This window comes from Chiloscyllium punctatum, chromosome 32 (assembly GCF_047496795.1).
Source record: "Chiloscyllium punctatum isolate Juve2018m chromosome 32, sChiPun1.3, whole genome shotgun sequence".
Lineage (NCBI taxonomy): Eukaryota > Metazoa > Chordata > Chondrichthyes > Orectolobiformes > Hemiscylliidae > Chiloscyllium > Chiloscyllium punctatum.
The window spans coordinates 71504530-71576618 of NC_092770.1; positions in this window are offsets into that span (position 1 = coordinate 71504530).

Below are 72089 nucleotides of genomic sequence, written 5' to 3' on the forward strand. Positions count from 1 at the left end.
GAACTTTAGGATGGATTTAAAGAGGTCCTTTCAGTACATTACAGGAAGAAGAATAACTAGAGAGAGAATAGGGCCCCTGAAGGACCAAAGAGGACATTAATGTGTTGAACTTTAGGAGATGGGCAAGGTTCTCAATGAATATTTCTCCTCTGTGTTTGCCATGAAGAAAGACATGAAGATTTGGGAACTTGGGAAAGTTAGTGGTGACATCGTGGGAACAGTTCATGTCATAGTCGAGGAAGTGTTGGATGTATTAGAATATATGAAGGTTAGTAAATCTCCTGGTCCTGGCCAGATATATCCAAGAACACTGCAAGAGGCCAGAGAAGAAATGTGGGGCCCTGGCTGATATTTTGCATCATTTTTAGCCACAGGAGAGGTCCCGGAAGACTGGAGGGTAGCGAATGTTATGCTATTATTCAAGAAGGGCTGCAAAGAAAATCTTGGGAACTATAGACTAGTAAGCTTAACATCTGTGGTGGGTAAGTTACTTGAGAAGATTCTGAGGGATAAGACATAGATGCATTTGGAAAGACAGGGTTTGATTAGGTGTAATCAGCATGGCTTTGTGCATGGGAAATCATTTGTTAGAGTTCTTTGATGAAGTGACCAGGAAGGCTGATGAGGGCAGGGCAGTAGACATAGTCTATATGGATTTCAGTAAGGTCTTTGATATGGTTCCATCGAGTAGGCTGCTCTGGAAGGTTAGATCGTATGGAATCCAGAGTGAGCTGGCAAATTGAATACAAAGTTGGCTTGATGATAGGAACCAGAAGGTAATAGTGGAAGGATGCTTGTTTGACTGGAGGCCTGTGACTAGTGGAGTGCCTCAGGGGTCAGTGCTGGGCCCATTACTGTTTGTTATTTTTATCAATGATTTGGATGAGAATGTACAAGGTATGATTAGTAAGTTTGCAGATAACAGTAAAATAGGCTGCATTGTGGACAGTGAGGAAGGTTCTCAGAAATTGCAGCAGGACCTTGAGCAGCTGGGGAAGTGGGCCGAGAAATGGCAAATGGAGTTTAATATAGATAAGGGTGAGGTTAATATAGAGTTTAATATAGATAACTTGCATTTTGGAAAGTCAAATAAAGGTAGGAGTTTCATGGTGAATGGTAGGGCCTGAAGAAGTGCAGTGGAACAGAGGGACCTTGGAGTTCAGATGCATGGTTCTCTGAAAGTGAAGTCTCGGGTAGACAGGGTGGTGGAGAAGGCTTTTGGCACACTGGCCTTCATCAGTCAGGGCAGTGAGCAAAGAAGTTGGGAAGTTATGCTGCAATTATACAGAACGTTAGTGAAGCTGCACTTGGAGTATTGTGTTCAGTTTAGTCACCTTGTTATAGGAAGGATGTTACTAAACTGGAAAGAGTGCGGAAGAAATTTACAAGGATGTTGCCTGGACTCAATGGTCTGAGTTATAGGGACAAGCTAGAGCATGGGAAACAGAAGGGGGATCTTATTAGAGGTGTACAAGATAATTAGAGGCATGGATGGCGTGAATGCACTCAGTCTTTTTCCTAGGGTTGGGGAATTGAGGACCAGAGGGCATCAGTTTAAGGTTTGAGGGGGAAGACTAAAGGGGAACTTGAAGGGCAACATTTTTACACAGAACGTGGTACACATATGGAATGAGTGGCTAGCCGAAGTGGTTGAAGTGGATCCATTAACAACGTTCGGAGGCCATTTGAATGGATACATGGATAGGTGAGGATTGGAGGGATGTGGGCCAAGTGCAGAGAAATAGGGTAAATGTGGACGGACATTTTGGTCAGAACGGACCAGTTTGGGCCAAAGGGCCTATGTTCGTGCGGTCACTCTACCACATCGCTATTTCGTTGAAAAATAGTGTACTCTGTTTGCCTCACAGGTAACTGGCACATGCTGTAATTATTCAGATTAGCAAGTGGTCCCCATCACAGACAGGAGCAGAGTGACATACATGACCTGCAGCCGATCTGTGCGTCTGTGCAAAAGAGCACATAAGAGAAAAGTGCTCATAGCATTTGGCTCTGGATGAAGTGCTAATGCCATGGCACAGCATGTTAAGGCAAAACAAGGTGTAGATGATGTGAGGAGACAGGTACTGTGATGATGCTGTCACTTTAAGAGATTATTGTGTCTTGACTTTTTTGAAGAGAGGTTTTAAGGCAGAGGTGCTTCTAAGAAAGTAAACAGCTCGTGAGAGTTTGTGGGGTTTTTATGTTGGAACAATGGAAGCAGCCTGGGTGTAGTCAGCTCTCACAGAGCAGGCTTTCTTGTTAATTTGTAGTTTTTAAGTTTAGCTTTAAGCAGAAGCTATTGGGGTCTCAACAGAGTTGGAAGCTTCTGTGAATGTCTCCTGGCTGCTGCTCTCTCTGAATTTTCTCTTGAAGATTTTTCCTCCAGATGGGAGAATCACACATGAGAATCTGTGAGTGAATTCTGTTTTTTCAAATTGCCAAGGGACGTGTTACTATATTGGAACAGTTAATTAGTAATAGTTACGTATCTATTATTCTTTAAGTTTTCAGTAGTGTTAAGTTATTCTAAATTCGTCTTAATTACAGCGTTTAAATAAACTTTGTTTTGCTTAACATTGAGTAGTTTGACCACTGGTATCACATTAAGGACTGGCACTTAATACTTGCCTTTAAATAAGAAAACATTAAGGTCTAGACTATCTTCTTAAAATATTTTGCTGGGGTCTGGTCCAATCCAAAACAGCACGAAGTCTGTAATTGCTAAGTGAACAAGCAAGCAGCCCTGAGATACAGCCTGGTCCAATCCTTGAGCTGGATTACTACTTGTAAGTGGCACTTGTCCTTGCTGCAGATGTAGTTGCTCGACATAATTGTCAATGCACACTACCATGCAAGTCTGAGTTCCTAAGCAGCCTGCCAGTGTACAGAGAGGTGCAATGATCATAAGACCATAAGACATAGGAGTGGAAGTAAGTCCATCGGCGCATGTCATGAGCTGTTGGCAAATAATACAGGCCAATGTTTGTGGATGAGGACTGCGTGAAGGTGGTGCCTATGGATCATGTCCTGAGATGCTGTTTGGTCATAGGCAACATGGAGGTCTTTCAGAGTAAGTAGAGAATTGCCAGGTACCCACTCTGATTTTCAAGTCAAATCAGAAGAAAGATTAATGCATAGCAACTGAGGTAGGTCATTCAGACTACTGAGTCTGTTTCACCATTTAATGAGATTATAGCTGAGGATAATCCTCAACTTCATTTCCTGTCTTTTCCCAGTGATGCCTGAGTCCCTTACTGATTAAAAGTCAGTTAGCCTAAAGGTCTCATCCTCTCTTCCACAAGAGGAACAACCTTTTCATGTCTACCTTGCCAAGTCCCCTGAGAATCTTATATGTTTCAATAAGGTCGCCTTCCCTTCTTCTATATTTGATTGAGTACATGCCCAATCTACTCAACCTCAGCTTGTCAGACAGTATCCTCCATATCCAAGACCAGCCTGGAGAACCTTCTCTGGACTGTATGTAATGCCAGTATATCCTGAGATATGAGGCTCAAAACTGTTCACATTATTTCAGCTGTCATGTTATGGACTCAGCCAGACCACTCAAGACCTTCTTAAGCAGGCAGCCTGACCATAATTTTGCAATTTGCTTTGCTAAGTGTGCAGTGAAAATTACCCGGATTAAGTTAGTGAGGTTGACCCATTTTAAAAGGGACAAACTTTTATTCACAAGATTACACAATGAAACATGAAGAACAGAATAAAGAACCCCTATAGAACTCAGTTTATCCAAACAAGAATTAATTATGCTGTTCTGAATGTATACAACAGTCCCAATAAGCAAACCCCCTTTAAAAACCAGTACAAATGTAATAAATGCTTACAGGTTGAAGTTAGAAGGACAGAAAAAGAGAGAGCCTGTTTTCTCACAGTGCACTGTTGAACTCCCAACAAGTTCTGAACTGAACTGAACTGCTCAGCGAGAGAGCTGACCACTTCCCCTTCATTATACGGGTTAATTCTAAAACATGACCACATTGGCCTTAAGTCTCATATGTTTACGTAGAAACAAAAAGGCATCTCAATATCCTTTAATCTCTGTACCAAACAATCTAATTGGCACTGGAAGTGGTTTATTACCCCTCTGAAATAAACCAAGGACAGCGTATCCTGGAAAAAAGGAACAGCTTTCAGAAAAAAACAGCTTTGTGACCCCTCTCCCCTTCAAAAAAATGAAGCATCAATACCAAAAGATGGCTTCATTTTTAAAACCCTTCAACAACAGCCCAGTTAGGAGTCTAAAATGTACACATACACTATACTAACTATACATATGCAAACATGCACAACTATATGCAAATTCAAACCTGCCATCGAATGCCCCCGAATCTTATTCAAGTCTCGATAACGCATTGGCAATCACTCTTTTGCGACCTGCCACATGCACAGTTGTCAATTTGAATGGCTGTAACAACAGTCTGGCATTTTTAGTCATAGAGTCATACAGATGTACAGTATGGAAACAGACCCTTTGGTCCAACCCGTCCATGCCGACCAGATATCCCAACCTAATCTAGTCCCACCTGCCAGCACCCGGCCCATATCCCTCCAAACCCTTCCCATTCATATACCCATCCAAATGCCTCTTAAATGTTGCAATTGTATTAGCCTCCACCACATCCTCTGGCAGCTCATTCCATACACGTACTACCCTCTGCATGAAAACGTTGCCCCTTTTATATCTTTCCCTTCTCACCCTAAACCTATGCCCTCTAGTTGTGGGCTCCCCGACCCCAGGGAAAAAACTTTGTCTATTTATCCTATCCACGCCCCTCATAATTTTGCAAACCTCTATAAGGTCACCTCTCAGCCTCCAACGCTCCAGGGAAAACAGCCCCAGCCTGTTCAGCCTCTCCCTGTAGCTCAGATCCTCCGACCCTGGCAACATCCTTGTAAATCTTTTCTGAACCCTTTCAAGTTTCACAACATCTTTCCGATAGGAAGGAGACCAGAATTGCATACAATATTCCAACAGTGGCCTAACCAATATCCTGTACAGCTGCAACATGACCTCACAACTCCTGTACTCAATACTCTAACCAATAAAGGAAAGCATACCAAACGCCTTCTTCACTATCCTATCTACCTGCGACTGCACTTTCAAGGAGCTATGAACCTGCACTTCAAGTTGTCTTTGTTCAGCAACATTCCCTAGGACCTTACCATTAAGTGTATAAGTCCTGCTAAGATTTGATTTCCCAAAATGCGGCACCTTGCATTTATCTGAATTAAGCTCCATCTGCCACTTCTCAGCCCATTGGCCCATCTGGTCACGATCCTGTTGTAATCTGAGGTAAGCTTCTTCACTGTTCACTAAACCTCCAATTTTGGTGTCATCAGAAAACTTACTAACTGTAACTCTTATGCTCGAATCCAAATCATTAATGTAAATGACAAAAAGTAGAGGACCCAGCACCGATCCTTGTGGCACTCCACTGGTCACAGGCCTCCAGTCTGAAAAACAACCCTCCACCACCACCCTCTGTCTTCTACCTTTGAGCCAGTTCTGTATCCAAATGGCTAGTTCTCCCTGTATTCCATGAGATCTAACCTTACTAATCAGTCTCCCATGGGGAACCTTGTCAAACGCCTTACTGAAGTCCATATAGATCACATCTACTGCTCTACCCTCATCAATCTTCTTTATTACTTCTTCTAAAAACTCAATCAAGTTTGTGAGACATGATTTCCCACGCACAAAGCCATGTTGACTATCCCTAATCAGTCCTTGCCTTTCCAAATACATGTACATCCTGTCCTTTAAGATTCCATCCAACAACTTGCCCACCACCAAGGTCAGGCTCACCAGTCTATAGTTCCCTGGCTTCTCTTTACAGCCCTTCTTAAACAGTGGTACCACATTTGCCAGTCTTCTGGCTCCTCACCTGTGACTATCGATGATACAAATATCTCAGCAAGAGGCCCAGCAATCACTTCTCCAGCTTCCCACAGAGTTCTCAGGTACACTTGATCAGATCCTGGGGATTTATCCACCTTTAACCGTTTCAAGACATCCAGCACTTCCTCCTCTGTAATCTGGACATTTTGCAAGATGTCACCATTTATTTCCCTACAGTCGATACCTTCCACATCCTTTTCCACAGTAAATACTGATGCAAAATATTCATTTAGTATCTCCCCCATTTTCTGTGGCTCCACACAAAGGCCACCTTGCTGATCTTTGAGGGGCTAAAGAAGGGCTCATGCCCGAAACGTCGATTCTCCTGCTCCTTGGATGCTGCCTGACCTGCTGCGCTTTTCCAGCAACAGATTTTCAGCTCTGATCTTTGAGGGGCCCTATTCTCTCCCTAGTTACCCTTTTGTCCTTAATATATTTGTAAAAACCCTTTGGATTCTCCTTAATTCTATTTGCCAAAGCTATCTATTGTCCCCATTTTGCCCTCCTGATTTCCCTCTTAAGTATACTCCTACTTTTTTTATACTCTTCTAAGGAGTCACTCGATCTATCCTGTCTATACCTGACATATGTTTCCTTCTTTTTCCTAACCAAAACCCCAATTTCTTTAGTCATCCAACATTCCCTATACCTACCAGCCTTCCCTTTCACCCTGACAGGAATATACTTTCTCTGGATTCTCGTTATCTCATTTCTGAAGGCTTCCCATTTTCCAGCCGTCCCTTTACCTGCGAACATCTGCCTCCAATCAGCTTTCGAAAGTTCTTGCCTAATACCGTCAAAATTGGCCCTTCTCCAATGTAGAACTTCAACTTTTAGATCTGGTCTATCCTTTTCCATCATTACTTTAAATCTAATAGAATTATGGTCGCTGGCCCCAAAGTGCTTCCCCACTGACACCTCAGTCACCTGCCCTGCCTTATTTCCCAAGAGTAAGTCAAGGTTTGCACCTTTCACTGGTATGTACATCCACATACTGAATCAGAAAATTGTCTGGTACTCATTTAAGAAATTCCTCTCCATCTAAACCTTTAACACTATGGCAGTCCCAGTTTATGTTTGGAAAGTTAAAATCCCCTACCATAACCACCCTATTATTCTTACAGATAGTTGAGATCTCCTTGCAAGTTTGTTTCTCAATTTCCCTCTGACTACTGGGGGGATCTATAATACAATCCCAATAAGGTGATCATCCCTTTCTTATTTCTCAATTCCACCCAAATAACTTCCCTGGATGTATTTCCGGGAATATCCTCCCTCAGCACAGCTGTAATGCTATCCCTTATCAAAAATGCCACTCCCCTTCCTCTCTTGCCTCCCTTTCTATCCTTCCTGTAGCATTTGTATCCTGGAACATTAAGCTGCCATTCCTGCCCATCCCTGAGCCATGTTTCTGTAATTACTATGATATCCCAGTCCCGTGTTCCTAACCATGCCCTGAGTTCATCTGCCTTCCTTGTTAGGCCCTTTGCATTGAAATAAATGCAGTTTAATTTATTAGTCCTACCTTGTCCCTGCATGCCCTGACTGTTTGACTCACTTCTGTTCTCAGCTGTACCCGTCTCAGATCGATCTCTTTCCTCACTATCTCCCTGGGTCTCACCCCCCCCACCCCTTACTCGCTTAAATCCTCCCAAGCAGTTCTAGCAAATTTCCCCGCAAGTATATCAGTCCCCTTCCAATTTAGGTGCAATCCATCCTTCTTGTACAGGTCACTTCTACCCTAAAAGAGATTCCAATGATGCAAAAATGTGAATCCTTCTCCCATACACCAGCTCCTCAGCCATGCATTCATCTGCTCTATCCTCCTATTCCTGTCCTCACTAGCTCGTTTCTCCACAAATGTCAATGGGTTATGATCAGTGTATATGATTGTCTCAGATGCATTGCTGGTAATATAAATATTGAAATGTTGGAAGGCCAACACCAAGCTTAAAGTCTCTTTCTCCACCATTGAAGATTTCTGTTGATGAATGTTTAACTTCCTGGAAAAATACCTGATGGGTCTTTCTATTCCCTCGTTATCCTCCTGCAGGAGCACCGCACCGACACCCACATCACTGACATCGTTAGCCACCTTGAAAGGCTTCATGTAAACCCGGTGTGTGTAATACTGGGGCAATGGTTAACATAGTTTTTAGGCTGTCAAATGCCTTTTGACAGTCCACTGTCCACCGTCTTGCCCTTTTTTAACAATTCGATGAGTGGAGCAGCCACACTGCTAAAGTTCGGCACAAACTTTCAGTAAAATCCACTCAATCCCAGGAACCATAGGACTGCTTTCTTTATCAACAGTGTGGGAAGTTCCCCAATTACTTTCATTTTTGCATGCCCTGGGGCCATTTGTCCATGTCCAATAACATGGCCCAGGAAGGTGACTTGGGCTTTGGCAAATTCACGTTTAGCTAGGTTTACCACCAAACCTGCCTTCCGAAATCGACTGAACAAGTCCGATAAATGCTGCAAATGTTCCTTCCATGAGTGACTAAAAATCACCAGGTCATCAAAGTACACCACACAGTTTGATAATCCGGCAATGACCTTATTCGTCAGTCTCTGAAATGTGGCTAGAGCGTTTTTCATACCAAATGGCATGACTTTGAACTGATATAGGCCATTTGGTGTTACAAAAGCTGAAATTGTCTTTGCTCTCTCTGATAGAGATACTTGCCAGTAGCCTCTGAACAATTCCAACTTAGAAATATAAGTTGCTTTTCCTACTTTTTCAATACAGTCCTCCAACCGTGGAATTGGATACATATCAGTCTTTGTAATGGCGTTGATTTTGCAATAGTCCACACAAAACACATCTGGCTTTGGCACTATGACTGTGGGTGAGCTCCAGTCACTGTAACTCACTTCAACTATGCTGTCTTGGAGCATGTGCTCTATCTTCTTCTGAACCTGTGCCAACCTTTGAGGGTTATGCCTATAAGGATGTTGATTAATGAGAACAGCATATCCTATATCTACATCATGCACAATTAGGTTAGTACTTCACAGTTTATTTCTGCATATCTCCCCATGTGATAATAATAACTCTTTCAGGTCATTTTGATTTCCTTGTGGAAGGTAACACAATAATTTATCCCAAATTTTGACAACTTCCCCATTGTCCAATTTGATTTGAGGAATGTCCAATTCAGAATCCTCTGAGCTTGGTTCTTCCTTCTGTGCTGTAATTATTAACACCTTCTCCTCTTGCTTTCCTTCCCTATCAAAATACCTTTTGAGCATATTCACATGACACACTCTATGAGATTTCTTCCTGTCTGGAGTCCTTGAATTCACTTCACTCAATTTCTTCTCAATTTGATACAGTCCACTAAACCTGGCTTTAAAGGCTCATCACAGAACCAGGATTTTAATTTAACTTTCAGTAACTGTTGGGGTTTGAAAACTGCTACACAGCCATCCCTGCTAAAGCAAAATGTTTGAGTTCTTTCTCTCTCTCTCTCTCTCTCTCCATCAGAATGTTCCCTTCATGTTCTTTCCTCCTGGAGTGGAGAAATATTGCATGTGAGACAATCTACTTTACTGAATCTGCCTTTGCCAAGGGTATGCTTATGTGTGTTATGAGACTGAAATAGTTGATTAATGGAAGTTAATATACATATTATTCTGTTAAGCATTTTGATACAGTTCAGTTAAGCCAATTCTTCTTTTTATTTTTTTTATTTTGTCTGTGTTTTAACTGTAAAATAAAGTGTATTTTGCTTAAAGTCAAGTACTTTGACTAATTGAATTGCATCTGGAACGTGTTGCCTTACACCGACCTTTAAAATTTGGAAAAATTAGGGTCTAGGCTATCTTCTTAATATATTTTGGTCTGGTCCATAACAATTTCTTCTACTGATAAGAATGTTGCAAAACATTTATTCAATTGTTCTGACATCTCCTTATTTCCCTCGTCTCTTTCTTTAAGGGGCCTATAATTGCACTCACGTTTAATATACTTAAAGAAGCTCTTGCTGTCTGTCTTGATATTAGTTGTAGGTAAGGTAAATTTCAAAGTTTATCTTCTTCCAATTCATCATTTTGTTTGGTTGTCTTTTGTTGGATTTTATAAAGTTCCCAATCCTCCGTCTTACTATTAGTCCATAGTGTGTGTTTTTTTTTCATCTTTTAATCTGGTGCTATCCTTCGCTTCCCTGGTTAACAACATTTAGCCTATCCCCTTCCTACAATCCTTCTTTCTCACTGGGACATATCTTTCATTTGGCTGTTGCCCAGCAAGAAACTCACCACGTCACTTGTCAAAGGAGATCGGATTTCAAAGTTGCAATTTCTCAGCTTCTGCTCATGTATCCTGAGCCATGCAAGTAAGAAGAGAACTTCAACAGAACTAAGGAAAGATATCCCAGTGCTGCTGTTTTGTAATTTCTGACACTCAAAATCTAAAACAGCAGTGAATCTATAATTCTAAAGCCACGTTGTAGCCAGATGACAATATTAACTACCCACTTGACTGAATAGTCTATTTGATTCTGGAACGTCTGTCATCTGTAGCAAGTTATGAACATAATTATGACTGATGGGTGCTGCAGATGGAATTAATATATTCAAACAGGCAGTGAACTGAAAAGCCCCTTTAATATATTCAAATAGCCAATGAACTGATAAATCCCTTTTAAGTGTTTGGATAATCAGATCAAAGAAATGTTTAAAAATTTCCAGGACAGTACCAAGAAGATGGGACAGATTTTAGGTTCTTATCAGAAATTCAACCAGCATCTCCAATAGTCCTACTTAGGAACCTATTCACATCTCATATGAAAACAAAAGTGCATAACTCACAGGCCCTTGAGCTTCCTTTGTCATTTAATGTGCTCATGAGTAATACTGAGCCACAACTCCATATTCCTGCCTGGCTCCCATAACCCATGATTTCATGAAAGCTGGAAAATTTGCCTATCTCATCCTTAAATATGTGCAAAGTTGAAACATCCACAGCCTGCTGGAGTAGAGAGTTCCAGGGGTTCACAATGAACCAGTTCAGTGAAAGAACATCTCCTTATCTCAATCCTAAATGACTGACACCTTATCCTGAGAGTGATGCCCAGCCAGGTAAACAAACGTTTAGGCCCAGATTGTCGCCATGTCGGAGAGCTATGTTTACCGCATAAAGCTGCTGGCACACGGTGCAGGTGTGAGATTGACGTAGCACGGTGCTGCATCGCAAGATGTGCACCCTCTTCACTGAGAACCACTGTTTAGCAAGACAAGCTATCTAGCCATGTGACATGCCAAGACAAAACAAGGCAAGGCAAGACTGCAAGATGGCTGTAAATAAGCAAGCACTGAGACAGAGCAAGCAGCACTGAGATGCAGTCTGCTTCAGTCAATGAGCTGGGTGCCTGTCTGTATGCAAAGGGTCCTTGCTGCAGCCTTTCAGTGTCAGTTGGTGCTGTACCATACAACACAGATCTGTGCTTCCTAAGCAGTGTGCAACTGGCTCAGAGAGGTGCCATGATGGTCATAACGGATTGATGCCAAATCTCAGATGCCAATGACCTTGGGCAAAGGGTGCATGTGGCTGGTGCCCATGGATCGTGCCCTGAGGTGCTGTTTGGTGCTGAGCAAGATGGAGGCTCCTTTTAACCAGTGGCGAGCTGAAGTCACCAGGTACCCACGCTGACTTCCAAGTTGAGAATTCTCAGTGTCTAGTCTTCAACACATTTGGTGAGATAGGAGACCAAAAAAGCTGCACCATGTTGGAATCCAAGGTGGACAAGCAGGAGGCTGGAGGAACACAGCAAGCCGGGCAGCATCAGGAGGTGGAGAAGGGTTACACACAAAATGTTGACTTCTCAATATGTGAGTCTGGTAACTGATTTAAGACTCCCATACTTGTTTGGCTAAGCCTTGGTGTGAACACAAATTAAGGTTAGGCGATTTTTACTTGCTTTACCTTAGGTGGCACAGTGGCTAAGTGGTTAGCACTACTGCCTTACAGTACTAAGGACATGGGTTCAATTTCAGCCTTGGGGGTGACTGTGTGGAGTTGGCACATTCTCCCCGTGTCTGTGTGGAGTTGATACATTCTCCCCATGTCTGTATGGAGTTGGCACATTCTCCCCGTGTCTGTGTGGAGTTGGCACATTCTCCCCGTGTCTGTGTAGAGTTAGCACATTCTCCCCATGTCTGTGTAGAGTTGGGACATTCTCCCCATGTCTGTGTGGAGTTGGCACATTCTCCCCGTGTCTGTGTGGAGTTGGCACATTCTCCCCATGTCTGTGTGGATTTGGCACATTCTCCCCATGTCTGTGTGGAGTTCCTCCCCAGTCCAAAGATGTACAGGTTAGGCAAATGTTAAGTTGCCCATATACTGTTCAAGGATGGGTTACTCATTGGTGTGGGCTTGTTGGGCTGAAAGGCCTGTTTCCACACTGTAGGGATTTTATGATATTACAGAATTTTGTGATTGCAGCGATAGTTTAAAACTTTTAAATAAACCTGATGACACACTTTGAAACTAGTAATACACTTTGTGGCTACAATATCATGGAATTATGCACATAGTCTGGATTCTATGTTCACCGATGTTACTCCACATGACATACACATAGCTAACTGACCAAAGACCCTACACTGCCTCCGTTATGCAGACAGAGTAACTGAAGGTGAGATGGTTCCCTTCATCCTGGAACATCACATGTCATGATCTTATGTAACTGTTTTAAAGTTATGGATCTGCCTCCTCTGGAATCTAAGCCATATTACACCAACTAGTGTCAACTCTGCATTGCACTGAGCTGTGTAAAATATATATAACAAAGGTTATATATAACCTTATATATAAATATATATAACAAAGGTTATATATAACCTTATATATAAATATATATAACAAAGGATCTCCAACACAGAACTCACATTATTGCATCCTTCTCAACATACACTGATATATCTCAAAAGATGTAATGAGTGAGCTTGAGGGAGTAGCACTGATCCAGTCACAGTTAAGAAGGAACAGCTGATGGCAACAGAGAAAAAGCTGCAATTTTGTGATCAGAAAGTTTAGCGTCTTACACCTTCTGAAGTGTGGCATTGGAATTGTTGTTCTTTTGTGGTTAATGCAGAATGGGCCAGACATAGCAAGATAGAGACTGGTGATGACATTGCCTGCCATTCAGTGTTATGCTTATATTACAGCACCAGGTGTCCTTACTGCAGATGGCAAGCATTCTACAAATTGCTTTCTGCTGACCTAGAGTCTGGGAGGCAGTTCTCCTTGGTCCAGAGCAAGTAGGCTTACATTGGGCTATAAATATGACCAATGGGAGTTAAGATGATGACAGCTCACCATATGTTCATCTTGTCACATTCCTTCCTTCCACCATCTTATTACTTTTTCAATCAGATCCAGATCAGACCCCATCATTAAACTGTTCCCACACTTGGTACTAACGACAGCTTTTAATGAACCTCTTCAAAAATTAAAATCAAACAAATTTCAATTTGCAAGGTTTGTGAAGGTTTGTAGCTCAGGTTGAGGTTTAGGGTGCAGGTTTGCTCACTGAGCTGTAGGTTTGATATCCAGACGTTTCATTACCTGGCTAGGTAACATCATCAATGGTGACCTCAAAGTGAAGCGAAACTGTTGTCTCCTGCTTTCTATTTATATGTTTGTCCTGGATGGGGTTCCTGGGCTTTGTGGTGATGTCATTTCCTGTTTGTTTTCTGAGAGGTTGATAGATGGTATCTAGATCTATGTGTTTGTTTATGGCGTTGTGGTTGGAGTGCCAGGCCTCTAGGAATTCTCTGGCATGTCTTTGCTTAGCCTGTCCCAGGATAGATGTGTTGTCCCAGTCAAATTGGTGGTTTTTTTCATCCATGTGTAGGGCTACGAGGGACAGAGAGTCATGTCTTTTTGTGGATGATTCTATGGACTACCAAAAATCTATAAACCAGGTGTCCCTCTTCAGACCCATAGTCTCACTACCTGGAACACCAACTTACAGACTGGCCAAAGAACTACACACAAGACTGAAATACCTAGTAGAAGAGTCACAGCATTCCATCCACTCCACCCAGGAATTCCTAAAAATCATCAAAAACAATAGAGGAAGATGAAACGATGATCTCATTTGATGTAACAGCACTGTTCACCTCCATCCACATCGACCTGGCAAAGGAAACACTTACCACACTTTTAGAAGAGACCATCACACACACCAACCACCATCAATCACATCACCAACTAAAACATCATGAAGCTAGTGGACCTGTGCCTCACCACCCACTTCACCTTCAACAACATAATCTACAAACAAACCAACGGCACACCCATGGGATCTCCGCTATCAGGATTCATAGCAGAAGCGGTAATGCAAAGACTAGAACAAACAGCCCTACCAACCATCAAACCAAAAATCTGGGTACGCTACGTAGATGACACCTTTGTCATCACAAAACGAAACAAGATAGAAGAGACATTTAACATCATCAACAACACCCTCACAGGCATAAGGTTCACCAAGGAGGAAGAAACCGATAACAAACTCGCATTCCTGGACGTCACAGTCGAAACAAAGGACAATGGAGAACTATAAACCTGTGTATACAGAAAACCGACAAAAACTGACCAAATACTTAACTACACCAGCAACCATCCCAACACACACAAACGAAGCTGTATCAGAACACTATTCCAACGAGCCACATCACACTGCAGCACAGACGAACTTCGGAAAACAGAGGAGAACCACCTATACAACGTATTCAAGAAGAACGGATACTCCAAAAATACAGTCCGCAGATTCCTCAAGAGCAAACCGCCACAAGCAGACCAAACACAGCCAGAAACCCTAACCACCTTACCATACACCAAAGAAGTTTCAGAAATGACAGCCAGACTACTAAGATCCCTCGGAATCCTAGTAGCACACAAACCCACCAACACTCTCAAACAAAAACTAACAAACTTAAAAGACCCAGTACAACCCTTGGACTAAACCAACGTCATCTACAAAATTCCATGCAAGGACTGCCAGAAATACTACGTAGGACAAACAGGAAGAGAGTTAGCCACCAGGATACACGAACACCAGCTAGCCACAAAAAGACACGACCCTCTCTCTCTCGTAGCCCTACACATGGATGAAAAAAACCACCATTTCGACTGGGGCAACACATCTATCCTGGGACAGGCTAAGCAAAGACATGCCAGAGAATTCCTAGAGGCCTGGAACTCCAACCACAACGCCATAAACAAACACATAGATCTAGATACCATCTATCAACCCCTCAGAAAACGAACAGGAAATGACATCACCACAAACCCCAGGAACCCCATCCAGGAAAAACATATAAATAGAAAGCAGGAGACAACAGTTTCGCTTCACTTGGAGGTTGCCACCGATGATGTTATCTAGCCAGGTAATGAAACGTCTGGATATCAAACCTACAGCTCAGCGAGCAAACCTACACCGTAAACTTCAATTTTTCATCTGTTTCTGTCTTATAAACATTTTTTATCTCTAGTATGGTCTGCAAGGATTAAGTGGGCCATAATGGACAATCATTTTCTGAATGTTGTAAACAAACTAAGTAGTAAACAACAAAACGTTTCCAAATAAAATTCCAAAACTGCTTAATATCAAAAATGTAATTAATAGTTGAAAGAAACTGTAATAAAAGCAATATTAAAAAGGTAAGTAAATATGACAGCTGAAGAAAACACTCAAAGCATGTCTCCTTTGAAAGGTATATCACAAATTATGGGGATAATTTTAACCTGGTGTGATAATGTAAAGTGAGTGATACCATTTCCATTGAAACAAATGTGAGTGTTCTAATCTGGGATTTTGACTCACTATCAAAATTTGCCTCCAGCTTTCAACTTCCACATCCCTTAAAATAGAAACTCGAGGCAAAAATCATTAAAACTTTACTATGTTCTGTGTAATCCCAGCACAGGGTCTTAAATCTAAACAAAGGAAAGTATGCATCATTGATATTTTAGTCGAGTTGGAAGGCGGTTGGTTTACTGTCAAAGGAAGCACAGGATTCCCACTGCACTGATGTTAGGGGCGTAACTTAAAAAACTACAATCTTCTCATCCAGAGAGAAGACTGCTATAACCACAGCATAGCTGACATTTTAACAGGTGGTCTTCAGAAATGAAAATACTAGGGGATTAAAAGTGCGGTGGCAAAGCGTAGGGTTTTAAGAACAACACTCACAATGCCTGCCTGCCAATCCAACATGTTTAAAATCCATTTGATAAAGGTCACTTGGATCTTCTTGAGGTAGACACAAACATTCGTCAGAAAATGAGGATTTTCTTTGAAGAAGGATGTGCCAGTCATGCTCTCTGCTATTTAAAAAAAATCTTTAAATAAATTCTGAACCCTTATCAGCCTTTCAACATTGAAATTGATTGGCTATGTGCCAGCTCCTGTCAGGCACAACCCATCACAAAAACTCAAGTGGCTCAGACAGAACTCTCCTCATAATTGGATGCTGCACCGATAAATAAATGTTGTAGTTTGGCTTTAAGACATTAGTTATCTAGTGTATTGATGTCTGATATATAGTGCAGCAACGGTCAGTCGTTAAAGTATTAGAAATCAACTAATTACCCTTTCGCAAATGTTTCCAGACTGTCACAGAACACAAATGCTGAGATACTTTATTTGATATTCAGAAAATGATGGTGAGCTACTCTTTCATCTACATTAATAGGAATGTTTCTATTTGAAATGTGATCATTATGGACAGTGAACATCGATCATTTTTCTGAGGTGTGCAGTGTGAAAAATGGATGCTGTTAACCATTATACAGACACCTCTTAATTAGCCTTTGACGTTAATAGTAAGCAAATTGCTCTGGCAGAATCATGATAATATTAATGGAATGCTAAAGGCATCTTTGAATCACTCAGACATTGTTATTCATACCCTAAATAACACTGTTAAAAACGAAAGGAGTAAATGCTGAAAATGCAATGCAAATGCATTAACACTTTAAAAAGGCAACTAAATTCTCTGCAACACATTCTAACAAAGGGTCACGCCAAACCCCTTAAGCTCTCTTCACACTGACCAACCTGTTGCTCATTTTCAGTTTTTGTTTGAATCTTTTTGATGTAACAATCCTTGGAGTAAGATTCCTCCAATTGAGATTCCAGTTGAAGGCTGTGCAGGCATGCTAGTGAAATCACATGATTCAAACTCCATGTCCTTCTGTCAACGTGCTAGTAGTTAAAAACAAACACCTCATCATTGTTTTGCAAGGAATAATTTATTCTTTTTATGTGGGATAACACAAACAGGGACGCCTGTTAGCAAAGCATCATGCATTACAAAGATGCCAAATTTTCTGGCAGCATAGTAATCTTTATTACATTACAAACTTCTTATTAGGAAAGGTTCTCAGCTGTTTGGTATTCCTCCAGCGGGAGCATTCTACAATCATTTATCTTTGCCAGCTGGGTTCTCATTAATTTGTTTTTCTCGTTGTGATTATTGTTAAATTATGTCAATACAAACTTATAGTTCACTACAAGCCCATTGCCACTGCACCAACCTGAGACTGATATCGGGGTTGGTGGGGGAGTAATGTTGAGTAGAATAAGCATACATTCTCTGCATAAATTAATAAGCAGTTATCTAATTCAATTTTATGAAGATTTTCAAGAGTCTGACAAGGTTAATGTTCAGGGGATGCTTCCTCTGGCTGGTCAGCAGAATTCAAGGTCAGAGGCACAGGGTACAGAATCCTTTCGGACTGACGGAAAGAGACATTTCTTCTCTTAGAGGCTTGTAAGTCATCGGAATTCTCAACTCCAGAAAGCTCTACAAATTCAATTTGGAGAAAGTGAGGACTGCAGATGCTGGAGATCAGAGTCAGAAAGTGTGGTGCTGGAAAAGCACAGCCAGTCAGGCAGCATCCGAGGAGCAGGAGAATCAACGTTTCAAGCATAAGCTCTTCATGAGGAATGGGGGGATTGTCCAAGGGGGCTGAGAGATAAATGGGAGGGCGGGAGTGGGCTGGGTGGAAGGTAGCTGGGAATGCAACAGGTAAATGAAGGTGGGTGGAGATGTTGATAGGTCAGAGGGGAGGGTGGAACAGATAGGTGGGAAGGGAGATAGACAGGTAGGACTGTTCAAGAGGACAGTGCCGAGTTAGAGGGTTAGATTTGGGATGAGATGGGGGAGGGAAAATGAGGAAACTGGTTGATCCCGTGTGGTTGGTGGGTCCTAAGGCGGAAGATGAGTCGTTCTTCCTCCCGGCGTCGAGTGGTGAGAGTTTGGCAGTGGAGGTGGCCAAGGACTTGCATGTCCTTTGCGGAGTGGGAGGGGGTGTTGAAGTGTTCGGCCACAGGGTGGTGGGGTTGATTGGTGCGTGTGACCCAGAGATGTCCCCTGAAACACTCTGTGAGTTGGCGTCCTGTCTCCCCAATGTAGAGGAGAGCACATCAAGAGCAACGGACACAGTAGGTGACGTGTGTGAAAGTACAGGTACATCTCTGACAGACGTGGAAGGATCCTTTGGGGTCTTGGAGATTAGGGGGGCGGTGTGGTTGCAGGTTTTACAATTCTTGCGGTGGCAAGGGAAGGTGGTGGGAGTGGAGGCTGGGTTGATGGGGATCGTGGACCTAACAAGGGAGTCGCAGAGGGAATGGTCTCTGCAGAATGCAGATAGGGGTGGGGAGGTAAATATATCCCTGGTGGTGGGGTCTGTTTGTAGGTAGTGGAAATGGCAGAGAATTATGCATTATATCCTCCGAAGGTTAGTGGAGTGGCAGGGTCCTGTCCTTGTTACAATTGGAGGGGTGGGAAGTGGAGCAGATGCATTGGAAGGCATCGTTGACCACGTGGGAGAGGAAATTGCGTTCCCTGAAGAAGGAGGTCATCTGGTGTGTTCTATGGTGGAACTGGTCATCCTGTGAACAGATGCGGCAGAGGCGGAGGAATTGGGAATAAGGAATAACGTGTTTTGCAGGAGGCAGGATGGGAGGACATGTACTCCAGGTAGCTGTGGGGGTCAGTGGGTTTGAAGCATATATCTGTGTTGAGTTGGTCACCGGAAATGTAGATGGAAAGGTTCAGGAAGGGGAGAGAGGTGTCTGAGGTGGTCCAGAGAACTTGAGTTCAGGGTGGAAGGTGTTCGTGAAGTTGAATTGTTCAACCTCCTCGTGGGAGCACAAAGTGGCACCAATACAGTCATTGATGTAGTGGAGGAAAAGGTGGGGGATGGTGCCGGTATTGTTGTGGAAGATGGACTGTTCCACATACCCGACGAAGAGACAGGCACAGCTGGGGCCCATATGGTTGCCCATGGCTACCCTTTGATCTGGAGAAAGTGGGAGGATTCGAAGGAGAAATTGTTGAGGGTGAGGACCAATTCAGTCAATTGAATGAGTGTGTCAGTGGAAGGGTATTAGTTGAGTCGGTGGAAAAGGAAGAGACAGAGGGCTTGGAGGCTTTTGTCATGGCGGATAGATGTGTGGAGGGACTGGATGTCCATGGTGAAGATGAAGCATTGAGGGCCGGGATAACAAAAGTCACGGAGGAGGTGGAGGGTGTGGGTGGTGTCCTGAATGTGTGTGGGGAGATTCAGGACCAATTCAGTTTGAAGATATTAAATACTGAAACCAATAGATTGTTGTACACTGCTGGAGTCCAGAGATATGGCAATGGTGCAGGAGGATACTGTAACAATGGACCATCAGCTGTGAATATATTGAATGGTGGAGCAGACATGAGGAGCTAGATGGCCTATTTCTTTTTTGTTGAACATTCCTATGTCCTTACGCTGTACAGCAATTGCAATCATGAGTAATCCCACTGTCAGAGAGTCATACAGCATGGAAACAGATGCTCAGTCCATGTCATTCACTCAAAATCCAACACAAGGAACAAAAACAGAAATTGCTGGAAAATCTCAGTATCTGTGGAGAGAAATGAGAGTTAAGGTTTCAGATCCAGTGACCCTCCTTCAGAACTTCAGTATTTGGATCATTCTATTCTCACATTTGCCGCAGACACGTGCATGGACCACTGTGGAAACCATCCAGGATTCCTGATGCCAGAGCCATTTTTGAAGCACAGCCTGGTCAAGCACTGGCAGCTTGTAGACGCCACTCATATTTCTTTTTATTTGCACTGGATATGCCAGGCAGAGGGTAATTAGCAAGTGACTTTGACATCAGGCTCCTGCTGGAAAGGGATTGTATTTTACATTGAGAAAAACTAAAATACAATGAAAAGCTTTTGTACAGTCACCATGATCTGGCGCCATATTGAACAGTTTTACGACCTTGGAATGCAGGTTCATAGCTCCTTGAAAGTGGAGTTGCAGATCAATTGGATAGTGAAGAAGACATTTGGTATGCTTTCCTTTATTGTCAAAGCATTGAGTATAAGAGTTTGGAGGTCATGTTGTGTCTGTCCAGAACATTGGTTAGGCCATTTTTGGAATATATTGTGCAATCCTGGTCTCCCTCCTATAGGAAGGACATCGTGAAACTTGAAAGGGTTCAGAAAAGATTTACAGGGATGTTGCCAGAGTTGGAGGATTTGAGCTATAGGGAGAGGCTGAATAGGCTGGGGATGTTTTCCCTGGAGCGTCGGAGGCTGAGGGCTGACCTTATAAAGGTTTACGAAATCATGAAGGGCATGGATAGGGTAAATAGACAAGACTTTTTTCCCTGGGATGGGGGAGTCCAGAACTAGATGGCATAGGTTGAGGTTGAGAGGGGAAAAATTTAAAAGGAACCTAAGAGGCAACTTTTTCAGAGAGGGCAGTGCATGAGTGGCATGAGCTGCCAGAGGAAGTGGTGGAGGCTGGTACAATTACATCATTTAAAAGGCAGCTGGATGGATATATAATATTAGGAAGAGTTTAGAGGGATATGGGCCAGATGAGACTAGATTAATTTCGGATATGTGGTCAGCATGGACGGGTTGGACCGAAGGGTCTGTTTCCGCGCTGTACATCCCTATTCCTCTATGGGCTCCATTATTAGAAAGAGAAATAGAAAGATACAGTTAAAAGAGAGTCCATCAGTCCTGACCGAGCTCATCAGCAACAACACCTGCACCGTCATTCCTCCTGCACTGCCTCACCACCATCTTCACCAGTCTTCAGGGGCCATCTTTGGCTGCTGTGCCGATTCTTCTCTGCCATCACTTTATCAATACCTGCGGTGGACCCAACATGGTCATGCTTGTGACAGGAGGAGTAAATGTGAACTGAAGTCACCAGGAACCTGCTCTGACTTTCATATGAGGAATTATCGCGATCTCGATTCTATGCAGCAGATAAGAGAGTGGAAACTGCATATCAACGAGACAGGATGATGTGATAATGAGGATGGTAATGCACACAAATAGGTCTATTTGTTCACTGTTGTTGCTGTTCACTGGTGAGGATCTCCTCTTACCAATAAACACTTGATTGGAAAATGGGACTTGTTGGTCTCGATAGCAGGAAGCTCCTCATCTCCAATCTTAAGTGATATTCCCAGTTTTCTCACCAATGTTCAAAAGGTGGGGGAACTCTACCCAAGCAATTATGGTGTAACAGGATAGAGAGCCTGTTTACACTGGCCTGGTGGAGGAAGTGGTGCAGAATAACTTTACAAAGGCAGTGGGAGTAGATACCTGTGATAGTCAATGCCAGGAATCAGTAGGATTGGTTTCCTTTTCCTTCTCCTCTGTTTCCTCGCCTCCTGTTAGAGCTGGGCAGTTCCCTCAGGATGCCAAAGTTGTCCGTCTTACAGCAGCCTTATGATGAATCTTGATACACTGTCGAGTGTTCTTCCAAGCCCTCCCGGTAATGAGAGCATTGTTTCAGCATGTCAACAGTCTACTGTACCACATTTCATGTATCAGCCTAGTTTTGTTATTTACTCATATGTTACTTACACACCCCACCAGGAATGCTGCCAGGATACAGGACATTGATGCGCATGCATTTGGCCACATGGTGGCTTGCAAGTGAGGGAGTGGCATTTCTTCCAGCAGTAGTGCTCCTCTGTAGCATGTGGAGATTGTAAAGAGATGTGCATGAAGTCAACAGCAAGGAAACCTGCTGTTATCTAGAAACCATACGTGGCTCTGCCTGTCCTCCTTGGGAAGAGGGAATAACAAGTCCTTGGCTCTCTGGGAGTACTGAGGCTCAAGCACCTCTCATACACAACAATGAAATGTTGCAAATGTTACCTACTTTAACCTGAAAGGAATAAGGCACATAACAGTTCAAAGTCATAATCACTTGCACAGCCACTGGTGATGCAGAACCTGTCCTGCTTTATGGCTATCATTGGGATCGCCTTACAGAATCGAACAAATGGCTGTGGCTTCAGTTGTCTTAGCCTGAAACCCTGAAATGCTTTCCTTATAACGCTACAGTGTTCAATTTTCTTTTCTGCTTTAAAAAGCTCCTTAAAATCTATCTATTTGACCAAGCACTTGACCATCTGACCTAATGGCTCTTCATGTGGCTCACTGTCATAACCTACTTATAAAACATGTCTCAGGATGTTCTATTACATTGAGGGTACTATGTAAGCGTTAATCATTACATTTGCTGTTACTGAAAAGCCGAGATCAAAATTTATGACTTGTCCACTGGTTCTAGATTGTCTCTACCTAATCAATTCCCCTTAATAACACTTAACCTTCAACGAACTCACGCACGGTCTGCTAGATTCCATAGAATAAACCTCAATTTGTGTAATATCTCCCCCATAACTTAACCATTGAAATTCTGGGTAGCATTCTGGCAAACCTATGTTGCACTTCCTCCAAGGTCAATATATCCTTTTGAAAAGGTGGTGTCCAGAACTCACAGTGGGTCAGGTATGGTTTGACCAGGCCTTGGTACAACTGAATCATGACCTCTAACCTTTTGTATTATCATCCTCTAGGTGTGAAGACCAGTGATATATTAGTTTTTGATTACTTATTTATACCTGTTCATGACACTTTATTAATAAAATTATTTAGACCAATAGTTCTCTTTGGACCATATATAAGTACTGAAATATAACTTAATTAATTATTTTCATGAATTCCTTTGATATATCTTCCGCACTATCGTTATTTAAGATAGATGGTAAATTCTCCTAATTTGATAGCTCTTGCAGAGCATTAATAGTCCATTTCTTCCAATTAATTAAAATATGCACATGGTCCAGATGGTCAAAGCAGCTGAGTTTAAGCCAAGGACTTCATACTGGTGATCTGTTTTATGTAACTAATTCACAGGAAGATGCTTTCTTTCATGTTGTGCTTAATGCAGATTGGAAGTTAAGACAGAAGCTCCAATTGAACTGTAACTTTAGCCAAAAAGCTGGAAGAGCAGTTGGAAGGCTCATTGATCTACAGCAAAATAATAATCATAAAAGATATCAAAATGTCTCCTTCATTTCACAGTGAAATGAAACTGATGACATGTGACAATGTACAGCCAAGAATTCTGGATTATTTTATATGTGGTTCTAATCTAGACATAACTTGCAGAATTTAATTCTTGCTTTCTGTCACTTTTGGTCTACCCTACCTCTCAAGCTTTGTCATTCTTTCAGTAATCTCTGATCTGAGTGACTTTTCATATTAATCATTTGTTTATAAGATGGCATTTGAGCTGAATTATGTTCTCAAAATAGCAGCAGTGTGTACTACCTACAGGATGCACTGCAGAAATTCACCAAAAATTCTCAGGCAATATCTTTCAAACCTACAATCACTTCCATCTAGAAGGACAAGGGCAGCAGATCCAGGGCAACACCACCATCTGCAAGTTCCCCTCCGAGCCCCTCATCATCCTGACTTGGAAATTCCTTCAATGTTGCTGGGTCAAAATCACAGAATTCCTTCCCTAATGGTATTGTGGGTCAACACACAGCACATGGACTACAGTGGTTCAAGAAGGCAGCTTCTCAAAGAAACCTGGGAACTGACAATAAACGTGGCCAGCCAGCGATGCCCACATCCCACCAATGAATTAAAAAAAGTCAAGTTTAAAGCAAGAATGAAATGCAGGGAGCAACCCACTCCAGTGAAGTTTCATATTCACTCATTCCATTTACAGCTATTTAAATAATACATTTTTCTTTACTTTATAAAAACAGTGAAGCACTAATAGGTGGCCACTGAATCCCTCAAGATTGCTGCACTGTTTAATTTGCTTATGGTTGACAGAAAATTAAATCGTATTGATGCTTCTCAGGTCTATTAATTCAGACTACCCACGAGCGCATTCGTATTTTTGATTAGCCACAATATTTTTCTTAGAACCAGAGTTAGGTTTTATATTAAACTTCAAGGCATGCTTGATAATTACTAGCCGCTGGGTATCATTCTCTGGATGTTGATCACAAAGGCTAATTGTTTATCATGTGATTGTCCAATATCTGGTCAAATACTGACATTTAATTTGGGTCAGCGGTTATGGTCTTGGTCAGACAGACCAGCAGGTTTCAGTACTTAGATCAGGGAGCATCAACAAGGTTTAGGGTTTGGATCAGGATAGCCTGCAGGTTAAGGGTTAACATCTTTGTGTTAAATTTTATTTCATTTTAAAAATACAAATCAAGTTTGATCCATGAAAATAGGAAATTGGTTATGCAACAAATCCACTAAACAATGAAAAGCACTGCTAGATTGAATACAGAGAGAAATTCTTGATTAGCTGTCTCTTGTAAGTCTCTAAGTGAGGGGAGAATGATCCATTCTTAAGGGTAATTGGGGTTGTACTGTTAAGAACTATGACAAAAGTACAACATTTCACCCTCAGCTGATGTATGTTCAAACAGCCACAGTTAGAATGTTAAAGTTACTTAACTGAACCAAAAACCAGTCAAAAGGGAAAATATTTTTCAAAGTTTACCCGTTTCACTTTTGAGTACTCACAGACAATTTAAAAGTTGGTTTTGATTGATGAAAGGAACTGATTCAACATGGTAGTGATCTGATTTGATTTGCAGTCATCAAGTTGCTAGTTAGCTGGGTGGCTGGTTTGTGATACCAATAGCATGGATTCAATTCCCACCCTGGCTGAGGTTTCCATGTGGCCTGTCCTTCTCAACCTTCTCCCTGGTTTGAGATGTGATGACCCTCAGGTTAAACCACCACCAATCATCTCTCTCTCAAGTGTGAGCAACTCTATGATCTAGTATAACTATGCTATAAATGACACATCACCAGGTCATAGACCAACAGATTTATTTGGAAGTACAAGCTATTGCAGCGCTGCTCCTTTGTCAGGTCACTAGTGGGGCAGGAGCATAGGACACAGAATGTATAATAAAAGATCAAAGTGTCATGCAACTGAAGTGATGTATTGAACAAACCTTAATTGCTGTTAAGTCTTTAATCACTTAGAATGGAGATGCAGGTTTCGAGTGATTAATATGTAAATCCCTGAACTTCTTTCAAGTCACAGTCCTGAGATAACCTGGTGTTATGTGAGTTTTAACCTTGTCCACCCCAGTCCAACACTGGCACCTCCAGTGGTATAATAATGGTATAATAATGGCAACCTTACCTGTGCTCAATCACACCTAATGATAGTCCCACATTCCACTCAGCTCCCAAGTGTCTTTTCACACATAACTGATGCTGAAAAAGAATCCCCACACTCAATAAATCAGATAATCCTGCTCAAGCACAACACATTAGGGAAGGGGAATTAAGATTTCTTCAATAAATTTACAATTTATTCCAACAATTAGGTCAATAAAATAGTGATCCAAAATTTAGATTGATATTAACTTGCTGCCTCTGGCTCCTGATGGATGAAGTCCTTTTTACTTGTTCACACTTGGCCCAGTAAGATGTGATGTTAAATATAAAATGATTAAGTTTGCTGAGTGCAGTGATAGAAGAGATCCAGTTTGACCATGGACGGCACTGAACTGGAGTAATTTCACCTGAAGCTTGACATCAGGATATGTAGCTTTAAATAACACTGAGTGGTTCTTATCATTTAAAATGGCTAGTCAATGAATTTATCGACATTATATAGGGTAATATAATATTGCAGATGATAGGTGGCATTGAACCAGGCCTTTCTGCTGAACCAATGCCTGTTCTGCCTTTGTGTTCTATTTGAGCCTTCTTCCATTTTTTTCAGTAAAATCAACCTTTGTTACCATTTATTCCTTTTCCTCTCATAAGCATCTATAGTATTTACTTCACTTACTTCCAAGTGAATTCCACATTATCACCATTCTTTATTTTAGTCAGGTTTAGTTTAATAAGGATCCCTCCCTCTTGGATTACTTCTCAAAGTCCAAATATGATTATGTTTTAAAAGGACCCCATTTAATTAGGCTTTTTTGAGTTAATCATGTGTGAGTCTATTAGTTACTAATAATGAAAAAAAATTATGCAACACATACAAATTAGGAAGAAGAAATTAGTCCAAATGAAAATAAAAATTGAAAATACGTAGATCAGTCTCACTAAACCATTCATGAAAAGTAGATAATGGAACATTGATTGTTGAACAGTGGATCTCTTGGTTTTGCAGTTAGTTGAAATTCTTTTGTCCTATTTAATTTTGTAGATAGATGACTGGCAGAATATATAGCAAGACACACTTCCTGTTGCTGAGTTTTCCTTTGACTGGATTCCTGGTTAGTTGGCTTCTCGTACTCAGAGTGAAAGAATCCTTTTACCTGTAATATTGACTCGTCAATACCTGTTCAGCTGTGACTTTCACAGCAGGCGATTGATTGAACCCAGTCTCATACCCATGAGCCTAAGTTCACTAACACACCATTTGTCACCAGCAAACACAGATAACGGCTTCAGTTGTCTTTTAATCCTTTTTTTATGCTTTCCTGGAAGGGCAAACATATAAAAAAATGTTTGCAAGAGTTTGTTTCCTGCTGAGAGGGGGAGGATAGTCAGTTCCCTTATTATCTCTTCCTGTTATATCTCTCCAACTCTCTTTGTTTAAGGTTTTCCTGATAGTTTACCAGTGCAAGATTCCATGAGTTTCACACTGGGCTTTGCCAGATGGTGCTGAATTTACATCCGCAGTCTTTTTTGGTGCCCTTCTTAATAAACGCATTTTGGAATTAAGAATTAAAAATGTCTATGGTACTTAGACTAATCCATCATTGTGACTGTCTCCATGCACAGACATGAGCAGAATGCATGGGGTTCAGTGAAACATGATGAATAAATCCTTCAGAACTATTACCTTTCAGAGGCAAAGACAGTGTTCAGTTAAGACAATAGCGTTTTTGGAACAAATAATCACTTTCAAAGGATTTCCTGAAGTCTGGAAGAATTGCAGAACAATGGAATCATAGCAGGCACCACATAAAGTCCTCTATTCAATATTTTACCGATCTTGGATAGAAGACATTTATAGATATTTCTCTATTTGAGGAAATCCCAAGGCATTATTTGAGAGATTCACCACAATCAAATAAGACTGAACTTATTTATGTTACTGAAGATCTTATTCAGTTAAAGCTTGATCAGGAGCAAATATCGCAGACTTACCAGATGTACACCTTAGCTAAAACATGGAACTACAGACCTGGAATTACACAACACAAGTTGAACAACCTTAAGTTTAAAGGAATTTTACAAGTGTCACTGCAGCATCAAGAATACCAAATGTTTTAGAACTAACAAATCTCAGTCTTCAGTAGAGATGTGTATTTTCTCCTCAACATCCTGCAATTCATTGATGTAGTGCAGAGACTTCCTAGGAAGACTTTCATTGACAAACAACCTAGAAATCATAACCTGAAGAATTCATAAGATGAAAAGTTGAACCTAAAATGAAGATTCAACCAGCACAAATCACATATTGGATTCCAAGATTTAGTTTAGAGAAGATGCCACCGAGTACCCTACAGGAAATAATTTCCATCCCTGAAGAATTCCACAGGGGATCATGAAGACTTGAGATAACTCCATCGAAAATTATTAAATTCAGATCAATCAGTCAAAGCAACACTGCCAACACAACAATGCCACAGATGTTATTGGTGCAAAGGAAATCTACTACACCAGGAAATACAGCATATAGTATGGAAAATGACCAACCCATTCAACCTGATCCCGTGACTTGGTACTAACAACGAAACTACGACTTCCGCCAACACAATTGTTTTCCACAAAACACTTTCATAAACTCAAAGGGTCCTCCAGATAATGTAATGGAATACCAACAGAAAAAAAACAATGGTTAACCAACCCCTCAGCAAAAGATATTTGTGAGATAAAGCGTCCTCCAGGGAGGAGATAAGAGAATAAACAACATCAAAGTTAACAATCTGTTCACCAACAATCCACAAACGTTCAAATAGAGTCATAGAGTCATAAAGAGATGTAAAACATGGAAATAGACACTTCGGTCCAACCTGTCCATGCCCACCAGATATACCAACCCAATCTAGTCCCACCTGCCAGCACCCAGCCCATATCCCTCCAAACCCTTCCTATTCATATACCCATCCAAATGCCTCTTAAATTTTGCAATTGTACCAGCCTCCACCACTTCCTCTGGCAGCTCATTCCATACACGTACCATCCTCTACATGAAAAAGTTGCCCCTTAGGCCTCTTTTATATCTTTCCCCTCTCACCCTAAACCTATGCCCTCAACTTCTGTTCAATAGGTAAAAGACTTTGCCTATTTACCCTCTCCATGTCCCTCATAATTTTGTAAACATCTATAAGGTCACCCCTCAGCCTCCGAAGCTCCAGGGAAAACAGCCCCAGCCTATTCAGCCTCTCCCTTTAGCTCAAATCTTCCAATCCTGGCAACATCCTTGTAAATCTTTTCTGAACCCTTTCAACTTTCACAATGTCTTTCCGACAGGAAGGAGAACAAAATTGCAAGCAATATTCCAACAGTGGCCTAACCAATGTCCCGTACAGCTGCAACATGACCTCCCAACTCCTGTACTCAATACTCTGACCAATAAAGGAAAGCATACCAAACACCTTTTTCACTATCATATCTACCTGCGACTGCACTTTCAAGGAGCAATGAACCTGCACTCCCAGGTCTCTTTGTTCAGCAACACTTCCTAGGACCTTACCATTAAGCATATAAGTCCTGCTAAAATTTGCTTTCCCAAAATGCAGCACCTCATATTTATCTGAATTAAACCTCATTTGCCACTTCTCAGCCCATTGGCCCATCTGGTCCAGATCCTGTTGTATTCTGAGGTAACCCTCTTCGCTGTCCACTACACCTCCAATTTTGGTGTCATCTGCAAACTTACTAACTGTACCTCTTATGTTCACATCCAAATCATTTATGTAAATGACAAAAAGTAGAGGACCCAGCACTGATCCTTGTGGCACTCCACTGGTCACAGGCCTCCAGTCTGAAAAACAACCCTCCACCACCACTCTTTGTCTTCTACCTTTGAGCCAGTTTTGTATGCAAATGGCTAGTTCTCCCTGTATTCCATGAGATCTAACCTTGCTAATCAGTCTCCCATGGGGAACCTTGTCGAATGCCTTACTGAAGTCCATATAGATCACATCTACTGCTCTGCCCTCATCAATTTTCTTTGTTCCTTTTTCAAAAAACTCAATCATGTTTGTGAGACATGATTTCCCACGCACAAAGCCATGTTGACTATCCCTAATCAGTCCTTGCCTTTCCAAATACTTGCACATCCTGTCCCTCAGGATTCCCTCCAACAACTTGCCCACCACCGAGGTCAGGCTCACCAGTCTATAGTTCCCTGGCTTCTCTTTACAGCCCTTCTTAAACAGTGGTACCACGTTTGCCAACCTCCAGTCTTCCGGCACCTCACCTGTGACTATCGATGCTACAAATATTTCAGCAAGAGGCCCAGCAATCACTTCTCTAGCTTCCCACAGAGTTCTCGGGTACACTTGATCAGGTCCTGGGGATTTATCCACCTTTAACCGTTTCAAGACATCCAGCACTTCCTCCTCTGTAATCTGGACATTTTGCAAGATGTCACCATCTATTTCCCTACAGTCTATATCTTCCATATCCTTTTCCACAGTAAATACTGATGCAAAATACTCGTCTGGAGCAAATACATTCTAGAAGAATTGGAAAATCTCCAGACCACTTTAGAATTAGAATTAGGTTTTATTGTGACATGTATTCAAGTACAGGGATACATGAGTGCAGTGCAAAATGTACAAAGTTGCCACTTCCAGCACCACCTTCGGTACAAAGATACCTAGGTATGAAATTTTAGGTATAAATTAGAAAAATGAAAATATAAAATTAAAAGATCAGCATTACATTCCTTATAAAGCTAGGTACAAAGATACCTAGGTACGAAATCTTAGATATAAATTCGAAAAAAATAACAAAATAAAGGTAAAAGGTCAGCATTACAGTCATTATAAAGCAGGGAGTCCAAGCTCAGCTTCAACCTGAGGCCAGGAGTCTGCGCTGGGCTACCACCAAGCCGAAAGCTCCTCAAGTCCGTGCTGACTCAATCCTCCCCTCACCAATGCCGTCTGAGGAATGGAGGTAAGAGAAAAAAGAAAGAAGAAAAAGAAAAAAAGGTACAAAAAAAAGTAGAAAAGGAAGAAACAAAATGATTGGAGCAGATGGGCTTTTGCTTAGGAACCTAGTCTGTCGCCAACATGCAATTTGTGAAATCAGAGACTGGGGTGAGGAGGAGTAGCAGTAGTAAATGTAATATTGCTCTTTATACTGGGTATATAATGCATTAACTAAGACTAAACACTGAGGGGAAATGAAAGGGTTATTCATGGATAAGCTGAGGTTCTGATTATATAACACAGCTATTGGATGGAACATTGGGCAGTTTGACGAGTCTTAGGCAGACTGGCCAGACAATAATAGAATCTGGCCCAATCTCCTCCTGGACACTGAGGTACCTTAATTACCTCTTGTTCATAACAGTTACTATGGCTAAGAGTCTGTATAACCTGTATATAGTTAACGGAATGTGATAAAACCTTGTTATCCAAGAAGGAGTTCCTTCAGCTGAGATTTATTTGTGGACCATACTTCACCACTGACAAACAAAAAGCACAGAAAGAAGGATTGTTGGTAGCTCTGTACCCTAATCATAATTTATCAGCCCCAAATTCTTCTCTTTACTCTTATAACAGTAAGAAGGAGAAATAATTGGGTAAATTAGAGAGATACCTACCACCTTCTCACCTGCCACTCCACAAATTAAATTTTAGATGAGAAGGTCCACTTTGGATTATCCTCAATATTCCATTAGTTAAGACTCTGAAGTGACAAACTAATAGCCATTTAAGGGTGTGAACTCACCACATCCTGATTACTGGCCATCCTGTCAGGCAAGAAAAGTGGCTGGTATTCTGATTGTTTAAGCAAGGTGGTGGGGGCAAGGAAATGACCTCTGAAAGCTAACCTCTAAGAACCTCCAAGTCCTCTCTCCCACGAAAAAAGGAGAAAATCATAGCCTCTAGGTTACGTGTATAATATGATAACCAGAAATGCATGCAGCATCCATTGTAGTTTAAGTAAACTCTGACAAAGATTTGGCAAAAGGTCCTACTTTTCAACTCTTTCCATACAGAAGTAAAGCCTAGTGATTGATTTGACTCTCTTTTTGGCTTTATTAAGATGTAGCACAACCTTTAGTAATTCATGAGTTCATACTCTAAGATATCTTTATTCCTTCAACACACCTAGATTTGCAATATCCAAGTACATCTTTATTCATCCTACAATAATGTATTACCTCATATTACTCTTTAGTGAACATCATTTGCCAATTATTTGCTTTTTTGGAAAGCTTATTGATGTCCTTCTTTAGTTTGTGTATTTCTCCGTTGTGCTGACTATCCCCATCAATTTGTGATCTGTGAAGTGGTTGCAATGAGGTCAGACAGGTGGACCACATAGAATATGAGTTCCCTGATGAGGTTGTTAATCTCGTCCAACCAGGGAGCCTTGGCTGACAGATATAGCAGGCGTGTCAGAAATTCTGTTCATGCTGAGAGTTTATCCTGAGGAAACTGGACAAGTGTCAAACACTAGGCACATGTAAACTTGACGACAGAACACTGCCCTCTGTGGAGTTATTTCAATCTGTAGTTTTTACAAATGCTCCTTTTGATTATAAAGTTCAAATCAGTCATGGAATCTGTGAACAGCAGCAGTCCCAGCACTGATCCTTGTGGAACACCATTTTCAACTATCTACCACACAGATATTGATCCTTTACTCCCACTCTCTGCTTTCTGTCTTGAAGCCACCTAGCAATCCATTCTGTCATTTGTCTTCTGACTGTATACTCTTTGGCCTTAATCATTAGTCTATTATTTGGCACTTCATTGAATAGATTATGAAAAGCCAGGTAACTTACATTTATTACATTGCCATTATCTACTCTCTCTATTACATCCTTAAAAAATTCAATGGTGTTGGGTAAGAAAGGTTTTCCCTTTTGAAATCCATAATGACCTGTATTATATTTCTCATTTCCAAATGTTCTTCTCTCATTTGATAAGTTTTCCTGTTGCTGATAGAGTTGACTTACGTAGAATTCCTGAACATCTTTTAGAAGATCAAGTACCATTACTGAGAATTCAAAATTTGATGCATTCATACCGAGACTCACGGCCACTTCCTAAAATGTGGATTAATTAGGGTTTTGATACATAGATTGACTCTTCTTGTAGGATGGTGTGTTTAAATAGTCCTTCCAGAACTTAAAGTAAAACATTAAAGTGACTAAAGATAGGCGGTGCAGATGGACACCAGGGAAATGGTGGCTGGTCTGATCATGACCTGTGGTTGTCGCCCCTCACAGCAGCGGTGAGGCAGCGGTCACGACCTCAGCCTTGTGAGCGGCGACAAGGCCTGGCATGCTCAATAGAGGTCGGCATTGGTGGTTGGCAGCTGGTAAACCCAGGCGGGTCTTAGCCCAGTGTGGGAAAGCATGCCCAAGTGCAGGAGAGAGCACGCCCTCTTGGGGAAGCCCAGCTCAGAGTGTCTGCAGGTCCATGGCTTAAGAAAGGACTGCAATGTTTGACTTTTTATTTCTTTATTTTTCCATTTTCATACTAAAGCTGTAGTGCTGAACATTTTAACTATTTCTTCATGTTTCTATTTCTGTAAATAAGAACCTGTACCTAGGTACTTTGCACCTAAGACGGTGCCATGTGTGGTGACATTGTACACTTTTCACTGTATTCTTGTACTGTGTATCTGAGTGCACATGACAATAAAACCTAAATCTAAATCAAAGAAGCCACAGCAATGGACCCCCCTCCCACTCTGGGGATGGGGAAGCAAGGGGGTAATGATGGCTGTGGAAATTCCTACGAACATCATTGGCCTATCTGCGCTAGTGCCGTTATTGAAACTGCTTTGACTTTGGCTCAAATGTTCAAGAAATTAGTCTTGCATTTTTTTTTAACGGGGAGCATTAAAAAAAATGCAAGCTGAGCTATCCAATCCTCCCAGGAGATAAGAAGCACAAATGATGTGCTGCTCTCATTCATTGACTTGTATTCATTTGCAGTGTTTTCCCTGCTGGGAGTAAATTAGCCCTGCTTCTGAATAGAGATATTTTATAGAAATTGTGACTCCTCCCACTAATCATTTATATCTTATCCATAAGAATAATATGATGGGCACAGTAGGAGGTATCATTCCTCACAGGATTCATAAAGACTGTCAAATAGAATTGAGTAATGATTAACAAAGATTTTTTTTAACTTGGCCTAAGCAATTAGCCATTTATGTTGTCTTTCATACTTCATTGACCAAGATTAAATGCAATGGCTGTACTGTGATGATTAATCCAGAATTTATTTCATGTGACACAAACAATTAGCCATTAATGCTGTCATTCACACTAAGATAAAATGGGGGTTCATCTCATTTCAGGGCAATTACACCTCAGGGTCTTGTTCTGAAAAGCTTTGCAAAATGTAGTCTTGTGTAATAATAGCCTTTAACATCCACCTGCCCTTAAATAAATTAACAAGTGCCAGGAAGCAGCTAGATGATCATAACCAGTTTGAATATGTCCCAATATCACTATGTGGTTAGATTTCTGATTAGACAAACTGTATCCTATCAACATATTTATAAATCTGTCTTTCAATTCCATGGCTTGATTCTGAAAAAGGCATTTTCTGTTCCAGAATAATTTTAAGAAACAAGAACACAGATAACAATATTCGTCAATATATAGTGTAGCTTCATACAAGAAAACAGTGCTGGAAATCATTAATGCGAACCCTGTTATCATCATAACCATTTGAACTATCCAATTATTATCAGCTAAATTTGAAAGTAGATGGGTTTGAAATTTAAACTAATAGCAAATGTGCAGCCTTCAACATGGGTTTTAGCGATTCACAAAAAATACTCGCTCCACACTTTCTGAGGACTAGTCTCAAGATTTCCCAGGGCTACTTGGAATTATACATAAATAAATTTGCTTTATAAAAGAATGCCCTGAATCATGCAACTCAGAAGGATGCAATACAGCCCATTAAACTGTGCTGGGTGTTTGGAACAGCAATTCAATTTTTGAATTGAATTAGCTTTATTGTCACATGTACTCAGATGAGTACAGTTAAAAGTTTACAAGTCACCACATTACAAGGTACCGAGGTACAGCTTCTTCAATGCAAGTTCTTTGGAAAAAGAATTCAAAGAACAAAGGAATAAAATGTCCAACATTGCGGATCTTGGGATTAATTGGAAAAATGAAGAAATAAATGATCGGAATGACAGTCTTTCCAACCCAGTCTCCAGTAACTGAAAGAAAGGCCTCCAATGCCTCACCACTGCTTGTGCCAGACCCACAGTGTAGGTGCCACTTTTAGGTGCCATCTCTTTGCCGCTGAGCCTACCTCACTGACGTTGCAGAGCCCACACTCACCCCACAACCAGGATTCCCTAGCTCCGCTGCTGCTGCCATCTCGCTGATACCCAGAAGCCCCCATTCCAGGACGACCACGACCACAACCAGGAGTCCCCAGCCCACTGCTGTCTCAGTGACACCAGGAGTCTCCTATTAGGGCATATCAGCCCCATTGTCTTGCTGTTTCCCCACAAGGCTGCAAATATTTCCCATTCAAGTGTAAATTCAATTCTCTTTTTGAAAGTTACTGTTTCCCCCACCCTTTCAGATGATTATTCCACTCACTCAGTAAAAAAACCACCTCTGTCTTACTCTTTGTTCATTATCTGAAATCTCTGCCCTCTGGCTCCTCATCCGCCTGCTCCAAGTCACAGTGAGCTGGATTTCTGATGCTTGTTGGGGTGCAAGACTAGGGGTGGGCAGAACCTGAATTTCCTGCCATCAGCTGAACCCTATCAGTTTGTCAAAAGGCTCCAGTCGCAAGCCATTTTTGAAAAGGCCAGGATGAGGGGCAGCAAGCCATCTGCAATCCACAGGTTGACAATGAAGGAAATTAAAGGACTTGGCAAGACCCCTCTTCCATACCAGCTGGCCAGACTTTTGGCAACAGCCAAGGCATGGCCAGTGGGTGGAGCCTTCCTGATGATAGCAGACTGGAGATCCAGTCCTCCATGGACATTTTAACTCTGCCTGCATTCCTCCTGGAGCTGCCACTTCCTAGATCTCCCAACAGAAGGATATTTGTTTTAAGGAGCATTTATGAGCTTTGAAACAAATCTCTCAGCCTATTCTCACCTCCTGTCTGAAGCAGATTATTATTTTATTTCCCCTTTTTTCCCCATTAAACAGTGGTGGTGGATTTCTATGTTTGCTCAATTTGTTGTCCCTGACTTTGCAAGGACAAGGACAACACCACTGTAAAATTAAGCCAATAGTTCATTTGATACGTTCTTAGATACGGTGGAAAATCTTGCAACACAAGCACATGTTTCAAATATACAAATAGAAATAGAATTAGAACTGATAAAGAACTTATTAAATTATAATGACATAAATACAAACTAGCCAAGGGACAGTGGTTTATCGATGTCCTTGCTTTTAAAATAGAATCCAAAAGTCCAAATTTAAAATTAACATTCTGAAATTCCTTTGCTAGGTGGGTGAGTAGCCAGAAGTTGAGGATTCATAGTCATAGAGTTGTAATATGCTGTACAGCATGGAAATAGACCTGTCAGTCTGAATCGTCCATGCTAACCGGATATCCTAAATAGTCCCATTTGCTAGCATTTGGCCCCTATCTCTCCAAACCCTTCCTATTCATAAACCCATCCAGATGTCTTTTAAAAGTTGCGATTATACCAGCCTCTGCCACTTCCTCTGGCAGCTCATTCCATACATGCACCACCCTCTGCATCAAAAAATTGCCCTTAGGTCCCTTTTAAATCTTTTCCCTCCCATCACAAAATTCTGTTTAACAATTCGCTTTGAAAGTCTCGCAAGTGAGTTTTGCCAAGATGTAATTTCTGTTTTACTGTTTTGATGAAAGGAGATTTTTCCTTGCAGAGCGAACAAATACAAGTTGGTGGCAGCTTTTCACAAGCCTGAAGTTCTTCCTTTATAGACCAGAATTAGGGGTGTTGATTCAGTCACTAGATTTGCATGGAGTTAACATAAATTAACTATTTGCTATTTTAAAATTGTATGATTAAAAAGGGAATTGGGTTCTGTTCTGTGGGAGAAATATGGCAAAGCCTCTTCTGGAAGCAGTTACCATTGAGACAAAGCCTTGTATTCTACAGAGTCAAATCTCGATGGTCTATTCAAAGAGTTAAGTGGAAAGCAATTAACATGTTTCCTTCTAATAGGTTTCTATTATGTCAGGGCTTTACAGGGATGTGTTCATCTCTGTAGCAAATTTTAACAAATTAGTTAGTATTCCAAACCCATCGTGAGCTATCTGGGTGTTAATTGTCTGAATAATGTTGACTTCAAAAACATTTCTACAATGTTATTGTTCGCTCTAGTCACATGTTTATGACAGCCATCTTTAATTGACTTTTGCCCCATTCGTGATGTCTCTTTCGATGTTATTAATGTATGTTTAGAGGGTGGAGGTGCCCTCTTTCTCTCTCTCCTATACATTTAGGCATTTCCAACCTTCGAAGCTGAGATTACCTATTGGGTGTCAAATGCATAAACCAGGCACTAAATGGTGGGACACAGGAAACCACTTAGTGAACCGTTACTGACATGGCTCAGGGTTGTTCCACAAAAGTTCTCACAGTGTCAGTTTTCTGACCCCAGGAGGAAAATTCAGCCCAGTTTCTCCCTTTTTACTCAAAGTCTCTATTAATTTAAAATAATGCAATTAAACCACCTTTTCTATTGTAAAATGAGCAATCCCAGATTCTCTAGTCTCTGCATATTAAACAAACATATAACAAACAAATATTAGCTAACTCTCTGTTATCATCACAGGTCTGTTCTTTATTAGTATGTCCATGGCAGGAAGAGTAGGGTAGTTTGCGGGAGCTAGTTGCCACATTTGATATATGCTAATCTCATTCATTTAAGATAGAACATATAAATCAGCTAGCATCTTGCATATCAGGAACTTGAAGTAGCTTCAGAACCAGGACAAACCTCACCACCATAATCCAGAATGAAGGATATATAAGCGAAAGGATATCAGCATACGAATAACATTGAGTTATAGAAGGCATGAACCAAATAGGAATTTCAAACTAAACAAGTTTCTGCTCAACTTGAGAGTCCAGAAATAATGGACACTATGACCCAAGTCAAACACCAAACGTTTTTAGCATCAGTTTTCATTAACTGAGAATACTTATTTCATTGCACTTCATGACTTAATTAAACAGAGCTTGGATATAGGAACAAAGGAATTCTGACAAGGGGGCCTGTGGGCAGCAGTTCAACATTTTATATCCAATGATAGGCTAATGGGTTCAGATCCAGAGATTGTGAAATACACAGGGATTTCATCCTCCATAAGCTTAGATTTAGCATGAAGCTCTGCAACCAGTGTAGGGCTTGAAATAGCAACTTCTGTGAGGGAAGCTAGGACGACCGTGGTTCAACCAGCTGTCCTGAAATGGATGGTTGCCAGCTGCTATTGTAAAGGTATGTTTAAAAATAAGCTCGCCTTTCTGTCCTACTTCAAATCATCAAGCAAAAACTCTCGCTCCCAGTTGTGTATCAGTGAGTCAGGAGGAAGGCAAACAATAGTATGACAAAGCAGAATTAAAATGATTTGGGCTTCAGTCTCCAATATTGTGCCCACAGATGTTTAGAACCTCCTTCTTAAACTTGAAATTCGTATGGCTTTGTCACATCTCGCGCTGCTTTCTGATATTTTGTGTCACCTTGTCCTTCATGTTGTAAAGCAAATCCTCAGCGTAGCACATCATGGTATAAGACAATCTGGTGAATTTGCTGCTAGTATCCTGATTCCTGGTAGGGATCTAGTCTGGGAGAGGAACACGCTTTTGTTGTCCAATGAGAAAAGACTCTTGTATTAAACAAGATGTAGTATATTGCATGATAATAACCAGGGTCAAGTTACATTTGTATGATAAACATTATAACTAAGATGATGAGGGAGACCCTGATGTTATACCTTATTTCTTTGATATCCAAAGCTATGCCTCATCCAAGTTCATGTGACATGGACGTATTGGATGGTATGTACACTCCTCAGCATTAGCCCTTTGAGTCCCTTACACCCTTATACAATAATCCAAGTGGAGAAGTGGTCTTTAGATATCAGCTCTTCTGATACGTCTTTTTTCCTTCATTATATAATTGCCCAACACTGTCATGGTAGACAGCTAAGGCACTCATATCCATCGCACTTCCCAGCCCCTCTGCTTATTTCTTACTTTGCTTTCCAGAACAACAATAGTTTTCTCCTTGTATCTTCCAGCCTACCAACCTCTGGATTCAAGAAGTTATCCACCTTCATTTTGTGGCATGATGTCACCATCAACCACATTTACTCTCCTCCACTTTCAGCTTTCAGAAGGGACAATTCGCTCAGACGTACCCGCATTCATTCATCACTGCATCCCCTTCCCACAATACCTTTCTGAGTAAACACAAAAGATGCAGCGACAGCCTGTATACCTCCATTCTTCTTGTCCAAGGGCCCACACATTTCTTTCAGGTGAAACAGCAATTGATGTGAGCTTCTTTCAAATTAGTACACGGTATTCACAGCTCCCTGGGAAAACTGGGAAAAACCAAATGCAGTTGGGTAATGCTTTGTGGAACACTTCCTTTTATGGTCTTAACTCCACCTTCCTGCCTTAACCCCACAACCTTGATTTCCTTACTGATTAAAAATCAGCATATTTCAGCCTTGAATATACTCAACGACCCAGCCTCACAACAGTCTGTAAAAGTCCACAGATTCACTTCCCCTCTTAGAGAAGAGACTCCATGTCATCTCTTAGTTGGGCAAACCTTGACTCTGAGATTATGCTCTCTTGTCCTAGACTGTCCTAGAGGAAACAACTTCTGCCCATCCATCCTGTCAAGTCTCCTGAGGTCACTTCTCATTCTTCTACACATCAATGAGTGCAGACTCAACCCTACTCAACCTCTCCTCATTAGGCAGAAGGACCTCTCGGCATGACATCAATCTACTGAACCTTCTCTGAACTGTCTCCAATTCTAATCCTTCTTCCCTAAGATAGGGGACCAAATTTGCTCATAATATCCCAGTTGTGGTCTAACCAGTGCCTTGTAACATTTTAGGATGACTTTCCACAATGTTATACTCCATTCCCTTTGATGTAAAGACTAATATTCCATTTGCCTTTCATGCTACCTGCTGAACCTGGATACTAGCTATTCTGATTTATGCATGAGTACTTCCAAAGCCTTCTGTTCTGTAGCTTTCTGCAATCTTTCTCCTTTGAAGTAATGTTCAGCACCTCTTTCTTCCTGCCAAAATTTTGCACATTACATTCCATTTGGCAAGTTTTAGTTCACATGCTTAGCCTGTCTATAATTCCCTGCAGACTCTTTGTGATCATCCTCACCAACTGCCATTCCACCTTTTGTTTTGTATCATCTGCAAACCCAACTATTCACTTTCCTTATCCATGCCTCACTCAGAACACACAGCAACAGATACCGGCTCAACCGCTAGTTCATTCTGCATGACAACACATGGGTGTGCAGCATAGCGATAGGACGAGGTTGTAAGTATTTACTCCGAACCACTTTTCATGTTTCTGTCTGACAGCTTTGAAATGGAAATATATCTTTCAGGTTGCAATTTGTATTTGTGCCTGGTTCTGGAAAGACCAATACAACAAGCTGTTTATTTTCTGCCAGGATAAACATGGGATAATGTCATGTGGAACGGGTGTTAGTTATATGAGATACAGATTCTGAGGGAACACTTAGTTGCAGGTCACTACTTGACATTGGAAGCTACCTGAATTTGGTAGATTTCATTCGATGCCATGTTTCTCTTTACCTGGATTAGGATCTTGAGGCCATGCTTTCTTTCTCTTGCTGAATGTGATGTACTCATTATTTTGTTCTTCTCAAGCCTAAAAGGCAGCCTTCCTGGGACCAGCACCTTCTGCATTAATGAATTGGGCAGTCCAAATCTCCCTTCAACTTTACAACACTGAGAACATCATTCCTTCCTCTGCTGAGAGGGAGCTAGTTAAATGATCATCCAGTTCACTAAACAGTGCACCGTGACTACAAAATCTGTGCCAGCCAAGTCCAGACTATTGGAGGTTAATGCATCGAAGCTGCTCCTGAAAACCTTTCAGTGCAGACAAAATTAGCCTCCCCACAGATTCCCAAAGCCCACCTCGATTTTCACGTCTGTGATAAATCCTGGGCTGAAAGCCGAGAGAGCATATCAGTGGAGCTCGAAGGAGAAATCCACGGGGAGATAGGAAATTGCCCAAGGTGAACTTTTGAATGATAGCGATGTGATTGCAATTCCGTCCAAAGTAAATAGGTCAGTTTTAGTGCAATCTGAAAATGCAAATAAACCATCTTGTTGCATAGCAACATGTCTGTCATGTATAGAAAAACACAGCTACTTTTTCCTTCTCTATGAACAGAAAAGGCAGGTTAGCATTTTGGAAATAATAGCCACTACTCAAAATAGCATTATCATTCCCACATATTGACAGCTTCACTTTTGTAATTCCAACACATTCAGTTTTTAACGTTCAGAATTCCAGCAATTACAGTGTTTCTGTTCTCTCACAATATTTCTGTTCTGTCACAGAGATTTGTTTTTCATCAGTGGTCATCTGATTTCATTCAAAATTTGTTTCTGGTGTCACAGACAGGCTGTGTAGCCATTGCTGCTCTTAGTTTAAGTGTGTTTAGGGCAGAATTACAGGAGAGGTGTGGGGAGTCGGTGAGAATGGCAGTGAGGAATGGAAGCAAGGAGATTGAAAGGTAGATAGAAGAAAGGAGAGAAATGAATGGAAAAGGGAGCAGTGGTAGAAGAGATTGAACATTAGGATTTTAAAGGATGATCTTGATTGAAAGTGATTAGTTTAAATTATTTAAAAACTAGAGAAAAGCAAATAGCTGCAACTGGACTCAGGTCTGATAAACAACAATAAAATCAGAGTAAGATAACAAAAGGAGAGAAAAGGGCAGGAAGAATAAATACAAACAGCATATTATTTAAAAGAAGAGAGATTGCAGAACTGTGAACATGAACTGCAGCGGTTCAAGAAGGCAGCTCATCACCACATTCTCAAGGGCAGCCAGTGTATCCCATGTTTCATAAATGAATAACAAAACAAATCTGATTTACAAAAGGATTGTATGCAGATACAGCAAGTGATTTGGATGGCAAGTGGAATGTTGCCATTTACTGCAAGGGGAAAGGACTATAAAAGTAAGAATGCTTTCCTATTGTTGTATAGGTTATAGTTGAGACTACATCTAAAGCGCTGTGCATAGTTTTGGTCTCAGTTAAAAAAAGACACAATTCATAGAATCCCTACAGTGCAGTAACAGGGTGCTTTGACCCAACAAGTCCACACCTACCTTCCGAAGAGTAACCCACCCAGACCCATTCCCTTACCCTATATTTATCCCTGACCAATGCACTTAACCTACACATCCCTGAACACTATGAGCAATTTAGCTTGGTCAATTCACCTGACCTGCACATCTTTGGACTGTAGCAGGAAACCGGAGCACCCAGAGGAAACCTGCACAGACACGGGGAGAATGTGCAAACTCCACACAGACATTTGCCCGAGGTTGGAATTGAACCAAGTCCCTGGTGCTATGAGGCCACAGTGCTAACCACTGAGTCACCATGCTGCCTCACTTAATTGTAGTAAGTGTAATTCAGAGAAGGTTCATTCCAATGATTTCTGGGATGAGGGGGGTATCTATGAGGATAGGTTGGACAGTTTGAGCCTGTATCCATTGAATGTTAGAAGAATGAGATGAAATCAATGCATGTGTGAGTTTCCTCAAGCCTAAAGTGATCTCATGGGAATGAATATAGCTACATTACTGCTCTATCTAGGAGAATTGTTTTGAATACACAATGGGTTGTTTTTCACATTACTCCATCTATTTCCAGATTTTATGAATATGACTAACATTACTACAGAGGAACACCCTAGCTCCAGGTCAGTCTCCTATAAGTTTCTTTTTAACCTGACCAAACCTCTGTGACAGCACGAAGGGTGGGTGCTAACCACACTCATTGGCGTGGTTCAGACCTGTATCCAGCAGCAATCCGATCTGACATGAAAGGATAATTCCCTTTGTGGGAGAGGCTAGAACAATGGAAGATATTTGAAAATAAGCGGTACCCCATTTAACACAGAGATAAGGAGATTTTCTTTTCTCAATCTATGCGACGTTCTTCCCCAGAGAACATTGCAAGGCCATTGAATATTTTTAAAGGAGACAGATTTTAGAATCACACAAGTGCCAAAGACCATAGGATAGGCTGCAATGTGGAGTTAAGACCACAATGAGATGTGTCATGATAGTATCAAATGGTGGAGTAACCTTGAGGCACCAAATGTCTACACCCATTCCTACTTCTGACATTCATAGGCCACAATTAGATTTAAGTAGTAATGTTGATATTTGTCAAACTTAGTGAGATGACTAATGAAGTTCAGAAGCTAAATAATTAGTCAACTGCAGCTGAAGCAACTGAACTTATCAGTGATCTTGATGCTGGTTGTTGAATTTCCCAGTTTACAAAATATTATCAAGTTACACAGTACAGAAACAGACCCTTGCCATCATAAATTAGGACAGTGACTTTATTTGAAGAGTGCTTACTTACTTGTAAAACACTAACCAAAATGAATGCTAATTAATTATTGGGTTTGTTTTACACTGTAGAGCCATCTGGTGACTAGCATGTAGGCCTGCAGGCGGATGAGAAATAATCTTTTTAATGCGAACTAAACTAATACATGTGAAAAGTGGTTTCTTTATTGCAAAGAATGCTTCTTTAGACTTTAATGGAATCAAACTTGTCACTCCGGATATAGCTGTAATGTGGTAAATGGATGCTGTGAGGATTGATGAAGTTGATATATCTTGTATAATTGTATCAGTTGATCTATGTCTTTGTTGATGTCAGGTCAAAAGACATAATCACTTCACAGACTTGCGGTTTCCTCTGTACCCATGTGGAAATGGTCTAACAAGGCTTGGTACAAGATTTTGCAAATCAATATTTGGAACTGACTGTTCTCGGTAGGCCTAATTCATCTCCATGTGGTCAAAAGGAACACATTTGTTTTGGGAATCTGCTTAATGTGTTCAGACTATACTCTAATAATGATGCATTTCAGTTCTTATGGCTGGTCGTCATCAAATGTAGGATGTTGAATTCCACTTGCTTAAGAGCAAAGTGGAAGTGATCAATCCTAGCGGCAGTGATTTGGTGTTACAACAGATATTTTTTCCACACACGTTGGCATGTCAACAATGACTAGACTACCTATTGTAACAATGATATAAAACTTTCTGGTGGCCATCCAAATGAACCATATTGACGCTTGAAACTAGCAATGCTAATAAATGGAATCTCATTATAGGCAGTGAGCTGGACATACGTTGGCTTCACCACATTATGCTATCAGTCGGCGTCTGGTGGTGGCATGGCATAGGCTGGGAAGCCTGGAGTGAGACACTCTTAGTGGCATTGCGTGGGCTGAGAAACCCAAAGCGGGACTCATGCTGTAGCAGTAGAGAGGAAAAATTGGACCATCTTTAGGTTCCAGTTTCTTTTATTTTATTCTAAGTTAATGCGAGTGGTCCTTACATCCTGGACTATACACATTACAATGAAGGACAGTCTATTCTATTTTGGATGTGTAAACAAGTCATGATATCAATATCAATCACATATTTGTTGCTTTTGTCTTGAATTCCTTTGTCCCTTTTCCTTTGGGACATAGTTTTGATTGTAGTGACTACTTCAGCGCTTCTTGTGTTAGATTTAGATTTTAGATTTCATTGTCATGTGTACTCAAGTACGAGAGTAGAGTGAAAAGTGCATAAAGTTGCCACCCAAAGTGCTATCTTAAGTACTACGGTGTCTATGTACAAATAAACCTGGATACAAAGTAGTAATAGAAACAGAGTAAAATGTTAAGCATTACTTCATAGATTAAGTAGAAAAATAAATAAATAAAATAATAGCTAACATGAGATGGGCAACAGGAGACAGAGAGTAGTAGTGGAAGGGAGCTTCTCAAAATGGAGATCTGTGACCAGTGGTGTTCCATAGGGATCCATGCTGGAACCACTGTCGTTTGTGATATACATAAATGATTTGGAAGAAGATGTAGGTTGCCTCATTAGCAAATTTGCAGATTGCACAAATATTGGTGGAGTAGCAGATAGTGAAAGGGACTATCAGAATACAGCAGAAAATAGATAGATTAGAGAGTTGGGCAGAAAAATGGCAGATGGAGTTCAATCCGGACAAATGCATTTTGGAAGATACATTTTCAGAGCAAACTATACATTAAATGGAAAAGTCCTGGGGAAAATTGATGCACAAAGAGATCTAGGTGTTCAGGTCCATTATTCCCTGAAGGTGGCAACACAGCTCAGTGGAGTGGTCAAGAAGGCATACGGCATGTTTTCCTTCATCAGACGGGGTATTGAGTACAAGAGTTGGCAAGTCATGTTACAAATGTATAAGACTTTGGTTCTGTCACATTTGGAATACTGTGTACAGTTCTGGTCATCACATTACCAAAAAGATGTGGATGCTTTGGAGATGATGCAGAGCAGGTTCACCAGGATGTTGCCTGGTATGGAGGGTGCTAACTATGAGGAGAGGTTGAGTAGATTTGGATTATTTTCATTGGAAAGAAGTCAGTTGAGGGGGGAACCTGATTGTGACCTACAAAATCATGAGAGGTGTAGACAGGGTGGATAGCAAGAAACTGTTTCCTAGAATCTAAGTGGAGGACTCAATTGCTAGGGGTCACAAGTTCAACATGAGAGGGGAAAAGTTTAATGGATATATATGGGGAAAGTTCTTCACGGAGAGGGTGGAGGGTGCCTGGAATGCATTGCCAGCGGAGGTGGTAGGGGCGAAGACCAAAGGGATACAGATCCTTAGAAAATAGACGGCAGATTTAGATAGAGGATCTGGATCGGCGCAGGCTTTGAGGGCCAAAGGGCCTGTTCCTGCACTGTAATGTTCTTTTTCTTTGTTTCTTTGTATTAAAGTCTTTCTTGATTTAAATTACTGGGGCATGTCAGTTTGACTCCGTACACAATTAGATTAGGATCTGGAAATTGTTTTGTTGCAAGTTTTTCCTAAATCTCAGCCACTTGGTTGTGTTTCAGGGGTAGAAACCTGGCGATAGCCTTTGTGCTGGGCTTTGAATGAACCCTTTTCATGTGTTGTTGAACTTCATGTTGCACTTTGGGCTATTGCTGACAATTAGAATTTTTGTAGTTCTTGTACGATGCCCCTTTATGGCAATCAGCCTGGATACATCTTTGAATGCTAGCCATTGTTTCAATAAGCAGGATAAGCTGAAACTCATGCTTGACTTGGATGGTTTATTGATAATGTTGTTGTGGAGTTAGGAACTTGAAGGTGTTGCAGTTCTGCAAGTTCTCCTTCTTCCAATAGTGTGTCCTTTAGTTTTGTCTGAGAGAGTTTTTAATGGAATCACTTTTTTGTTGAGACTTTCATTAATTCCATGAGCCTTTCAGCCAGTTCATCATCACTGAAGTCCTGTTCTGCACCCCTGGCCAACAAAATGTCAATTGTTTCACTTGGTTGTTGATATTAGGATATAAATTTAAGTCTGTGAAATCAGAAGTTTATTTTACACTTGAGTTAATTCCTTATGAATTTAGAGATTGTTTCAAGGTAATTCTGTCATTGTCAGAGAAAGTTGTCACAAAGCTGATCCCTTTTTCCTAAAGGCTGTTCCTTTTCTCAAGGGTACTGTGTCCTTTTTTAATCAGAGTGGTAATAAACCGTTCCCAGTTCCAATTAGACTGGTTTGATTACAGGGTATTGAAAGAGCTTTAGTTTATATGTAACAGATGAGACTTCAGGCCAAAGTGGTCATGTTTTAGAAGTGACCTATATAATGAAAGGTCAGCTCTCTAACTGAGCATCTCAGACCAGAACTAGTTCAGCAGTGGACTGTGTGAACAGGCTCTCTCTCTTTCTGCCCTTCTAACTTCAACCTGTAAGCATCTGTTCATTTATTTTACTGTGTTTTAAAGGGGTTTGGTTATTGGGACTGTTGTGCATATTCAGAACAGCATAATTACGTCTAGTTTGGAAAGACTAAGTTCTGTAGGGGTTCTTTATTCTGTTTTTTGTGTTTCATTGTGTAATTTTGTGAATAAATGTTTGTCTGTTTTAAAACCTGGTAGTTAACCCAGCTAAATTACTCCGGGTAATGTTCACTGTATACTTACCAAAGCAAATGGCAAAGTTATGGTCTGGGCTGCCTGCTTAAGAATGTTTTGAGTGGTCTGGCCTAGTCCATAACAAAGTTGAGGAATGAATGCTTTTCTAGTTATCATTTTTTAATATAATGAGGAGTCTGACATCTTTCATTTCTTAGTCAGCTGTTTCTTTAGCCAATGAATGAGAGTAACATCTTTTATTGGAATAATTTAACTCTGCTATGAGGTCAGTAGATTGTCAATCCATGTTGAGTAATTTATTCTCACTGTGGCTTGTATAAGATATGCTTTTTGAATCCTTTCTGTATCCAGAAATAGTGGTGAGCTGTCACTAATTGAAATGCACTGTGGTGCTTCACTTTATAGCTTTGGGTTTTTTTAAACTGTTCTCGGCGATGAGCTGTTTTAACCGGATGCAACATAACAAATCAATAGTTGTTGCTTACTTTCACAGCAAAATTAGGAAACAAAATTAAGTCTTATACTTCTTCCTTGCAACTTATAACAAAACTCTTCCCAAAAATCAAAATAGCAGAAAGGAGAGATAATTAGATGGAGGACAGCCTTGGAATGCTCTCAGGGTATGCTGTTCAGACTAGAGGCCTGTGACTAGCCGGTGTTCCATGGGGATTGGTACTAAGTCCACTTTTGTTTGTCATTTACATAAACAATTTGGATGAGAATGTAGGAAGCATGGTTAGCAGATGACACCAAAATTGGTGATATAGTGGACAGTAAAGAATTATATCTAAATTACAAAGAGATCTTGATCAATTAGGTCAATGGGCTGATCCAGCTTAATTTGGATAAATGCAATGCATTGCATTTTGGTAAAACAAACAAGAGCAGGACTTATACAATTAATGGTAGGGCACCAAGTAGTGTAGAATATAGAGACCTAGGGGTTCAGGTACATAATTCTTTGAAATTTGTGTCACAGGTAGATTAAGAAGGTGTTTAGCATGCTTGCCTTCATTGCTCAGACCTTTGAGCTTAGGAGTTGGGATATCATGTTGAGGTTGTACAGCACATTGGTGAGGCCTCTTCTGGTGTACTGTATTCAGTTCTGGTCATCCTGCTATAGGAAGGACCTTATTAAATTGGAGATGGTTTATCTTTTGGAGAAAAGGTTTACCAGGATGTAGCTGAGAATGGAAAATTTGAGTTATCAAAATAGACAGGGTGGGCTGGGACTTCTTTCACTCATGTGTAGGAGGTTGGGGGGGGGGGGGGGGGTGACCTTATTAAGGTTTATATGTTCATGAGGGGCATAGATAAGGTGAATGACAAGGATCTTCTCTCTATACTGGGGGAGGTCAAAACTAGGGAGCCTATTTTTAAGTTGAGAGGATAAAGTTTTAAAAAGGACATAGGAAGCAACTGTTTTACACAGAGTGTAGTTTATTTGTGGAATGAACTGTCAGAGGAAGTGGTGGATGCAGGTACAATTGCAACATTTAAAGAAATTTGTATATGTCCATGAATAGGAAAGGTTTGGAGGGATATGCAGGTGGGACTAGTTCAGTTTTGGAGCATGGTTGGCATGGTCTAGTTGGACCAAAGAGTCTGTTTCAGTGCTATATGATTATGACATTATAATAATCATGGCAGTCTGGTCCATAAACTAATTAGGAATCACTATCTCAGTACACTTAGACTGTGCCATGAATAGTACGCTATTGTTTTACTACCATCAAGTATATTTAAATTCTGCTTTTATTAAAAAAAGAACTAATGGCATTGTTCCACTGAAACATGTTAATTGGGAAGTTAATCAATTGATCATATACTCACAAGTTTCCTTTTCCCAAGGAAGTTTCGGTGCTGTAGAGTGAGCAGTAATACATTGAATTAATAATGTAGCTGCTACAGTCTTAGTAGTTTTCTAGAGTTAATTGAAGTGTTCATTTTAGCATAGGCAATGAGCCATCTTCTAAAAATCCTTTCAACGTTGCATGTTAGCTCCCCCCATGATGTGTTCTTTGGTATTATTATGTTAACAGTGAAACTAGACTCTTACTGAGATCAAATACTTAAGAAGATTTATTCATAGAGAACCTAAATATATACCAATTCTATGACAGACTATGGGGAAGCTCTGTTGAGAGATCATCTCCAATCTGGGTACAAGCTGGCTGACTAATTGACTTTCCTGATGGATTGCTAAGAACAGAAATATCTATTCAAGATGGAACTGATACCTTTATACAAGAAAATCATTTAGCAAGTTATGACACTAATGTCATGACTTAACTCTCTTAATCATGTTTGCCTGATTATAGGTAAATGCAATATCTCAACAATTCTAACATTTATATGCACTCATTTTTCAGTTACTGTCTATTAACATATGAGAGAAAGAATGAGAATCCTGTCTCTTCTCACTGATGTCCATTTTAAAACAAAAACATCCTGATCTTTATAATTGTTAGGGAGGAATTGTAAAGTTTTACACATTACACCAAGTCTGTCTTTGCATGAGGACAGTGACATGCTAACTATTGACACTCACAAGTGCATTGTGTGCTCCAGTGTACCATAGGTGCTGGAGGCATCAGCCTCCGACCAATCCAACAGCAGATGCATTGCTTACATCAACCAACTAAAACAGCTGGGGATTGTGCCAAACCTTTTGAAGCTGAACAACATGAGACAGAACTGAATGCTCTAAATGGGGAAGCTCTGTTGAGAGATCATCTACAAGAGTCCCAGCAATTGCAAGTAAGGGATGTGAATATTTTGAGATGAAAATGCATTCCAGGTTTAATACCATATATACCTGTTCGCATTGAGGTATCGTCCATGTCTCAGAGGTAGCCCTCTTCCCTTTCAGTGTGACAGTCATGGACTTCACCCCAGGACTTAATCAGATAATAGAGGGTGGGATTGCAGAAGTACTGTGGGAGTGTTGATCACTGTCATAGATGCTGTCTTTCGGATATGACATTAAGTAGAGGCACTGTTTTCCTTCTCAGGTGAACTTGAGTGACCCCATGATAACTGCTTAAATAAGAGCTGGGGATTCACTTGGTTTCCTGGCTATTATCTATCCCTTTAAACATCACCAAAGAAACACACACTATTTGGTCATTTATTTCACTACTGTGGTCTGCAGAGCCTTGCTGGACCTAAATTGCTTCCCTATGTTATGACAGCGATTGCATTGAAGCACTATGGTTAACTCTGAGTCATCAAAATGTGAATTGTTTTCTCTTCTACAAAATTACAGGAGATCCTCATAGAAACACCTATGTGCCTTTATCGTTGAAGTGGCAAAGAAACTCCAAAATATCAACACTGAAGCCAGAGATAGAACAAAAATGTCCACCAAACTAAATTCGAGTCACAAAGTTGCCTACATACAACACGCTAATATGATAGCTGCTGACAGTGCTTCTGCCTGCCCCATGTTACTGTGTAGCTTCTTCCAAATTGATCACTATACTTTTAAACTAAGCAACTGCTGTAGGGAAAGAAACATCAATTTTAGAGCATAAATGCATTCCTAAAATCATGATATTACCTAATGCACTTCAAGTTGCTTGCACAGATGTCAATCATGTATTACACATTCTGTCTGCAATATTACTTCTGCAATGCCAGGTCTGAGATTCATTGCGAGTGAAAAGCAGCCTCTGTTTGACATGGGTTGATGTGTATCACATTAACACACAGCACAACACAAGCAGAGCAAAATCCCTTCATTTATATGCTTCACAGTTCAGTGCTAGCACTGCAGGTGAGAGATAGATGATAAGAAGTTTAATTCTATTTTATGAACAGTACGATGCAATATTGATCCTTCAACTAATGCAGAGCTGTTTTCTTGAAATGCAGTAATCCAGTTATTACCAGCTGAAGAGACAAGTTTATCATTTATATTCTGTATATTGATTTTGCTTGTAAACTCATTTCATTCCATAATTCTGTGTATTATTGGGAATACTTATTCCAAACACTGGAGCTGGTTTAATTATTTGAGAGAGAGTCCTGCTGCTGTGGTTGGAATCGTAATGATAACACTGTTATTGCTGAAATTCACCTTGTATTCTACTTCATATTTACTCCCTGAATGTGTGCTGTTCCTTTGTGTCCCATCCATACAGTGACAGGATGATACATCAGAGTTTTCTTGTTCCCAGTGGTAAGGTTCAGATTAGAGAGGAGATGATAAGGAAAGTCAGTGTCACTATTGCAAGGTATTCCATGGATATTGGTGAGTGGCTCAAAATCATAGCTTACTTAATCAGTCCTACCAGTTAGTAGTGTTGGAGCGATTCCGACTTGAAACTAAGGTGCCTGAGACAATATGTATGAAACATGGCTGTATGTCATTAACTGATAAAAGAGAATTCTGCTGTATTATGCATTGAGAATACAGCATATTAAATTGCATGAAGTACACACAAATCTCTGTTTGAATGTAGAATCATTAGATCGTTGAAGGGAGAAGGAAAACAGCAGGTATCTTAACACCTGAATTTACATGGAAACAGTGTTGTGGGAATTAGAGTGATTGTCGGGAGTGATTGAGGATTAATGTGCCAGCGTGTCACAGGAGCAATTCCAGTGACCCTCTGGAATTCTGGAGGTGGAGGGGAAGACATGTTTGGTGGTAGCATTAACTGGAGGTCACAGATATGACAGAGGATGATCAATTGGATGTGGAGCCTGTTATGGTGGAAAGTGTGGATAAAGGGAGCCCGATCATGGCTTTGGGAATGGATTATAAAAGTGGGGAGCTTTTTCTAAAACTATGCAAGGCATTTATCAAGCCACAGCTGGAATACTGTGAACTGTTTTGGGCTCTGATCTAAAGAAAGATACACCAGCATTGGAGACAGTCCAGAGAAGGTTCACTCAACTAATACCAGATCTGGAAGGACTGTCTCATGAAAAGAAATACAATAGTTTGGGCCTGTATTCGTTGGAATAAAGAAGCATGAGAGGTAACCTTATTGAAACGTACACGATTCTTATGGGACTTGACAGATGTAAATATGGAAAGGTTATTTCCCCTTGTAGGATAGTCTAAAAACAGGGAGTATAATCTCAGAAAAAGGAGCTTGCACCTTTAGGATAGAGATGGGGTGAAATGTCTTCTTTCAGGAGTGATGACTATGTGGAATTATTACTGTAGAGAGCTGTCAATGTTGAGTCGTTAAGTGTATTCAAGGCTGAGCTAGACAGACCTTTAATCAGTAAGGGAATCAAGGATTATAGAGAAAGGGCAGAAAAGTGGAGTTGAGGATTATCGGATCAGCCATAATCTTATTTAATGGTGAAGCAGACCTGATGGGCTGAATGGCCTACTTCTGTGCCTATGTCTTATGATTTCTGGTCTGCAGTAGAGGGATTCCAGAGTGAACAGGAGGCATGGAAAACTGGAAACTGTGAAAGTGAAGGTGAAAGAGTCACAAATGTAGATAGGAAGAGCGTGGGCAATGAAGAAAGAGTTGAGATGAGACAGGAAGAAATCAGTTCAATGGAGTCGGAGCAAACTGAAATGATAGATCAACTCAGACCATCCTGTTAGTGGATTTTAGGCAGGAGGTAGAAGCAAGGATTGAAGGTTTACAGGGCAACCTCGATTATCCGAACAACATGAGTGGGCAGAATTTTGTTTGGAGAATCAAATGTTTGGATAATCAAATGTTCAGGTAACACATTTTACCCAAGCATCGGGACCTTGAGATTTTGTTCAGATAATCCAAAATTCAGATAATTGATGTTTGGATAACCAAGGCTGTACAGTATATGAATTTGGATGTCATGGAGCAAACATCTCCAGTGCAATGAAGTCAGCGATGGACCTGGAAGCAATAATTTTACGTTCAGTGTTGAGGCCAGGGTCAGGGGATGTCACATAAATGATAATGGTCTAATAATTAATCGCTGATCAAAGATTAGTTAACTCTGAATTAGTTTGTTCAAAACAGTACAACACATAACAAGTTATGAAAAGACAATGTAGCAACTGAACTGGTCACTGTATGCGTGCCTCAGGACACCCACAGTGGACTAACTGTGAGTCCGAGTCACAGCATTGTATCCACACAACATATGGAGGTCTTGAAGGTGAACTCTCTTAAAGGCAAAGTACACATATAACAGGTGAGGTAGGAGGAAGTGGCAGAGAAATATCAAATGATTCATTGACCATGTTGAATTTGAATATGAGAGAATAGTTCAGAGGGAGGCTGGAATCAGTAAATGCAGAAAAAAAATGGAGTTAATAACTCTCACACTGAGAGTTGCCAATGTAAAGAGGGGAAAAGGCCAAAGGGAGGGGTGCAGGTGGAAAAAAAATATTAGAAATGGGTAGAGAATTTCACTGTGTGCAAGGGGAGGGCAATTGGCCAAAGATAGGGAAGGTGAAGGCAGTAGAAGAAGAGCTCAATGTCATGCCAAGTTCAAAATTAATTCATATGGTGGCAAAGCTGAGGCCTTTGCTAAGGACAGATCATTTTGCTGAAAAACAACAAGGTCAGTAGGCAGTGTAAATGCATGGTGATGCGTAAGATTGGAAGAAAGGGTTGGACTGAGATAATAAAGGGGAAAAAACTATCTAGAGAGTTATAATCTGTCATTACTTTGTCTTTAAGTGTTGGAGTGGACTGCGTGAAATATAACATCAGATTGCCCTGTCTCTTGGTGAATTCAACCCAGCTGGAGTTTTCTTGGCTCTATACTGAGGTTGTATGCCAACAAGGAATGATTATGAAAACAGCTGACATGAAAGCGAGTGAATCATGGATGTTTCTATCCCACTCAAAGCCTCCACCATGGAAAGACTGGAGAAACTGCAAACTGGGCATGTAGCCGTCTGCACCTGATCTCCGAACTGCGCTACCATCCAGTGAAGCTCCATAGTAGGAACGTGACCTTTCAGCATCTAGCCTCAAAGGTCTCCAGATTAATTCACAGCACTATCAGGCAGCCAACTAATCTTTTTAGGTTATGCTATTTTAAAAAAAACATACACCCACAAGACTAAAACAAAAGTTTTATTTTTTTTTGTAAGAGCTAAACTTATAAAGCTATATTGCTAATGTTGACCTTACACCTTTTACAGTAACTGACAAGAATAACATGAAGCAGAATTATAAGGTCAGTGAGACAGGTAAATATCAGCTTCTTCAGAAAGTAAGGCATTTTCATTTCTACTCAACTGATTAGATTAGATTAGATTACTTACAGTGTGGAAACAGGCCCTTCGGCCCAACAAGTCCACATTGCCCCGCCGAAGCGCAACCCACCCCTACCCCCACCCGCACATCTACATCTACCCTTTACGTAACACTGCGGGCAATTTAGCATAGCCAATTCACCTGACCTGCACATCTTTGGACGGTGGGAGGAAACTGGAGCACCCAGAGGAAACCCACGCAGACACGGGGAGAATGTGCAAACTCCACACAGAGAGTCGCCTGAGGCGGGAATTGAACCCGGGTCTCTGGCGCTGTGAGGCAGCAGTGCTAACCACTGTGCCACCATGCCGCCCACTAAACTGGATATCTGATCACCATAGAAACCTGTCACCTGTACATAAACATCTCCAAAACAAATTCTTCAAGAATCTACATAGAAAGAATTCCAATATCGCACATCCTATTGCCACCTTCTTCCTGCATAGATCAACATCACTGACTGCAGGCTCAAGATGAAGATGCCAGCTGGCAAGAAGCCCCCGTTCATGTGGCTGAATTTTCCCCATGAATGTGGAATCTAATGCCCAGACCATTTCAGCATTCTGCTCCTACATTGTGTCAGTGGCATGAGTTTAAAATGCAAAGGACTGGCTTCATTGCCAGACTAATGGTGCCAGGAGCAGCCGGAAGGCAGAATAGATTACTGAGGGCCTTTTGGAAAGGCAAACAGCAGCCAGGTATCAGCTTGACATTTGATAAAGCAATGGAGCAGCAGGGTCCTCAAAGGCTCTGGCACAAGCAGATGCCCACAGGTGCCCTCACGATGCTCAAAGGCCAACCTTGAGGCTTTAACGAATATAGTGGCAGACAGGAAAGATACGTTGTTCCCTCTGGAAGAGATCTACTGACAGATACAAAGAGGAACTGGATGGAGATGACAATGGAGATCAGCAGCTATGGAGGTACCAGCTCTTTTTCCCTCTTCATCAAGTAGACCTAATGGGGATGATCTTTATCCATTAATGTTCTGTATTTTTCTTTGGCTCCAAGAATTTTTTTACAGCTCATCACTGTACAGGATATTGGTGAGCCCACATCTGGACTATGGTGAACATGCTTTGCTCCCCATATTTAAGGGAAGATATCGTTTCAATTTCAGAAAAGGTTCATTTGAATGATCATGGGTTTGGAGAGATTGTCTTATGAGTAAAGGCTAAACAGGTTGGGACACTACTCACTGGAGTTTAGGAACACGAGAGGTGATCTCATTGAAAAATATAGGTTTCTTATGGACCTTGACAGGGTAAATGCTGAGAAGATGTTTCCCCTGAAGGACATAGTCTCAGAATAACGGGGCACCAATTTAAGACTGACGTGAGGAAGACTTTCCTCTCTCGGATGGTTGTGAATCAATGGAGTTCCTTGCCACAGATAGCTGAAGGGTCAGAGTCAGAGTCATAGAGATGTACAGGCATTTTTTGAAAGTTGAGATAGATTCTTGACCACTCAGGGAATCATGGGTTAGAAGAAAAACACAGGAAAGTGGATGTGAGGAATGTCAAATCCGCCATGATTCTACTGACTGGCAGGGCGGGCTCAAGGGGCTGAATGGCCTACTGCTGCTCCTATGGGTTCTTCTTTGACATGGTTGATTACTCTCTGAACTTTTGCCCTTAGCAATAGATGAATGTTACCTATCTGCTAAAAGTCCATATATATTTGCAAGCAAGTCTTAATCCTGAAAATCCACCAATCTCGTGTTGCGGACAGATCTCCCAATGTTGAAAGGACAGGTGTTGGAACCAGAAAGCTTAAACTATTCTCCACCTTTCTCACCAGTTATTTTGTTTTGTGCCTCAGATTTAAGAGGAAATGACACTCTTGGTTTTATGTGTGAATAAGATTGTTATTACAAATTTTTTTTTAAACGTCACAAGCTTCCTTCCTGGTTTCTCTTTCTCTGAAAACTGTACCGAGAGGCCTGAAGAATAGCCTACAACACCACGAGCAGCTAACAATCAAACATCAATCAGCTGGCATCCTTACTGTCCCATTAAGGCCTGAGAGTGCCATAGTTCCATTTTAAAAGGAACCCATTCCCGAGGCTCCAAATAACTTACCTGTTTCATCCCTTTCCACAGAAAAATTGGAATCAAGGCATTGAAATTAGTTTCCAGTTGGCACGTTTGATAGAACTTGTCAGAACCTGTGAACTTTGAACTAATCTTTTTAAACATTATGTTTATGGAACTTGAAAGGTTTATTTAAAAGTGAATACAAATTATCGAGATAATGTATTAGGATTTTGAATATGTTTCATACGTTAAACTCTAGCTCCTCTTGGTCACATGTGAATCAAAGTGGCATCTAGATAATTGCTGGACTAGCAATCCCAAAGTCCAGGCTGAGATTCTAATCCCTCAGTAGGATCTGGTGGAATTTACATTAGGATGTGGATCTCTGGTATAAAGCTGGTCAAAAATCATTCATTATCATAAAGCCCATCTGGTTCACAGCCCTTAAGGAAAGGTTTAACTCATGTGACTTTGCGACCACATCAAGACAGTAATTTTTGCCTATCATCATTTCATTGGAAATTAAGAATGGACAACAAATGCAGCCTATACCATTGATGCACAACATCCCATGAAGAAATGAAGAAAAATCTTTATCAACATTTGAAGATTTTTATAAAAGAGTTATTCAGGGGACATTGTGTGCCAGGTTCGAGGCCATGATCATCAGAAACCAGTTTCACTGGGCCAGCCTTGTGCTTGAGACGCCTGAGTTCTGACAAATGAAGAAAGCCATCTTCACCCAGCTCAAGGAAGACATTCAAATGAGAGGAGGACAAAGGAAGCATTTCAAAGACTCCTTGAAGCTTTCTCTCAAGAAAAGCAGCAGAGATGTCAATGCTCGGGAAACGCTTGTTCAGAAGAACCTGTATGAAGAGACACAACCCTTTGAGAATACCTGGAGGAAAGAGGAAGTACAGAAAAAGCACCAGAGAATGGAATGCCAATGGTCCGAAAGTTAAGGACCACTTCCACTTCACAGCAATACCTGCACTGTGTATTTTTGGAGATGTGGCTAAGGGTCAGACGCATCAGCTACACCAAGAGTCACAAAGCCATTTTATGGGAGTACAATCAGACTTGTTAGTGAGTGATTGCCAATGACAATGGCAGCGCTGCATTGGCCAGCATTTATTACTTATCCCTAATGTCTCTTGAGAAAAAGATGATGAGGTGATTTCTTGAACCACTGCAGTGTATTTGGCGTCGGTACAACCACGATGCTCCGAAGGAGGGAATTTTTGGATTTTAACCGAGCTACATTGAAGAAACAGTGATATATTTTCAAGTCAGGATGGTGAGGGGTTTGGAAGGGAACTTGCGGCTGGCAACTTTTCCACGTATCTTCTGCCCTTGTCCTTCGGGCTGGTAGTGGTTCTGGGTTTGGGAGGTGCTATCTAAGGAGCCTTGGTGAATGTCTGTAGTGCATCTTGTAGATAGTACACATTGCTGCTACTGAATGTCGGTGATGGAGGAAGTGGATGTCTGTGGATGTGGTGCCAATCAAGCAAGCTGGATGGTGTCAAGCTTCTTGAATGTTATTTAGCTGTGCCATCCAGACAAGTAGGGACTATTTCATCACACTTCCAGACAGTTACCTGTTTTCCTTCCAGCATAACATTGAAGAGAGACCCAGCACCTATACATATGTTGAAGGCTTCAAATAACACAGTGCTGTAATGGAAAACCGATGAAGTGGGCCACAACCAAACATAACTTTATATAACACTGTCATAGCCAGAGAAGAAGGACATCACAAACAACTTGCTGCTGCTGCTTTGTTGAGCATTTTGGAAACTGCTTTTAAATTGGATGATAATTTTTGGATTCTTGACAGATTGGCTACCTGAGACAGACCTTAACTTGTGGGAACTCTAAGCAGCCCATGCCATTGTGAGTATGTACCATTGCTTGGTTGTGTACTAAAGGTATATCACAATAAACGGGACTGTATCCAAGTTGTTGCGTGCTATTGGTGAATCAGAGCTTTTAGATCCAAAAAGGAGATTCCGCACCAGGATGTTGCTGATGACTCACTGAGCCTCATGGATGCACAGCCATGATTGCTAGATCTGTTCAGAATCTAACCTATCTAGCACAGTGGTAGTGCCACACAGCACGGTGAAAGGTATCCTCAAAACGGAGACAGGCCTTTATCTCCACAAGGACTACATGGCAGCTTTTCTTCCTAAAACTGTCATGGATAGGTACATCTGTGTCAGGCAGATTGACAAGGATGAGATAAAGTATATTTGTTCCCTCTTGGTGGTTCCATCAACATCTGCTGCAGACTTCTGCTCTGTATCTGGGACATTCTCTATCAGGTGCTATTCTCCAAATATGCCTGTCAAGCCCCGCTAGTCTGTGAGATAGCTCTCCCAGCTTTGATGCTAGTCTTCAGATGTTAGTGAGGAGGATTTTGCAGGGACAATATGGCTGAGTTTGTCATTATTATTTCTTAGGTCAATGGCAGGTGGTCTGTCCAGTTTCATCCCTTTGAGACCTTTCAGAAGTTTAACACAACTGAGTGGTTTGCTAGGCCTTTCCAAAGGGTAGTTAAGAGTCAATGACATTTACAATGGGTCTGGATGTAGGATGGCAGATTTAGTTTCCCAGAGGATATTAGTGAACCAGATGCATTGTTACAATAATCATTTATGGTTATCATTACACTGTTACTTAAATTCAAATTCTACCATTTCCCACGGTCAGTTTTGAACCTAGGTCCCCAAAACATTATCTGGGTCTTTGTGTTACTAGGTCAGTGGTAATGCCACTATGCGAACGCTTCCCCCAGCAACTGCCAAAAGTAGCATTCCTGAGGGAAAGTCAGACTGTACGATAACATGTGAATCCAACTTCCTTCATTTTGGGTGTGTTTCAAAGTATTAACAAATAGCACATATTACTCTGCCATTGTTATAGTCATGGGACCTGCCACCTCTTCTCGAAATGGTTCAGAGTAAGGATTGTTTGAGGTTACTTGCTATTAATCCCACTTTCTCTGTACCAAGCCTAGGATCTGACTAATCATCAGTGATAGAGGACTACCATAGAGAAAAATAGAAGAGACTCTGCTTTTATCAGGCTGGTTTACTTCATGATATCAGTAAACAAAGCCACATTACAAGTCAGACGTAGTTACTTGGGATGTCAGGACCTGTACAGAATTCATCTGCTTCCTCTGAAGGTGAGTGTAGAACTCACTGTCTCCACCCACAGACTGTGTATGACATCAGCTGAATGGTAGCACTCAATGTAACATGAATATTAACTCCTTCGGAACCATTACCTTCTCCAACAAGAGGTAGAGAGACACAGGAAAGTTTAAGAGGGAATTTCAGAGCTTAGAGACTCAGCCCTCAAAGACATGGTCATCAATGTCGGAGTGATGAAAAGTAGAGTTGCACAAGTGGCGACAGTTGGAGGAACACAGAGATCTGAGAAAAGGCTACCGAATTTGGGAGAAGCAAGGCAATGGAGACATTTGCAAACAAAGGTGCAAATTTTAAAACCAAGGCAGCACTAGACCTGTAGAGAATGAAGTTCAGCGAGGAGTGATGGAAGGATGAATGAGACTCAGTGCAACTTAGAATAAAGACAGCATTGAGTAGGGAGATTCTGGCAAAGATATGGCGTTTGTGGTGGGAAACAAAAGCATTTGTTTTGTATAAGTGAAAGCCATGTTTGTGATTGGTATTAATACATTTTCTGTATCTGAGTCTCCCGATCCACATTTTGTTTTAATGCCTGTAACTCTTAACAATTCTTAAAAGCTACTTCATGCCACTCTCGATTTCACTAATCAGACTCAGCAATTAAAGCAAATTTTTATCAATTCCTAGAAGTCATAGAAAATTTATGATTCAAAGTAAAGGCCACTTGGACTATATTGTGCATGCTGATAATAATTATAATAATTTTAAAAAATATTATTTAAAACAGAAGAGTGGTGACACTATTAATATGCAGCAGCTTGAATTCGACTGAAAACTGAATAGCCTTACAGAAGCTAAATCCTGGCACTGGAACAGGATTCTTCTCAAAGTGATAATATATTTCCTGATAAGCACGATGGGGAAAAGCATGATTGTGTTAATGATATGCAGAGATAGGATTCTTCCCACAATCCTTGAACAATGGGAAGATAATGTTTGAAATTCTTTGTTGTTTTCTTGTGCCACAACTCGTACAGTTTGTTGGAATCCTTCCCACTGTCGACATTTCACTCCTCTGCAGGATTGTGCACTTCAGCTATTATTTTAGTCTTATCTATTCCAGTAAATCTAACCATTCAATCATAATATGAGCCTAAATGTCACCCACTTCCAGCTTATTAATCAATTCTGTCAAGTGCTGAATACTAAATCCAATGCAAAATGTGTTATCATAGTCGGCTTCACGTGTTATATTAAAAAGCAGTCACAAATTCCACTTTGAAATTGTCTGTGCCTTTTCTCTCTCTCTCTCTCTCAGATGTCTCCCATCTGTCCACTCTGCCTCTGGGATATGGAAATATCCCCTCCCCCTACCAATTATCATATTACAATTCCTCATAACATTTCCTACTTGCCTAAGCAACTAATTATCCACCTGTCTGCTGTGGGCAGCTTCCAATTATTACTTTGCTGACCTTATCATTACTAATTTCTAGCTAAATTGTTTCTGCCATCAGCACTTCTATTATTGTCTGATAGGCCATCCTCGTCTAACAATACCACTCCTCCCAGCTTTGCAAATCTATCTTTATAAAACATTCAATACACTCTCGCAGCTTGATCTCTTACCCATTTTCTCTTCTCATTCACTGTGTCATCAATAATGGCTAACTGCACAATGCTCAGGCTCCAATGTGCTATTGTAAGTGTTCCCTGCATTTGTGAAAATGTTTTTACCTGATCCTTCAATCTTTTAGCCAATTGCATTTTTTCTTCCATTCCTCCTTTCGCTGTGAGAAATATTATTGTCTTCTATTGTCAATTAACAATAGGCAGTCATTCATCTCTGTTTGCTCATGTTTTATACATTCTGAGACTGAATCTACTTTGGTCCTAGCTTTAATATTTATTCCCCCTTGAAGATGCCTCCTCTAATACATTCCCTTTTAACGGAAGGCAAGTCAATGCTGCCAAATTTTCATTCTCCCAAAGTTTGCTTCAAGAACCAGGTTTTAGATAGAGACTTAAAGGAGGAGAACTGTGGAGTCCCCAAGTAAGTGTGAATCAGATCTTCGACCCAAAGGCAGTAGGTATTTTTAAAAAACACTTGAGGGTCACACAGGAAGCAGGTAAAATGGTTAAATTTTTTCAGAAGAGCATGAACCCTTCATGGCAGTTAGGATATGTGATGCTATATTAAAAATTAATTAACTGTGGGGTCTTTTTAACAATCATCACTCCAATTCACATATGGACTCTTAGCAAAGTTTAGTGGTGTGGCTCCCATAATTCGGCTCTACAGCTTTAGTTTCATGTACAAACTGCCTTCTATGCCGTGCGTATACACTGTTAAGATGACATTTACCGGAGGCCATTTTGATGAGGATATCGGGAAGGATAGTCGAAGTGTGCAGAGTAGATTGAAGTCAATCAGTGTAACACAGCTTTAATACAAGCTGCACCACTTAAAATCTCAATGTTCTAGCTGAGCAGGCTCAGAGAAATGATCCAGTAGTAAACTATTTAATGGGATTAAAACTCCTGTCAGATTAGTTGTATGTTGATTTCTACTGGTGCTTGCTGAACTTGTGAAGTTCTGTGAGCTTTCTGTGGTAATTAATGTTAATAAAGTCTTCAAGGAACGGTGTTGTCATTTGTGAAGACCTTGTTTTTCACCTCAATTGCTCTGCTCAGACCACTTCCTTCCGGTTTCCTCCCACAGTCCAAAGATGTGCACATTAGGTGGATTGGCCATGCTAAATTGTCTGTAGTGTCCAGAGATGTATAGTTTAGGTGGATTAATTATGGTTAAAAATTACACAACACCCGGTTATAGTCCAACAGGTTTATTTGGAAGTACTAGCTTTTGGAGCGCTGCTCCTTTGTCTACCCCAGTCCAACACCAACTCTTCCTCATCAGGATTAGTTACGGTAAATGCGGGGTCGGGGGGATAAGGTGTAGGAGTGGATCTAGGTGAATGCTGTTCAAAGGGTCAATGTAGATTCAAATGGCCTCTACCTGCACTGTAGGGGTGCTATGATTCTTTTCACAGGGAACGTATGCTTGGCCTGCTGTCTAAAAGGGAGATTAAGCAGAGGAAGCACAGAGACAGACAAGCTATTCAGAGAGGGAGGAGCAAAGGAGAAAAGGCCTCAAACCAGGAGGACATATTGATATCAGGGAGCAATCCACTTGTCTGAACCTCATTGAGGAACATTGTGAGTGACTCTTCAATTTTATGACAATGTACTGCACCATGAATAAAAAAGAAAATGCTGGAGAAGCTTGGCTGATCTTATAGCATCTAAGGAGAGAGAAACACAGAGTTAGCATTTTGAGTGCTACATGGATCCCCTTTAGAACTGAAGAGAGTGCTGGGTTGTGATGTGATAGGATTTATACAGTTGAAAAATGGGAGGGGTTAAATGGGACAAAATGGAGAGTCAGGGAAAGATTATAGGAGAGGAAGATTATAGATCTAAAACATCATGGAACAAAAGGCTAAAGAAGTGGCAATAGTTGTAGTGAAGTAGCAAAGCAGTGGACCAAAGTAGGTGTCAATAGCAGAATAAATATTAGCTCTGACTAAAAGCAAAAAAAAATCACTGAAATCTGACAACTGCAACCTCAGAGCAGCATGAGGGTATCACTTAGCAGCTGTGTAGGTGACCCAGGTCAGAAACTCCTTTGGATTCGGATCCTTCCATTTTTAAGCAGGTGATGTTCCAGAATTTGTCATCTCCTGCAGTGGAAGGATAGCTATTGAAGCTCTATGAACAAGGACAGGGGAATACATGTCATTCCCTGGCCAGAGAAGCCTGTGGAACACTTAAATAATGGACAGCTCCCTAGAGTGGGCAATACATATGGTTCTTTGCAAAGACCTTAGCAAAATGCAAGGATGTACAGCAACTGCTTCAATTCCTTCAATATGCAGCTGGTGTGCAGCAGTGCATCATGCATCATACAGAACAATGCCCAGTATCCTAGCAGCAGTCAAGATGCCTTTACTCTGCAGCAGTCCACTGAACTGATGGTATTTCAGCCACCACATCAAACCAGAGAGTGGCTACGAGACTGGCAGAGATGTACTTAGGTTAAGAAGGCTGCCTGGATTGCTCTGGAAGAGCACCCTCTGAAATGCTTGGCAGATTCATCATTACTTGCTGCAATTTATCAATCATGGCATCATAGGGCACAGAGGAGGAGGCAGCAAGAAGTAGGCAACTGAAACAATCCTTTCTCAGGCCAGATTATCCTTGACAGGCTCATCCATTTGCAGCACCAGCGAGATAGATTTAGGGCATATGTGAGCAATGAACCAGGACATGGCATATCCTGCATAATCAAGTGAATACTAATCTGTACCTTATTTTCCCTTTCTCTTCCAGTATCTTTGTCACACGCATGCATTGTGTTAGCTATTCATTGAATCAAATTGACTGATGATTGGCATGTGCGATGCTGGGGACTTCAGAAGGAGGCTGAGGTGAGTCATCTACTCAGGCACCTCTGGCTGAAGATGGTTCCATCTGCTTCAGCCTTGTCTTTTGCACTGATATATCATTGAGTATGGGGATATTTGTTGAAATATTTCCCCTCCTCTTTGTTGAATTGTCCACCACCATTCACAACCGGATATGGAAGGACTGCAGAGCCTAGATCAGAACCATTGATTGTGGGATCATACAGCTCTGTCTGACATGTAGTGTTTCTGTGATTTGGCATTCAAGTGGTCGAGCATTATAACAAAATCAGGTTGACGTGTCACATTTAGGAATGTTTGATACTGTTTCTGGCATGCTCTCTTTCACTTCTCATTGAACACCTTGTTGTAAATTATCTAAAGCTTCTGGTTTCCATCACTGGCATTGACTTCTCAGACCATCTTTTTGATTTACCCTCATGGTGTCTCTCTGGAGACCCTCTTGGTTTCTTGTTCCTAGATCTACCCCATCAAGGCTGCTAGTGCAGTGAATTCCAGCATCTGTTGCAAAAAAAAAGCACCTCTCCTTTAAGAAATGCAGGCTGCCGTTAAGTCATGCAAGCTGGCTTGAATATATGCCAGCATCACAATGATTTTCAATCCAACACAGGGGTGCAGGCCCTCACCAGTTCATTTAGTAAGGGCTTCATGCTGATGCGAATGAGCAAATGGCATGAAGTTTGTATGGTGCCTGTATTAGAAAGGCCAGTGTAATCAACTGTCACAATCTTTTTGTCCATTTTCAGGCCTTATCCTCCTCTCCCTCTGCCCATTCAATGCATTGATCTCTCCAGCAGAATATAATTAGGTTTAATTTTGCAAGGAATTGAATACTATATTCATTGATGGTCATGACCAAGTTAGAATTAATTCCTTTCCTTGTCCTACTCTTGCATTGACCCACCACAGAGTTTTTATTTAAAAGGGAGGATTTATAGCTGATCATTTATCTACCTCAGTATTAGAAGGAAGCCAGATTCCTTATGTTAACAAATAAGCAATTAGTTTTGCTGCAGATAGCTGATACAAGAAAAACTAATAAAAAAATTAAAAAGACATAGAAAGTACAAGCGTGTCCAATCACCACTCTCACAATAAAACTCTGCAGAATGTAATCTGGAAATAACGTGCTTGTCTGCAGCCAAAGTCACTATCTACATTAGTTATTTCTATTGGGGTTTCTCTGTGGATCAGTTATGGCTGGTTTAAATCTCTTTTTCTGGAGGCAGTGGTTTAGATTCCAGTTTCTCCTTTAAAAATTCTCCACTTGCAGTGATGAAAACCTCCAAGGGATTTTCAATTTTCAACTCGTAAACTTTACTGGGAGGGGTTTCAAAGAAAAAGGAAGAGGGAAAATCTTCTTTCCTCTGTCTCCAACTATGTGCTTAAAACAAATATACTTTATTTCCAAAAACCGGGCCATATGACCTCCCTCTAAATATGTTGCAGGGTCGGTGACTCCATTCAAACAGTTTAAGTTATTTGCAAAAGCAACAGATGCCGGTGTTGGACTGGGGTGTACAAAGTTAAAAGTCACACAACACCAGGTTATAGTCCAACAGGTTTAATTAGAAGCACACTAGCTTTCGGAGCGTCACTCCTTCATCAGGTGATAGTGGAGGACACAATTATAAGACACAGAATTTACAGCAAGAGCTATTAAATTCTGTGTTTTATAACTGTGTCCTCCACAATCACGATGAAGGAGCAGTGCTCTGAAAGCTATTAAACCTGTTGGACTATAACCTGGTGTTGTGTGATTTTTAACTTTGTTGCACCAGTGTTTCTTGCTTTGAGAAGTATTCTTAGCAAAAGCTTGAGATATAGATGTCCAGTCAATGATATTATAAATCAATATTGTAGATGACACATCTTCATTGGATATTAATAAAGTATTAATTATTATGCTATGTGTTGTGTTCAGGCGATAGCATTCTTACAGAATTTTGTGTGTTCAATTCCCACTCTGAATCTTGAGCATCACATTTATTTGGTATTTCAATGCACACTCCCTCTGCATAATAAACAGAAGCTCTCTGTGCTTTCTCAGATAGATGTAAATGATCCTATTACAGTGTTTCCAAAAAGAGCAGGGTGTTCTCACTGATCCTGGACCAGATGTAACTTTCAACATACACTAAAGCAGATTATTTAGTCATTATCACAGAATTGCAGGAGTGTTATGGCACAGTTGGAGTCATTCAGTCCATTGTGTTAAATGAGCATCATTGTCTAGTGACAATTTCCTGCTTTATCTCGATATGCTTGGACATTAATTTTATCGAAATAATCATGCAATGCCCTCATTGTTTTTGGGACCTTGTTGTCTATAAACTTACTGCTGTGTTTCCTACATTGCAACAATGAACACACTTCTGAAAGGAAAATATTGCTTCATTGGTAGCAAAGCATATTGGGATGATCTGATGTTCTGAAATGTTTAGAAAAAAGAATGAAGGTGTATTTTTCTAAATGTATGGATCAGCCCAAACATATCAGTCCAGACATTATGTTTTAGGGTATATCTCAAAAGCTATACTTAATTAAACATGTTACTAATTCTTCCTGGAACTGATGGCATGCTAATAACTCTACAGAGGCCAGTATCCCATCACCAAGTCACCCTGTGTTTTCACACGAACAGTCCTTGATGCTGGGTCAACTTCTGCAGAGCCAGCTCTCAGACTGAACAGAACCTCTGATACTCCTGTTCTGATCTGCAAGTCATGGCTCCCTGATCGGTCTGGATTAACAGCCCCAATCAAGGAACTCATTTCTATGAGGTCCACCTGGCTGACTTCATTACAATCATTACGGCATCAACTATAAGGTATAAACAATTTATTTTAGGAAATGAAAAGTTCATTTAGAGGCGATATGTGAGGGAACAATAATGAAGTAAAGAAATGTCACAAGCTAGCTATTTATTTGCACTGAATATTCTGTCAGAGTAGGCTGATGTTGTATTTCATAAAATGTCCTATAAAATGAATGAAAATGGAAATATAGTTTCAATTGCATTGATAATAAACCAGGTTTTTAATAAGACTTGCAAAATTTGCTTTAGGAATATCATATTGGTTGTCTTTATGAAGTGTTCCAGCAACATCCATAATTTAATATTTAATATAATTTTGATATGGACATTTTTCCGAGTACTTTCAGCATGAGACATTTACTCACTCATAAGATGAACAATCAGATATACCTTGCTGAATGAATAACGTAATGGTTCAGAAGGACTCCATCTACATGTTACATTGACTGTACCAATTCTATTGATGTCACATACAATCTGTGGATGGAGACAAGGAGTTCTACTCTAGCTTTTGGAGGGAGCAGATGTATCTGCACCAGCTCCTTAAGCTCTTAGTAATTATGCCCGACCAAATTAAATCAGACCTAATGCAATCTTGTAATAAAACCTTTTGTTATCTAAAAACAGTGAATCTTCTGTAGGTGTCCCATCAGATGTATCCTCTAATACTAACCACTAGATAGGCACAAGGCAAAGCAAAGATAAAAGGAAGATTAATGCAAGTGAACTACCGTAAACATCCTTACCCAGTACCACATGTTGGCATTGAAGGCAAATACCATAAGGCATCAGGATTGGTCATCTGGGAAAATACCACAGTGCCACTACCAGATAGAAAAACCCACACACCTTATCACTATTCCCACAAGTCATCCTAACCTGAAGCACATTCATCTTCAACACATTAATTGAAAAGACAGAAGTTCAATAAAAAAGAACTACAAAAAAAGTTCACCTAAATGTAAATGCCAGGCATTCTTTTCCATCAATCTCTCAATTACCACTCTCTTCCTCTGACGCACTATTCATAGTTTTGCCTTAAATCAGCATTTGGTTACCTGTTATAATGCCTCCTTCTTAGGATTGGTGCCAATGAACAAATTAATGAGTTGAAAATATTCAGAACCACCAATCAAGAATCATCATAGTCAACATCAAATCTAATAATGAAATATTTTCCATTGGAGGAGCTGAGGCAGTCAGGATGAAGACGGTTGAGTTGATGCATACTGATTCAGAATATGTCTTTATGGCCTTTAGCGTTTTTGCTAGTGTGAGACAATTTTAACTTGCCCTTCATTAAGTTCCAGCCTGTTGCCATGCAGTGTCAGTAGCTTTTGATAATCAGGATTTGTTCCACTCAAATATATCATCCCCATGGAAACCTTCAATTTATTGATACGATAGAATTCTTCAAACATGTCTTTCTGTTGTGAACCTTAACTAGTAATTAGGTCTTGCCTCTATTTCAGTCAATTGTTGAACATCTAAAATCATCAGTCATCAAATGCCGTCTGTTGCTTTTGCAATTAATTCCCATTTTAATTCCTTACTTTCCATATAGATTTAACAATTAGATTTAATTTATGTTTAAAAATTAGAGCATTCTGTTTCAAAGTTTTTTATGAAAACTGGCAGATACATTTTCAATTTTCACCCAGTTCATTTTGTCTGTAAAACCAGATCCTTATTTCCAGGGAGTAAGCATTCTATGACAATGATAAATTATTTTTATCATGGAGAATAGACACTGGTAAAGCAGCAGTTGAAATTTAACTCAGGCAACTGTGAAATGATTAATATTGTTACGAAAAATGAGGTGAGGAAATAAAAATAAGGCATTATTTTCAAGGAGGTGTAGGAAAGGAGTCCTGGAGATTAATGCATATAAGTCTTGAAATGTGGCAAGACAAGTTGAGAAGACTTTGAAAATGCATGCAGGATTTTGGCTTAATAAATAGAGGAATAGAATACAAAAGCAATAATTTATGCTAAGCTTTTATAAACCAGTGATTCGGACTCTGAGCACTGTTGCTAATTGTGGGCACTTGTTTTAGGAATGATGTTAAAGTTTTAGGGAGCATGCAGAGGAGATTTACTGGGGAGGTACAAGAGACTGAGATGGATGTTTAATAGTCAGTTATGGATTATAATTCCACTCCCTTTTAGAGTTACTCTGGTATCAGATGTACTTCTCAGATGTTCATTCTCAAATCTGGAGTGAAGTAAATCAAATCCTGTTGACAATCAATGGGTCTGAGATCTGGTCTAATCCTACATGAAGGAAAGGAACAAGCTTAATATATTACCTTCCCCCAAATGGCATTTTTAATAAATTTTATTCTCATTTTCGTATTCTGAAAATTGTAAGAATCTTGGGACTTTTCCTTAGTTATCTACCTCTCTTATAAAGAGTACATGGGATCTTGGTTCACAGGCTAATGATACAGAAGACTTTGTGACACAATATAAATTCTAAACCATATAAAAGATTATCTAAAAAAAAAGCATCCAAACCATAGTTGGTGACATAGTCAATTGCAATGTCAGTAGTTCAAAGCAAAAGTTAGATAATACAATCTTATTTCTGGTGGAGAATACAACTTTTAAATCTTTCCTATTCCACCCTTTCATATTTAGCATTGTTGGCAAGCCTACATAATGAAAGTTTATCAAATGCATTTTGAATGCTCATTGCTATCATCATGTCTCTCAGTTTTTTCATCTGAAAACTCGAGTAAGTTCAATGTAATTAGCCCTTAAGTAATCCATGTTGATTTTCCTTAATTCATCTGGACTTGACCAAATGATTATTCATTTTGTCCTGGATTACTATTCCTAAAATCTTTTCCATCAACAAGGTTAAACTGACAGTCAGGTGATTGCTGGGCTTATCTGAATATCCTTCTTTGAAGAAGGTGTAACATTTACAATTCTCTCTACCTAAGGACAGTTGGAAGATAATGGCCAGGGGCCCTGAAACTTGCATCCTTACTTCCCTTATGAAATAACTACATGGAGGCCGATATCCTGTCACCAAGTGACACTGTATTTGCATCTGCATAGTACATGGGCTCTGACCAGCAGCTCAGAGCCAGTCCCTAGAATGAGAATATTGTCTGAATCTCCAGTTTATATCTGTCAGCCATGGCTCCCTGATTGATCCAGGTTAACAACCTCAAGGACCTCATAGTCAATAACATTCACTTGGCCCTGGTTCTAATCACTACACCTTAGCATTCTTTGAAGAATTCCATCTAACTTTTGTCTCTGAAATACAGCGAGCCAAACAAGTGATTAACCCTGAGGATTCTTACACTATTTTCTTGTTCTCCCTTGACTGACTACACACCTTTAAGCTGCAGCTAATGACTTTGCCATGAACTCTTGAAGATGAAGAACAGTCACTCTAGCTACTGCCCAAGCTCTTAAGGTTGCTGCTGACTAGTTTCCATTTCTCATTCTATCCGAATGGTCTGAACAGATAGTTCCAGCATTCAACGCTGAGTCTTTCTCAATCAAATGATACCACTTGACCTCTTGATTTACCTTTCCAGTTTTCTGTAGAAGGCACACAATCCTTAAAGATGCAAGTGCCAGCAGCCAGGCCTCAAGCTAAAATGACCACACTACAGTGACTAGAGAATTCAGCAGAGTCAAAGCAGGTTAGCAGCAACTGAAAACAGAAAAGAATTACATCTGCTGACAGACTAACTGTCCATAAGATTTTCAGGGAGGTGAGAAGCGAGTACGGCTGGGTTCACGGCAACTCAGGGACTCAGACATGCAAATAATTTGGAGGTATCATCTTAAGCCAGGGGCTGAAGGACAAGAAGAACTGTACACCAAGGTGCAGTCCGGCAATGAAGAGCAGGAAGGAAGTAAGAGGCAGATCAGACATTCGCTATCAGAAATTTCCAGGAAATCAGGGAAAGTGGTGCTGAATGGCCAGGGCCTTGGTGAGATAGGGGATCATAGGAAATAGTGAGGGTACAGCCTGGAGATGCCAGAAAAAGCAGATAGCTATAGGACAATATTGAAAGCTTAGGTACTCATACAGAACTGGAACTTAAAAAGGATAAATGGGGAACCATGGAGATATATATTTGCTAATGTAACAAAATGTGTGTACCCAATCAAGATCATATTTCATACTTAGTGCACCCCATCCAATCTCCACAACCTCCATATCAGGCTATTTCTGAGGAACTGCAAGCAGAACAGAACATATCAATGAATGTTTTAACACATCCTTCCTGAGTTGTGGGACAGTCATCCTCATTTGTTCATGACGGACTTCACAGGTCTTTTATTTCATAAAAGCATTGCCTGGCTTAGCTATGGAGTCCCATTCTGACACGGCAGGTGTTTGCCGAATTTGCTGCCGAGGAAGACAGTGGGTTGGAGAATTCACTGGCCTCTGTTTTTTTCTGGGTCCCCTTCACAGCCAGCTGAGATTTTACTTCTGCTTATTTCTTGCAGTGCTCTTCCAAACAGCGAGCATCCAAAATTCATAGCTATCAGATGACTGTCCCCCGGTTCTTAGTGGCAATATCTTGTAACAGAGGTATGGACTCCAAGAAGTTGGTAACCCAGTCACCTCTTCACTGAATGGATGTTTGGGTATATGACTATCATCAATCCAGTGAACATGGTCAAGCCAGTACACATATCATGGCTTTCATAATGAGTGTACTTTGAAGGAATTTGCACCCTCCAGGATCTCTGATCCTGTGTCCTGGCATTGCCAAGGGATGCTGTAGAGGTGTGTCTAGCAGTAAATGTGGAAACTGTTCAGCTCTTCCCTTTACTTAGCATATGTTGTCCAGATCTCACCACTGCTGAGGTGCATTCTGGGACAGTCCATAGTTTGGTGTTCCCAGTCAGGTTTTCCACACTCTTTCCCTCAGGTTGAAAATAATAGCTGCTTTATTCGTGATGTGTGTGTTGAATTTAGCATCATGTGACAGAATGCTGGTGGTTGCCAAGACGCGATATGTGGAGCTATCAACAACCTGCAGTCTCACATTTTATGTCAATATCCTGGATCATGGCGTTTGTTTTCCCGGGGCTGATGGTCAAGTCAAACAAGAAGAGAGTCTGCCCATTGTTGGTGCTCCATTGTCCTAGATCTCAGGTGAACAAGGTAGAACAGCTGTCCATTGATTTTGGTATGTAGGTAGAGACCTTATTTAGGTAATCTGAAGCAACATGGCAACATTATTTATGGACCTATCAAATAAACAACAGAATCCCTGTTTAAAAATAAAATACCAGCTACAATATCTCTTGCTATTGGTTGTACGACTTAGCCAAAACATAAGTGCTTTAGCAAATTATAGGATTTCATCTGGCAGTCACTCAGCACAGTCAAGAGGTTAACCCTTTTGACAAAAAAATCAATTATACTTAATAGTTGGTGAAATTCTTGTGTTGAATGTAGGACATAAAGGGAGATTCTAATTTTATTTAAGAAGCTATATTTGCTTTCACATATTAATATTTTAGTAGACTCTTGCTGGACTTAAAGAAACTGCTATCCACAACAGAATATGCTTTTCAAAAGCTTCCAATGAACAAATGCTATCTCACCATCTGTATGGAATTTCACATTCATGCACTGTATAGGTATTTCAGTCAAACAAACACAAAGAAACAGCATATGAGATTTTTATCTCAGCT